This window comes from Taudactylus pleione, unplaced genomic scaffold (assembly GCF_031769625.1).
Source record: "Taudactylus pleione unplaced genomic scaffold, aTauple2 ptg000130l, whole genome shotgun sequence".
Lineage (NCBI taxonomy): Eukaryota > Metazoa > Chordata > Amphibia > Anura > Myobatrachidae > Taudactylus > Taudactylus pleione.
In genome coordinates, this window is record NW_028284532.1 from 354,383 (window position 1) to 426,471 (window position 72,089).

Consider the following 72,089-nt stretch of genomic DNA (forward strand, 5'->3'; position numbering starts at 1 on the left):
AAACCCCTCTACTATCAATATAACCAGTGCTATTTTTCAGCAGGAACTCAGGACCTGATTCAGACCCGCTCGCTAGGATGCGTTCGCAAGCAGCCGTCAGCTGCCAAAGTATGCAAATCCTGCGATCGCACGGCAAGACATTAGCACGCCCACTATGTCTTGGCGTGCGATTCGCGGTGTGTATTTAGACACCCACCAGCCTGTCATAAGACGCCCACTTTCCCTTAGTAATACATGTCATCTCCAGGAAGTGCATTCAACAATCGGTAACATCGAGTAACATCGGACCCGTTATGCAGCACTTGTGGCTTAACATACCCTACCGCAAGCACAGCGAGTGCTGCAGTGTGCAATTCAGCCATGTGACGTGTATTATGACGCTGCGTCTTAATTATGCACACCCCTGAAACGGCGTTAAGATGCACAGACACGCCTGCGTTCGCACCACCACTCCCCCGTTTCCATTGACCAACCCGTCACCACCCACAACCGGCTTGTCCTGTCACTCAATCTAGTGAGGCGTCTATGTACAGGGTGCGAATGCTTCCCGATCGCATGGACTAGTTCGCGCACACACACTGCATCTTATATGCATGCGCAGATTGCAAACATCGGCAGGCTACGTGCGAACGCAGCCTAGCGAACGGGTCTGGATCAGGCCCTCAGTTCCTGAACCTCTCACTAACTATGCTGCAATGTCCTGAGCCAAAATTTTCCATGAGATAAGTTTTATTTTAAAGTCTCTTTTGAGTGTCTTCTTTTCTAAATACTATAATATATATATATATATATATATATATATATATATGTTTTGTTTCAACATTTTGCCTTGTGCTATCATGGCAGTCGATACGGAAAATTTCAAGAACTTTGAATGTATCCTCAAGTGCAGTTGCAAAAACCATCAAATGCTATGATGAAACTGGCTCTCGGGAGGACCGCCCCAGGAAAGGAAGACCAAGAGTTACCTCTGCTGCAGAGGATAAGTTCATTAGAGTTACCAGAAACCGCTACTTAACAGCACCTCAGATTAGAGACCACATAAAGTCTTCACAGAGTTCAAGTAGCAAACAAATCTCAACATCAACTGTTCAGAGGAGACTGCGTGAATCAGGCCTTCATGGTCATATTGCTGCGACGAAGCCACTACTGAAGATGAACAAGAAGAAGAGAATTGCTTGGGTCAAGAAACACAAGGAATGGACATTAGACTAGTGGAAATCTGTACTTTGGTCTGATGAGTCCAAATTTGAGCGTTTTGGTTCAACCACCGTGTCTTTGTGAGACGCAGAGAAGGTGAGCAGATGGTTTCTGCATGTGTGGTTCCCACTGTGAAGCATGGAGTAGGTGTGATGGTGTGGGGGTGCTTTGCTGGTGACACTGTTGGTGATTTATTAAAAATTCAAGGCACACTTAACCAGCATGGCTACCACAGCATTCTGCAGCACCATGCCATCCAATCTGGTTTGTGCTTACTGGGACCATCATTTGTTTTTCAACAAGGCAATGACCAAATACACACCTCCAGGCTATATAAGGGCTACTTGACCAAGAAGGAAAGTGATGGAGTGCTGCGTCAGATGACCTGGCCTCCACAATCACCCGACCTAAACCCAACTGAGCTGGTTTGGGATAAGTTGTACTGCAGAGCAAAGGAAAAGCAGCCAACAAGTGCTCAGCACCTCTGGGAACTCCTTCAAGACTGTTGGAAAACCATTCCAGGAGACTACCTCATGAAGCTGATTGAGAGAATGCCAAGAATGTGCAAAACTGTCACCCAAGCAAAAGGGGGATACTTTGAGGAATCTAACATATAAAACATATTTTGATTTGTTTAACACTTTTTTATTTGCAACATAATTCCATATGTGTTCTTTCATAGTTTTGATGTCTTCAGTATTAATCTACTATGTTGAAAATGATTGAAATGAACAAAAACCATTGAATGAGAAGGTGTGTCCAAACTTTTGACTGGTACTATATACATATATATATATATATATATATATATATATATATATATATATATATATATATATATATATATACATACACTGAGGCTGGTAACTCTAATGAACTTATCCTTTGCAGCAGAGGTAACTCTTGGTCCTCCTTTCCTGGGGCAGTCCTCATGAGAGCCAGCTTCATCATAGCGTTTGATGGTTTTTGTGGATACATTCAAAGTTCTTGAAATTTTCCGTATCGACTGACTTTCATGTCTTAAAGTAATGATGGACTGTCGTTTCTCTTTACAGAGTTGAGTGGTTGGTGCCATAATATGGATTACAACAGTAGTCAAATAGTGGTGTCCACTGTGTACGGAATCGGTATGAAATACCGCCGGTTCGATTCCCAGCAGCGCCTGGCCGACAGATGAGCAGAGCCCGGCAGCAGAAGCCCGACAGCGCTGGAAATCCCGATCATCGCTAAGGTAAGTATAAACTAACCTAACCTAACCCCCTAACCCTCCTTAGGGGTGCCTAACCCTAACCTCCCCCCAAGTGCCTAACCCTAATCCCCCCTCTAAGTGCCTAACCCTAACCCCCCCCCCCCTTCCCCACTGCCTAAACCTAAGTTCCTCGGGGTGTGCCTGACCCTAAGTCCCCCCCGGGGGTGCCTAACCCTAACCCTCCCTCCCCCTAGCCTAACCCTCTTGGGGTGGTGCCTAACCCTAAGTCCCCACTAAACCTAACCCTCCCCCCCCGCGCGGCTGTCCGCTCGCGGCGCCCGGCATCCCTTCGATCAGGATGCCGGGCACCAGTCTCCCGGCGTCGGGAAAATGTCAGGCGTCTACATCTAAACGCCCGGCATTTCACCCTCGATGCGATATGACAGTCGGGAAGCCAGCTGCCGGTATTAAGGCAGCCGGTTTCCCGATTGTATACCCTGTGTACTAACCCTACCTCTGCACAACACAAGTGATGGTCTCAAACACATTAAGAAGGCAAGTAATTCCACTGATTGACTCTGACAAGGCACACCTGTTAATTCAAAACCATTCCAGGAGACTACCTCATGAAGCTGATTGAGAGAATGCCAAGAGTGTGCAAAGCTGTCATCAAAGCAAAAGGGGGCTACTTTGAGGAATCTAAAATATAAAACATATTTTGATTTGTTTAACACTTTTTTGTTTACAACATAATTCCATATATGTTCTTTCATAGTTTTGATGTCTTCAGTATTAATCTACTATGTTGAAAATAATTTAAATAAACATAAACCATTGAATGAGGTGTGTCCAAACTTTTGACTGGTACTATATATATATATATATATATATATATATACATATACATACTAAGATTATATATATATATAATCTTAGCTTAAGTACCCAGAGTTGCCCGGGTTTAAATCATCAAGTTATTAAGTTTTATTTTATTGTGTGATGTCGTCCAAATCCATCCAGTGGAAGGTCCAGAACCGGCTCGCTGGGTTAAAGTTCTGCCCGGAGCACTCCGCCATGAGGTCTGACTGGGACCCCAACCACTTAATTAGGCATCCCAGACCAATTGCCACCCCTCTGTTTTCATCCAAATCCATCCAGTGGAAGGCCCAGAACAGGTTCCCCAGGTCAAAGTTTTGTTCAGTGTACATCAATGGGAGGTCCAACAGTGACCTCAACCCCCTAGTATGTGTTCTGGGATCCAATGTTACCACTTTGTGAAGTTTTCATCCAAATTATGTTGTCGTCCAATCCATCAAGTGGAAGGCCGAGAATAGACTCCCAGGGTCAAAGTTCTGCCCAAGGTCCCGGAGTCAAAGTTCTTCCCAGTGTACAAAAACAGGAGGCCTGACCGGGACCTCAACCCCCTAGTATGTCTGCTGGGCTCCATTGTAACTACTCTATGAAGTTTTCCTCCAGATCCATACAGTGGAAGGCTCAGAACAGGCTCCAAGGTTCAAAGTTCTGCCCAGCGTACACCATTGGGAGGTCCGACCGGGACCTCAACCCCCCCCCCCCCCCCCCCCCCCCTCTGTGACATTTTCATCCAAATTTTGTGAAGTCATTCAAATCCATCCAGTGGAAGGCCCAGAACAGGGTCCCGGGGTCAAAGTTTTGCCTAGCGTACACCAACGGGAGGACTGACATGGACCTCAACCCCCTAGTATGTCTTCTGGGATCCAATGTTACCACTCTGTGAAGTTTTCATCCAAATTATGTGATGTTGCCCAAATCCATCAAGTGAAAGGCCCAGAATAGGCTCGTCGGGTCAAAGTTCTGCCCAGGGTCAAAATTCTGCCCAGTGTACACCAACGGGAGATCCGACTGGGACCCTAACCCCCTTGAAACCTGGCCAGGATCCAACTGGACCATCTCGCTTTGATTTCATCCCAATCGGTGCAGGGGTGTCTTAAACAATCAGACCAATTAATTTTATATATAAGATATATATAATCGTTTTGTTATAGCTCCAACCCCAGTTCCTGAATCTATTTTTCCAGAAAAATAGCCTTGAATACAACACTTCTACATACATGTCCTGCATCAGTTAACCCTTTATTAAGTCTTTGTTGGCCAAATTAAATAATTTGAACTCCTCAGAGTGCACGTAGAGTATCTAAGGGAGGCCTAAATAAATGTGGTAAAATATAGGTATCTTGGGTTGATAGCCCAATTACTGGAACGGCTCCAAATGTGAATTCAGAATTCATTAGGAGGGGTGTAAAAGAGATCTGCACTGTGGGCCTGATTCATCAAGGAACGCAGTTGCTAATACGCACACAATTGGCCGATTGTTGCGTACTGCGCATGTGTATGCATCATAGTGCGCGTACCAGCCACTGCGATCGCAGCGACTACGCAGACCCATCGCAGAATGATTGACAAGAAGTGCTATTTGTGGGTGGTAACGGGGGGTATTTGGCCGAACGCAGGCGTGCCAGTTGGCCGAATGTAGGCGTGCCAGTGCGTTTGAAGGCCGTTGCATGGGCGTGCATAAATTACCCACAGCGAAGCCCTACGCAGCTTGAGGCCTGATAGTGTGCGATGAAGTTATCAATTTGAGGCTGCGATGGTACTCGATTGTACCGATGTTTTTGCAGTATAGCTAATTCTTACGGTTGTGTGTAAGGTAAAGTGGACGTCCTTATGTAGTGCTGCGGCGGCATAGCGATCGCAATGAATTAGCATACTATCGCAGTTGAACTGTGTGCGTAATCGCTATTGCATTCGCAGTTGCGATCCGTAATGAATCAGGCCCTGTGTCCCAACAGTTTTACCTTAAAGATTATCCCTACCTTTCATCTGCTCAGGGGGTGCACACAAAAAATGTTTCATTTGCTGGGAAAATGCAATGTGATTTGGAATTGAAATGCAAATGTAATTCACGACGCAAATTCACAGTGAAAACAGTTGACAGGATCCAACTCACTCCTAATTGGAGTTTCTTTTGCCACAAGTCTCTTTATTTATGCTAGGCCCGAAGTGATCACATTGCTGCTGGACCCAAGCTTCATAGGTCCAAATAAATTTTATTCTTACATCTGAAAATGTGGGATTTGAATTTCCGAACTCTGGGAACCAGCAGTGAGGCCTCTGTATACTGAGCTACAGGCAGGGCCGGCCCGCCCGTTAAGCTAACTACGCAGGTGCATAGAGCACCAGCCAGCAGAGGGCTCCACAGTCCAAAACCCTGCCGCCACAATCCTCCCCCCTTGCCGGCCGGTGCAGGGAGGCTTCATTTGCCGGGTGCCCGCTGAGATTTAATTACCAGCGGGCGCCCGGCTCTTTCCCCACAGCGACAGCCGAAGATCACTCCTGAGCTCCGCCTTCTGACTCCCCCCCCCACGGGCACTATAGTTCCGAGGACGACGGACGGCAGCGGACGCAGGATCGGGGCTAAAGGTAAGTATTGTGTTGTTTTATTTTTGTGTGGTCGTGGCACTCTTACAGGGGGCAATAAAACAAGAGATATGGTAAGAACTTACCTTTGTTATCTCTGTTTCTACGAAGTCCATAGGGTCCACAGGGTTGACCTTGGGGTATAGGTTGGGAACCAAATCCGGGCACCACGCAGTTAAAGCTTTTAGCTCCCAGGATGCACTTGGGTCCACTCTCCCTATAACCCCACCCCCCCAGCCAGAGGCACCTCAGTTTGTAAGTAGCCAAAGGCCGGAGGAGGAGAGAAAAAGAGAGAGAAAACTGGAACACTCTAGAACCATACTCACAGAAAAGGAGACGGGAAACCGGTGACCAGTAACACAGCCCATATGAAGCCAGGTGCATCAGGGTGGGCGCCCTGTGGACCCTATGGACTTCGTAGAAACAGAGATAACAAAGGTAAGTTCTTACCTTATCTCTTGTTTTCTACTTCAGGGTCCATAGGGGGTCCACAGGGTTGACCTTGGGGATGTCCCAAAGCAGTTCAACCAAGGGTGGGGACGCTCCTGTGCTGAGAGGAGAATCCGTCGCCAAAAAGGAAGCATCCTGAGAGGCAAAGGAAACCAATGCCTAGAACCTTAAAAAGGTATGGACAGAAGACCACGTGGACACCTAGTAAGGCAAAACAGCTGAGGCGCCACAACGAGCCGCCCACGAGGGTTACATGGCCCGAGAAAAAACAAGCCTCAACGACAGAAATGCCTACCCATGGGTAGGCCCCTGAGGAAGACATACGAGGCCATCCAGCCAACATTTAATTATAGGCCGGCCATCGTTTCCTGTGAAAACCAGAAACCGCAGACCACCAATAAGGAGTCCGATTACCATAAGGAACTTGAACGGATCATATAAAGCCAAAGAGGCCGGACCACAGTCAATGAGGCCACACCAGCGGAGAAGACTGGGGACTGAATGGCCGTACCATAAGTTCCAGAATAATATGGAACCTAAAAACCACTCTAAGAAGAAATACAGGGCGAGAGCAACTCACACCCTGACATGATGCCCTCCAGAAGAGGGAGCCACCTGAGAACGCTCCCAATTCAGACACTCTCCTGGTTGATTTAAACACCCTGAGAGAGAGAGAGCTTAAACAATAGACCATGTAATGGCTATCACAACCAGCGGTTCCATTGACTGTCCCCGGAGGGAACAAAGAACCACTACTAACTCCCCAGGAGTCCCTAGGGAGGACAAGTGGAGGCATAATCCAGAAAACACTCCAAAGGATGAACTGGATACCAGAGCGGAGCAATTCCATATCTTAACCATACCAACAGTGTAGAGATCCGCACTGTCAGGAAGGCCAGGCCAAGGGTGAAACCCAAGCCAGCCGGAAGGAATGCCAGAATATCTGAAAATCCTGGACACCGGAGGATCATATCGACAGGTACGATACCATAAGAATTATGTATGCCACAGTCCGTGGCAGATCCCAGCAAAGTCTGGCCTATCTGCTCTCAATGAAGACAGAGCCAGGGAAGCCCTAGGACCACAGTAGGGGCGCAGTCAAAGACAAACGATCCAGGTCCAGGGAAAAACAAGGACCCTGAGACAACAGGTCCAGATAGTGAAGCAGTAGGAACGGAGCATCGATGAGGAGACTCCGAAAATCTTAGTACCAGTGATGTCTGGGACGAACTGGAGCCCCCAGAAGGAAAGCCCCTCCGTCTCGAATTAAACTTCCGAAGACCTCGAGGAAGAAGGGAGACCGGAGGACACAGGTACACAAAGTGGAAGGACCACTTCACTGACAAAGAGTCACTGAAGGTAGCTTCAGTACTCCTGGAGCTGGACTGTAACACCGGTAATGTGTGATCAAGTCAGAAGGCCATGAGGATCAATCCCCTCAGGGAGGCCCCCTCTGCTCACCAGGAGTTGAAACCTCTCTTGGAGAAGAGACTAGTCCCCGGGATGCACGTCGCAACGGCTGAGGAAGCCCGCTTCCCAATGGAGAGCTCCGGGAATAAACACTGCAGAGTTGGCCAGGAGAAGACCCTTGGACTATGTCAGAATGGATGACATACCTGACATTGCCACCCAACTACCAGTGTTGCCTAGATGGAAGTCACTGTTGTGACACTGTCGGACTGAACCTATTCAGGTTTACCGTGACATATGGGTTAGGCCAGAGTGAAGGTCCAAGACAGCCTAAAGAATCAACAAGTTAAGTGGCAGGGCAGAAACGACAGACGTCCAACTGCCCCCAAATGAATGCGGACCAGACACTGTCTGTAGCAAAGAACACCCTGGACGAGATGGCCATAGCCACCCGGACAGAGACCAACTCGCCTCCGGAGAAAGTATCATCGTTCGAACAGCGATCCGATGGGAAAAACTCGATCCATCTGGAGGGGAGTCAATTATGGCAAGGCCTGGAATGGAACTGAGCACATTCCACCCTACCAAAAGGTAGACACTCTGGTAGACCGCGCATCACAAAGAGTAATGACATATGTCGAATGCGTAGATATCCGCACACTCCAAGTTGAAGAGTGGAGATCTTGTCTTACGCCAGAAAAATTCTCAGAGTCTGAGAATCCAGCAGTGCTCCCAGATGAAGAAAACCCTGTGAGGGATGTAGGGAGGACTTTTTCTCCGTTGACTAATTATCTGTGCCGAGAAGAAGCCACGGTTATCCTGACCTGGCGGTAAAGTACCTTGGTGATCCTGCTAAAAGCAGGAGACCGTCCAGAGAAAGGAGCATTCGGATACCCTGAACAGGTGAACTGTCAGAAAATCCATAAGGCTGGTAAACCCCGGTGGAGTTGAGGACAGTCCCAAAAGGCAGAGCCCGAAACTTACAAGTGTTGCTGTGTCACCGCAAACCTGAACCCACGCTGATGAGAGGGCTCTGTACGTACCCGTAGGTACGTATCCTGAATACTCAGATATACCCTAAAATCCCCAGGTTCCAAACGTCGGATGATGGAGCATGGACGATTCCACCTAAGTCCAGGCACCGTTGGAATCTGATTCAGAGATTTGAGACAGAGTATAGGCAAATGAGGACCAGTCGGTCACCGCCCCAGAAAGAAAGTAGAACAACCAATCCCTCACTGAGATAGTGAGGTTGGCCGAAATAGCTCTGCTTACCACAAAGACTGTATAGCTTTCTGGGATTGTAAGGCCCTGATCAGGTCTGAAGAAGGGCCCGTGTAACAATGCCTGTGAGGAGGCTGCCTGAGCAATGAGAGGCCGTTGAGAATCAGTACCTCACTCTGGAAATTCCCCAGATGTAGACCTGTCCCGTCAGGCTGAGGGTATATCCTCAGGTGTAGAAACAGGGTCGTCCGGAAGTCCAGGACTGCTCGGTACTGGATATGGTGGCCCCCATGGAGGCCGACAGCCTAGGAAAAAACAGGCCTTTAGGCTGACCCTGAGGACAAAAAGACTTAACAGAGTTAGTCCGAATGTAGTGGGAGTAGCTAAAGACGGTATCTCCCCATTAGTGATACTGCCAATGATGCAACGATCTTGTCAAGGTCAGGACCAAACAAGATCTTCCCCATGGAAGGAGTGTGCACCTCTGCTTTCCCATAACGCAGCCATAGGGTACTGCGGCGGATACAGACGCCGCCGAAACCCTGAAAGTTAGAAGACCGGCATCCCATGAGGTAATCCCACATATGACCACTGCATATTTTATGTGAGCGGCAAAAGATATTTGAACCTCAGACGTGTTGGAGGTGAAAAACGTCACAAAAGCATCACCATGCGATGGCCATGGTAGGACGGGCAACAGGCCCTGAAAACGAGTACATTGATTTCAGGCAAAGTTACCACCTACGGATCCATAAAATCCGTCCAGGCCGGGATGGGAGGCGTATTAATGCCTGTAACCCGATGATTAACATACAAATCCATCCCAGAAGGGGATTTCCATTACTTGTGAGGACCCCCAGGGAATGGGAAACAGGAGGCCTTTGTGACTCCTCGTATCTGGCGACAGCCAGACTCCCGCTATGAGATCCACCCGCTGGGCAGAAAACGGGAGATGTATGATACAGGTGCAGGATCGACATTCTCTATATCCAGAATGAACCTGGCTACCAGCCCCAAAGCAGGGATAATAATACTTGAAATCGGCTCCCCCCATGTGAGAGGGAAAGAGCCGAATATACCCTCCAGTTCACGGCAGAGCCACTGGTCAGTAACCACAGGGCGTATATCACGCCAATTAGTATTTCGTATAAAACGACATCCACCAGGGTGGCCATTGTGGTAATCCCTGCAAGGGGACTGACAGACCGATGTGGTATCGGAGGTAATTCATGTACTGTGAAAAACCCCGGCGGGGAGCGACAGTCTGTTGCACAGGGGTAAATTGCAAGAAATTGCGAGATACCCCGAGTTCAAAAGGGCAGTATGGTGAAGTAACTCCAAGCGAGTGACGACAATGGGGCCCGCCCGGCGATCCTCAAGGAGAGGATCCTGAGAAATAAACCGCCCTTTAAGGGGGTCGTGCAAGGGGCCCCGCACCAGATGGTGCCGCATACATAAACCTTTCTGAGTTAAAATCCTCCGCACTAATTCCTGCAGGCTATGACTTGCAGGATAGCAATAATGGGTGCAGTATCGTGTGCAATCTCCTGGTCAGATATATCTGACTATCTTGACGGAAATATTAAGCAGCGCCATACCGGTCCTGACTGACGCTAAGATTAGCTGCAGGGACCCATTATCAGCGTATGCAACTCACAGTTCCATCTAAAATATGGCAACGTGCAGCACGCAACAGTATGTGACAAACCTCACAGATATTAACAAATATATATATGTGAGGTCTCAGAACCACCCCAGGTACACCTGTATTAGGGCAGATAAAGAAAAGGGATAGATATACACTGACAGGTGAGAGAAAAAGCAGACAGTCAGCACTAGCATAAGTCACATACAACGCAGAAAAATATATATACATACATTTGCATGACATATAATATACTGCACAATGTCGCTACATTCAACTGCCCAGATTCAGTGTCTGGGAAGGCTATAGCGCTGTGTACACTCACCCAAAATGGCCAGGTACGCAGGGGGACTGGGCTCACTGACATCCTAAGAGTTCTGCAGCACCACAGAGAGAAAATGGCTACTGGAGACCTCAGAAGAAGCGTGGCCCGCGGAGGAAGCAGCTCAGCGACGCCAGACTGTATTATTGAAAGGCGCGCTGAGCTGAGGGGAGGAGCCGCTAGACAGGGAAGGCTTCCTCCCCTGGCTAGCAATTAACCCCCCGGGATGCCGGCTCCCGCTGCCGCTATAATCCCTGGTGGGCTGTGGACACGCGGGGTATGCCTCCATGGAGGGGGAGCCCGCCGCCACCGCTAGCGCCTCCGGTCTGTCCCCAGAGACCGGAGGCATAAGGCTGCATATTCACACGTGGATCACCGCAAGCGGTGACCACGCTACTTACCTGTGCCCGTCGATCCGGCAGCAGCCCAGGGATTCCTCCAGAGCCCGGCTAGTACAGACTCTGGGGTCCCGCTGCGATCCCCAGATCTGTACTGGCGTCGCAGCGCCGGCGGGGTGTAGGAGCGGCAGCTCAGACGTCCATTGGACAGTCTGATGCTGCCGCTCTGAAGAGTAGTAAAAAAAAAAATAATAAAATAAAACTTTTTTAAACTTAGGGGCTGCTAAGCAGCCCCCCTGCAGTAACGGTGACCCAACTCCGGCCGGGCACCAACTTAAACTGAGGTGCCTCTGGCTGGGGGGTGGGGTTATAGGGAGAGTAGACCCAAGTGCATCCTGGGAGCTAAAAGCTTTAACTGCGTGGTGCCCGGATTTGGTTCCCAACCTATACCCCAAGGGCAACCCTGTGGACCCCCTATGGACCCTGAAGTAGAAAGTGAGCAGTTTTACAGAGGGAGTATTACTGGGGGCACTTTTACAGGGGGCATTACTACTGGGGGCACTCTTAAAGGGGGCATTACTACTGGTGTACTGGCACTTTTACAGGGGGCACTCTTAAAGGGGGCATTACTGCTGGGGGCACTCCAGCATGATTGGAATTACGGGGCGGCGCTCGGGATTATGGCTTTTCCCATGAGACCACGCCCCTTTCCTTTGTCGGGTGCAAGCACCTTGGGAGAGTGCAAAGTCCGCCAAGGGGCGCCGAAATGTATCTTCACTTACCAAAAATATTAGGCTCGGGCCGGCCCTGGCTACAGGCTCAGCTAACAACTTTCTGCTTTCCTTTTAATTTCCATCTATGTAATCTGTATCAGGGGATGATTTAGAGTCTGGTTCAGAGGTGGTTGTAGAGATGATGTTTGCATAGTTAAGTGACGTTCTGCTACTGCATATGGCTACGTACAACATCGTTATGATTAGAGACGGCACTTGCTATCCATGGACGTTTCAGGGTGGAGACTGGGAGGTGGCCTGAGATGGATACAAAAAGAGGCTGTTTCATGGGCCTGTTATGGGAGTGTCATGGATGTGTACATGCATATAGCTGTTTTCTCTTTACCAGTAACGCAGCCACGGAGGCCATATTTTGAAAAAGAAGATGTTGCGCCAGGGTTGGAAAAAAATTGAATCCTGCTTATTATATTAATACTGTAAACCATTACTATGTATTAGAAACCTTGATCAACCATTTTAATGTTTTCTAACACTAACAAACCAAAATGATTAGGATTTTTTATCTCATCAAAAGAGAAAGGGCAGATCTGCGCGTGCTCGAAAAGGGGGCGAATCTTTACGACGCGTCCCCTTTTCGTCACTCTTGGGGGCGTGCCCGGCACTAGACTTGCTGGGCTGCCCCCAAGCGCTGCTGTTAGTGTGAATGGATGCTGGGCGCATGCTTTAGGCAATCTCAGGAATGCATCGCATTCCGGAAGTTAATATATATGGCAGCATTGCTTCCCCCATAGAAATTATGGGGGTTGAGGCTGCCGGCGGGAAGTGAGGGATCACAGCAGGGATCAGACATATTTCCCACAGTCATAAATTCAGGAGATACCAAATATTTGCAGTAACCCCCTGAACAGGTGTTTTCAGGGAATAAGCTGAAAATATTTATTGATAAATTTGGCCCTTTATGTGTTGCGGATATATTCTGCATGGATGTTACACACTCATGCAATAAATCTTAAATGTCATGCAAAGTCTATGTTACCAAACGCCCACAAAAGCTCTCCATGATGAAAACATTTGCCGACGATTCCCTACACACAGGCCAGCTGCAGATGTGGCATATACCATGTGGGGGGGGGGGGGGGGGGGGTGTAGGGGGCAAAAAACAGCATTTCAGTTCTGGGGCCCTATAACAAAGGTGAATAAAGTACATATGTGGTACTGTTGTACTCAGGGAGGCTAGCTGATTAAATCTCAGAGGTTACACTAACTACACTACTACAGTACTGGGGAAACAAACATGGAAAATTGATTTTTCCTATTTGTGTCAGCTTTCACATAGATAACACAATATACCTTAAATACTGTAGATTTGTTCAATGTTCCCACAAAAAGATGTACCTGTGAAGAAACACAATATAAAACGCATTTGTTTTATAGTGACAGAAATAAAAAATTGGCGTACATTATAAGAATTAAAAAATGTTTTCCAATTTACATCCAAATAGTGAAATTTGCTCTGGTTACGAAGGTGAGAAATACCTCCGGTAATCAAGTGGTTAATATGGTAGAATCTGAAGGTGGGTACAAATTAAGACTATGGATCGGCCGCCCGGGCGATCTGCCGTCATATCTCAGGATTGGCAAGTGCATACACCAATCGTAGGCCAAATGTGCTGTGCCTGATGCCACAACTGAGCGGGCATTTACATGTGCCTGATATCAGGTACCGGCGGCCTGTGCAGCAAGTGTACAGGTGGTCATCTGACTGCCCGTACACACAGCGCGATGTGCCGATATATCTGCTGCACAGCTGACGCAATATATATCTGTGAACGATTTTGTTCACAGACATATTCTCTGTACACACTGGCCGACACACACACACACAATATATGGGCCGTTCAATTGTGTACACAGCCTAAGGAAACAAACTCCTATGTGGCGAATTGCATGTCTAATAAACAATAACTTAAATACAATATAATAGATGTGTTGAGTCTGAAGAAATAAACTGTAAATATATATGACATATAACTTTACACAGCATATTAAAAACATTTAAAATATGTCAATTAGTACAGAAAGGGGCATGATTCCATATAAAAGAATTGTACAGATTATATCTCAGTAAGTAAAAAAAGCAAATATATTTCTGCCAAGAAAGAAAATACATTTGCCTGTAGAACAAATGAAAAGCAGTGGTGCAGACATGATTCATACTGCAGTAGTGCTGCTTTGTATGTGAGTGGTCTGTGCAGGACTCTCTTGCAGTCACACCTAAATAGCATATTGATCAGTGGTGTAGCAAAGTTATAGTACTACCTACTGTAGGCAAGAGAAGGTGGGCAAGGCTTGATCATATAATGTGTGCCATCCGGTGGGCAGGAGAGTTCAGTCATAAACCCTCACTGACCACAGAAAACACTGAGGGCCTGATACTGAGTCGGTCGCACTACTGATGTTGGATGCGGTTGAACAATTGTTTTTCTTCTGCGCATGCATCTTAATCGCACTACGCATGTGCCCAGAGCCTGTGCACACAGTTATGATTGAGATGCACGGTCTCAGAAACGTATTGGGCGTTCCTGCTCGTTGACAGTGAGGTGGCCTGTATTTGGGTGTGTTATGGGAGTCTTGCTGAACTGGTTAGAACTCAGATGCTTAATCGCTCACCATGGTGAGTGATTAAGCATCTCTGGTGAAGAATCAACACCCAGCATGAGGCTGGTGCACGTTTCGATGATGCAACCGATGACTGCATCTATAGATGCACCAAGCGGTATTTCATCATGTAAAGATGTTCAAAGTGGACTCCTCAGTCCGTGCACATTCAGATGCACTTCTGTACACCAGGAGGGGCTTGTAGTGGTATTTGCTTAAAGCTGCAGAGGTGCGACAGGCAAAAGGTACACACTTGGATGCCGCTCCATGCAACTCAGAATCAGCTCCTGAGTGACTTCGGTGGGAAACCACAATTCACATCATCACTCCCCTGTCACTTGGGATCTATTGAGGAGATGCTTGAGGATGTGATTTTTGCCATGTCACTGCCTACTTTCCATCAGGTAAGTGCTTGCTCTCTCAGGAGTCTTGGGAGGTCTCCACTAATTCTTCTGGAGAGTCTCCTGGAATATCCAGGAGAGCTGGTAACCATGAGCAAAAAGGGTAGTAGCAGCACTAGTACACAGAGGTACTCCTACCATCTCAATATGCTACACAAGCACATGCAATGTCTTCTGCTCTGTTTACGATGATGGAAGCAGCAACACAGGCTGGTTAGAATTGATAGAGTCAGGAGCATGGTGTGGTGACATTACTGCCCAGCACCAGAGTAGGGGATGACAGCCCTTATAAGTATATACTAACAGAAATATTTGTGCCCTATAAAGAGGGAATCCACAGGGGATCGTAGCAGCGCAATGACATAATTAACACTAGGAGTCTAAAACATTTACTCACTGCTTGCGGTAGAAAGGTTATTTCACCCCACGTTATCTAGAAGAATAAATTGCTGATTAGCTACTGTGTACTACTGAGTGCTGTGGTGTGATCCAAGCAATGGAGGACCTGCACAGTATAAACCACCCTCGTCTTATTCCACACTCTGGAATAGACAGAAATGCACTCTCTGTATTTGCTGTTATAGTGTATTCTAGATTAGAGGTTATACGTATGTTTGAGATATACTGGTATGTATCAAGCAATCTGCATTTCTACCCAGACTTCGTGAGGTCCAAAATACTCCCATTGAGGATCATACAGCTCCATATAATACACCTACCTGTAACGCATGTTCTGTATTACAGTAATAGACAGGAAAAAAAATCTGAAACAGTTTCTACTTAAGATCCACTGGCATTTTCGATGCAGGGGTAGACAAAGATTATAATACTACATAAATGGAAAATAGGCTATTATATTTCATGTTGTGATACCATTTCCATATGTATAGGCTTTATAATGCACTAGATAGAGATATCTGACATTTGGCTCACATAAACATCTTGTTTCTTTTAAATGTTGCAGAGGCCAAGATGATGTTCTGGCAAGAGATTAGTATAATAGCACAATCCTGCTCATCCCAGATTCACACTGTGTCCTGTGTTAGGGACGGAGAGGAGAATAAAGTACAGTTTTGGTCACAGAGATTAAGGCTGTTATCTTTTCCCAGTCCGCCGTGTCTCTTTGCCATTACTGATGGAGTTTGGTGCTCCAGGAAGCGAGTGGTTGGGTTGGCTGCGTGTAATCCGTCCGCTTGATGGGTGAGTGGGTGCTGGGGGCTGGTGTACAGCACTGCCTTGGTTGTTACTTCCATTGCCATTAGGTAGATCAGAAGCTGAAAATAAAATACCAAAATACATTCTCTTTTCTTAAATACTTATTAAAACATCTGTCCTGCAACTATCTCTCTTTCTCTATATACAGTATATATACTGTATATACATATATTTATTTATATGCATCAATCTATAGTGCTGCAGTGATACATACATTGCAATATGTTACTCAAAAACATAACAGATAGCCTGTCAGATCAACCTGTACAGCAGGGATGGGCATTAAGCGGCCCCCCAGCTGTTGTAGAACTACACATCTCAGCATGCCATGCCACAGTATTGCTATTTGGCCATGCTAAAACTATTGCACGGCATGCTGGCATGTGTAGTTCAACAGCAGCTGGAGGGCCACTTATAGCCCTCCCCTGCTCTACAGCCATATCTATTTTTGCAGTTTGGACTAAAATTACTTTTTAATATCTTAATGTATCTGACCAAATTTTATGGTTTCCCTTGGCAGAAGGGAGACATTTAGAATTACTCAGGGGTTCAAGAAGGATGTCTCTATTTATATTACTACTGGATCCAAAGCAAGCTGGATCCACTAGAAACTACAATAACAGGCAATATTAACCTCATGTCCACATGGATCTATTAGTAATGCCTTGCATGCATAGCTTATATTATCAATAAGTCTATAGTGATGTGACACAGACTTTCTGGAACAATGCTAAAGCACTTGTCAAGAGGGTATCCGGACAGCTACTTGCCATTTAGAAGTCGACATTCAAAAAAGTCAGCACCAGAATGTCGACAGTTTTGGACATTCTGGTTTCGACATGTTTAATGTTAACATTTTGAACGTGTCAACATTTTAACAATGTTGGCCAAATTACCATGTCGACATTCAGAACCTGTAGACATTCTGGTGTTGTAATTCTGAATGTTGACTAGTCATACCACACCTGTCCAGAAATACGGAGATTGCATGACTCCCCTTATCTCCACTAAGATGTAAGCATTAACCTGTGCTGTTGCACTGACATGTGATGTTTTTTAAAATGCCAGCTTGCGTGAAGGGGTTTATTGTTATCCGTGGGTTTTTACCTGGAGGAGTAGTGCTGCTTGAAGAGCTGTGATTGGCTGTTGTTGTCACATTCTCTGTCTGTGCCGCCTGAAATCATACAATAACACAGCTGTAAACCTTAGACGGTAGACACATTATCACTGATATAATAAAATAAAACACACTCACCTGCTTGCTTTGGGATTGCTGTGACACATACTCAGGGTTCGGCTCACTAAAGTTAGGAGCTTCAGAATAAACCATGCAAAATCTAAAGTAAAAAAAAAAAGTAAATAAAGGCAAAATCAGATCCACCAAAGAGCTCTCCTATATACAGAAAGTGACTTGGAAGGAGAGGAGAGTTGTATAACACAGGCCAGAGCACCATCTGTGGAGCATGGGAAAGTTGGGAGATGTATCAAGCCTTCGTGAGAGATAAAGTGGAGAGGTTGTCCATAGCAAACAAACAGATTCTAACTGCCATTTATCTAGTACAGTGTATAAAATGACAGTTATGCTGGGTACAAACTGGCCGATCAATTGATCGACCAATATATCGTGCCCCTGTCGGCCAGTGTGTATAGACGATATGTCTGTGAACGACGTAGTTCACAGACATATCGCATTGGTTGTGCTGCACAGCCGATGAACAGTTATGTCTGCAGACATATCTGTCCATTGGCAAGTGTGTACAGGCGATCAGCCGATCGCCCGTACACAGGGGTGCCGGGAGGGTCACAGCAGTCCAGCACACGCTGCTGTGTGCTGGGCTGCACTGGGAGACTGTCCGAGGCTGCTAAAGCAGCAGCTGGTGCAGTCTCCTATGCCAAAGGGGGGGAGCAATCATGCTGAACGCGCCCCCCATTGGCTGTGCGCCAGGCTGAGGGGCACACAGCATCCCCCTCCCCAGTGCGCAGCACCGAGACGCGTTTATTATTATTTTTGTCGAAGGGGGCGTGGCCACATCGTCTGCAATTAGGCCACGCCTCCTACCCGCAGATATATCGCTATAGTGTGTACCCACCTTTAGAAGCTGATTGGTTGCTAAGGGCAACCTTACCAGTTTATCTCTCTTGAAGGATTGATACATCTCCCCCAGTTAGGAAAACAGGAGTATTATGTCTTACTCTCCAATCTTCTGCAGGTCACCACCCCGTCCTGTGTACAGTGTCAGGCAGCCCTTGAAGACAGAAGCATAACTGCAAATAAAGAAAAAGGATGAGAGAGTGCTCGTGTGTGTGTGTATGTGTGAGTGTGAGTGAGAGAGAGAGTGTGAGTCAGAGAGAGAGAGATGATCTTAGACATTGAGCCTGATTCTGAGTTGGAAGCAGCTGCGTCTTGCGTCTACTGGTGGTCATCCTTCTACAACTTCATGCAAATACCGCTACAAAGCCATTCCCTGCTCTGCAGCCATTCATCTTGCACAAAAACTTGAAGAAACTTACACAAACCCTATGGCAGGTGTTGTCTCTCTGTCTCAGTATAGCCTACTGTGTGAGCGCTTTAGTTTCTCTGTACACAATCACTTTCACCAGGGACACTCTCAGAGTATGACCTCCATTGTAAATGATTATATGTCTCAGTTCACAACCAGTTCAGCGACACCCAAATAACACCCCCATAAAACGGACCATCATCGTGCATTAGATAATCCATCTCCCAGAAAAGCACACTACATTCTGAGACAATACATCTCCTCTGCGCCTCATTCGCAGTACCGATTTTGTGTGCACGCTATATGGACGCATGTACACTGCAACATATACATATGCACAGGAGAAAAACGCTACACTGCGTCCGTCACCAGCAGTGTATGTGACTAAGAATCAGGCCAATATTTTCTGATAAAGCCATTTACTATGTAACCGATGCAAAACAATGTGTAACTATTTTATACATTTTAAAACTAAAATGCTGGACAAAAAAAATATTATGTGTTCTGTTACTATATATGTGGGGGTAGCAATTCATACAAAGCATATATGGGAAAAGGGGGTAGGGGGGTTGGCTACATTGTACCAAAGGTTGTTGACAGAAAGTGGGAAACAACTTCATTAAAGGAAGTAAAGATAACTGATAATACACATGGTTATCACTGTTGAAATAGCACATTAATCTGGAGAAATTCACATTGCATTAGCAAAGTAAGTGGGATGTAGTCAGCATCCCAGCGTGCGAGATGCCGACGGTCTAAATACTGGCGCCAGAACCCAGACAGCGTCGGGATCCCGGCTCCAGTACCCCAAACGCCGCATCCCGAAGTATTGGGGGCTGGGGAGGGTTAGGTTTAGGGTTAGGCACTAGGGGGAGGGTTAGGGTCAGGCACTAAGGGGGAGGGTTAGGTCTAGGGTGCGGGGAGGGGGAGGTTAGCTTTAAGCACTAAGGAGAGAGGTCAGGTTTAGGCACCGGGGAGGGAGGGTTAATGGTTAGTGGTAGTATACTTACCTACGGGTGTCGGGATTCTGACCACCTGGAACCCATACCCAACCCAAATAAGTAGATAGTAACCCAAAGCCATTGCAAATAAATAAATAGACTTTAACCTTACAACATAGATTTTATATTTTACATCACTCAATGGCATCTGCCATTGAAATTCAAATTATCTCTCCTGCCCAGGCAGTAAAAGTCTTCAAGCTAAACTATAGTTAAAATAAATAAACATTGTACCAATAAAACAAAGTAACAATAAAACAGTGCAACATCTGCAAATAAATAAAGGTCTCTGATTTACAAACATTGCTCCTAACAGCTGCTATAGTTGAGGCAACATTTTATTTTCTTGAGCCATTACTAGTACTTTCAGGCTCTTAGAGGAACAAATTGTTCTGTAAATGCTGCCACCATCATCGCAAAAGCATTAATCTGTTCTGCACGTCAGAATAAAGCATCATTTTCATGTTACCTGAATGAGTATTCGCATTTTGTTATGCAGTCATTGAGAAGCAGTACTGAACTATTTGCAATATGTAGTGCCTATCCTGTGTATCAACACCTATTTCCCTATAGATTGTAAGCTGGCAAGCAGGGCCCTCTTACCTCTATGTCTGTCTCTTACAACCCAGTTTTGTTCTATTAATGTTTAAATTGTAAAGCGCAATGGAATATGCTGCGCTGTATATGAAACTGTTAATGATTAAATAGATAAAATAAACTAATATTGTTTAGTTCAACAGAGGTTTGGGCACTACAGAGCAAATAGAACTTTGAATATACTGTATAAAAGAAATAAAACATGAATAGAGAAAAAAACGATGGAATACAACAAAAGCTTATTGGTAATTCTTGTGGCAGGAAGTAAGGAGGAAATCGGTATGAGATACCGCCGGCCGCATGGCCGGCGGTTCGATTCCCGGCGGCAGCAACCCGACACTGGAACAGATCCTGGCAGCGGCAGCCCGACAGCGCTGGAAATCCCAATCGTCGTAAGGTAAGTAATGACTAACCTAACCTAACCCTCCTAACCCTAACCCTCCTTAGGGGTGCCTAACCCTAACCTCCCCCCCAAGTGCCTAACCCTAATCCCCCCTGTAAGTGCCTAACCCCCCCCTTCCCCGCTGCCTAAACCTAAGTCCGCTGGGGGGTGCCTAACCCTAAGTCCCCCCCGGGGGTGCCTAACCCTAACCCTCCCTCCCCCTAGCCTAACCCTAACCCTCCTGGGGGGGTGCCTCACCCTAAGTCCCCCCCGAGTGCGCTAAAGCTAAGCTTCACCCCTGCGGCTGTCCGCTCGCGGCGCCCGGCATCCCTTCGATCGGGATGCCGGGCGCCGGTCTGCCGGCGTCGGTGTGAAATGAGCGGTGTCTACATCTAGACACCGGGCATTTCACCCTCACCGGATATGACAGTCGGGAAGCTGGCTGTCGGTATAATGTCAGCCAGCTTCCTGATTGCACCCCAGTAAGGAGTGCCTTCAGGGCAGCACAGACGGTGTAATGGTTAGCATTACCTCCGAGTGCTCCAGTTTCCTCCCACATTCCAAACATATACTGGTAAGTTAATTGGCTCCCTATAACACAAATTAACCCTAGTGTGTATGTGTATGTGCATGTGTTACGGAATATAGATTGTAAGCTCCACCGGGGCATGGAATATTCTCTGTAAAGCGCTGTGGAATATGTGTGCGCTATATAAATAACTGGTAGTAATAATAATAATAAGAAGAAGAAGAATCATGCCCAGGATAGACGATCAACAATGAATAGGTCGACAAGCAATAGATCAACAGGGTTAAAAGGTTGAAACGGTTGACACACAAATGGTCGACATGTTTTTTCAACATTTTTAAGGTTAGGTACTTGGGGGAGAGTTAGGCTGTCGGAGGGGACGGTTAGGGTTAGGCACTAGTGGGAGGGTTAGGGTTAGGCTGTCGGAGGGGACGGTTAGGGTTAGGCACTAGTGGGAGGGTTAGGGTTAGGCTGTCGGAGGGGACGGTTAGGGTTAGGCACTAGGGGGAGGGTTAGGGTTAGGCTGTCGGAGGGGACGGTTAGGGTTAGGCACTAGTGGGAGGGTTAGGGTTAGGCTGTCGGAGGGGACGGTTAGGGTTAGGCACTAGTGGGAGGGTTAGGGTTAGGCTGTCGGTGGGGATGGTTAGGCACTAGTGGGAGGGTTAGGGTTAGGCTGTCGGAGGGGACGGTTAGGGTTAGGCACTAGTGGGAGGGTTAGGGTTAGGCTGTCGGAGGGGACGGTTAGGGTTAGGCACTAGTGGGAGGGTTAGGCTGTCGGAGGGGACGGTTAGGGTTAGGCACTAGGGGGAGGGTTAGGCTGTCAGAGGGGGCAGTTAGGCACTAAGGTTAGGGTTAGGCCGTCGGAGGGGATGGTTAGGCACTAGGGGGAGGGTTAGGGTTAGGCACTAGGAGGAGGGTTAGTGTCCACAAAAGAAATGTGCCAACCATTTGTCTGTCGACCTTTTGAACCTGTCGTCCTTTCAACCCTGCTGACGTTTTGCACTGTCAACTATTTGTCAGCTGACCTTTTGTACCTGTCGACCTTTTGACCCTATATGTATATACTGTATATACACACACACATACATATATATACACATACATATGTTTACATACACACATATATATATATAGCTTACATTCTAAAAGGAAATGAAAGAAGTGGGGAAAATTGCAAGATACAAGGTTTTAAGGATGTTTGATGAAAGACCAGAACAGGCAGAGATCCAGTAGGCTGAATATGTGCGTTTTGATGAAGTTTAGAAGCAATAGATGTTGGGGGAGAATCTAGCAGAATGTGGAAGTGCGGTCCATAGGTTAGGGGCAGCTCGGAAGAAGTCTTGGTGGCAGAAGTGAGGTGGTCAGTGGGGAAGAAAGGTGGCGGTCCTGACTGACCAGAGAGGGAGGGAGAGGGTGTGGATGGAAATGAGGTTGAAAATGTAGGAGGGAGAAAAGAGTGATAGAGAAGAGTAATAGCCCAATGTTACTACTATAACAGGGGTGCACAACCTTCACCGAGCAGCTGTGTGATCTTTACACAAAATACCTGTTGGAGGTAATAATACTACCTGAACCTTCTAAATACATCTTACAACTGGTCATAGCACCCTTGAGACATTGAGAGAAAATATATGAACTATGATATAGCTATGGAACTTCAGGTTGAATAAATAACACCAGCAATGAATTACCCTTTTGTGAGCCTGATGATGTCTCCAGGTTGGATCAGGTTTCCTACATCATCCCAGACAGAGATGTTGATGCTGCCCGTCTTGTCGGCTACTTTACAAGTTCTAACTTCATGTCCATCCTTTGTCTTGGTAACTCTACCTAGAAGGCCAGGGTGAGGTCAGGGATGAATAGTGATAATATGCCAGTGGAATATGAAGTGTTTTTTTTCCCTATTCTTATATCATTTTTTTATTTATTTATTTACAACATGTACATGTGCATATAAGATCAGAGATAAACACATTTCACGGGGCTCCAGCAACTATGGGCTGCTGCCTATGTGCTATGCAAAAATATGCAAATGTTGCACCTGCCGGGAGATGCATTGAGACGCTCACTTGCAACTTTGCAAATCCAAGCGTCTGCATAAAATGTTGCAACATCTGCGTATAAAGATGCAGCATCGATTGCAGATCATTCGATTGTTACAATCCTGATCCTCAGTGAGTCTATGGTCCCGCAGAATGACTGTCGGACTTGAGACGCCAGAACCATATTCATTGCGTCCGGGCTCGCAGTCGCAGGGTGAGACACGCCCCTGTAACGGTCACAACACGCCTACCTTTCTTGCCGCCACTCCCCGTTACCTCCCCCAGACAATCACTGTGCAAATAAAAAGTCGCTGCGAGTGACTACAGTAATGTACTCTGACGCCTGCACAGTGTGACTCAGACGCATGCGTAGACGGCCGAATCGCTCAACTGCATAAAACATCAGCGAAGCGTACAATGCTGAATCAGGCCCTATATGTACAGGTAATATAAAGCATTACAAAGTGTATTCAATGTTTGCTAATATAAATCGAGGGCCCTCAACCATGGCCCTCACGTACTCTGCACCTGCAAGTTATATTTTGAAGATTGAACCCTGTATGGACAGAAGGGACAATTACTGACCCAGTGACATAAATCTATACCAATAAAAAGAAAAAAAGTGTTACTATAAACTAGGGATGTGCAGGCTCGGATAGGTTCGAGTTTGCACGTGGAGTTCGGATTTTTCCCTCCAAAAAAACGGAACTCAGAACGAGGCAAAACGTCATCTTACATGGACGAACATCATCATTCCTGGTCTTTTGTCCAGGAATGATGATGTTCGTCCATGTAAGATGACGTTTTGCCTCGTTCTGAGTTCCGTTTTTTTGGAGGGAAAAATCCGAACTCCACGTGCAAACTCGAACCTATCCGAGCCTGCACATCCCTACTATAAACACTATATATATTATCAGCTATAGCTTAAACACATATACATTTATTTTCAAAACTATACATTTGAACAAAACGATTTTGCATTCTATATAAAATATACAATCACAATCACCATATAAATGGAAACCAGATGTTTTGCTAGTTGTTACACATTGAAAAGGTATATTTTTATTGACAATCACTTACCTGTTTCAAGAACAATAAAAATAACGTTTAGGTTTTTCAGTCCAGGTTTCACATCTTTCACAAAGGTTTCAGTGGTCATAATGCTCTCCTATCCAGCTAATGAGGTGTAATCACTAAGGTAAAGACAAGATAGTCATTGGATTACGGTACTTTTCATATGCGTCTCATCCTATTCTGATTAAGCATAAACTTCTACACTACAAACAAACCAACCAACACAATTCATATTTCTGAATCATTTTGCCTGCATTTGTCTTACAATGCAATTGCAAAACATCACATAGTGTACTAAAGTTTTTATTGAAACTGTTTTATGCATTCCAAAGGATTGGTCCTTCAAGGCAACACCATTATAATTATGATGATACATTATAACTAATATAATGTTTCTGACACATAAAAGGCTTTTAAATAATCTATACAAAAGAGGATGAAGAGCAGCTCTATAAAATGACAATGCAGGGGGCTTGGGGCCTGATTCAGGTAGGATCGCAAGGCTGCGGAGGCACGCAACCGGACGATTTTTGCGTTCTGCGTATGCATCGCAGTGCGTGGGCGCAAGCCGGCCACTGCGATTGGGTATGCAAACGCAGCAGACACACAGCGGCACAAAAAAATGATTGACAGGAAGTGCCGTTATAGGGTGGAGGTGGTCAAAGGAACGTAGGCGTGCCTGTGCGTTTGAACGCCGTTACAGGGGTGTGCATAATTAAGCCCCAGCGACGGCATACGCAGCCAGAGCTTTGCATGGCGACAGGAAGCTTTGCAGGTTATGAGGCATGTCATGCTCACCCACAACTCTGCGCGTGGGTCCGATGTTACTCCATGTTACCGATGTTTTCGCTGGCTTGCGGATGTATGTAATGGGAAGTGGGCGGCTTTATGAGTTGGGGGGATCTTGGTTTGGCGCTGCAATCGTATTCATTGCATATTTTTGCTACATGTGGGTGGGTGCGATTGCAGACTTGCGATCCGTGCTCCATCTGGCCCTTGGTTACAGAATAAGGGGGGAATTGAATTAGCAGGGGGGTTTACCCCGCAGCTACAGTAATTGATTGCGCTGTCCGATTCAATGAGATGCAATTTTCCTGCGCGCTAATCCCCTCAGAAGCTGCAAGTAAAAATCTGCGTTAAATGCAGATTCTGCATTTTAATGCGAGGGGAAACACATGAATTCGGTGTAAATGTGGAATTAATGGGTTTCCCAGCGCATTGAAATGGTTTACCGCACAGGGAAATGGCTAATTAATTTCCTGTGGGGTATATCTCGCGGCTAATTGAAGCATAAGAGCCAGTTTTGTGTCACTAACTAGATTTATACATGAAGATTTTCAGTCATTTGGGGAGGAAGTATTGTGAGAACTTCAAATCATTTTAAAAACAACATAAATTGCCCCACCAACAGGAACCAGCACATTTTTAAAGGTTAAGCTCCACCACAGCTATAACCTTTGGCTGACTTTAAACCCATGTTTTCCTTTCCTAGGGGAAATTCAAATCAGTGAGCTGTTGATATCACTGGGAGGGAGCTCCTGGAGCTATTCAATTCAGCATACTGTTAGGGCAGCTAAACAATTTCTCCTCGCACCCTCCTGAGGGTGTGAGGAGAAATCAGACTAAAGTGCCAGCCGCAAGGCTGTTTTCCGGGTTAGCATGGCGCTAACAGCCTCACAGCCAGCACTTTAGTCAGAGAATTCCGGTTCTCGCTTCTTAACACCCAGGTTAAGTCGCAAGAACCGGCATTCTCTGACTTAACTTCTAACTGTCGGGCTAAACAGCGCACTGAAATGAATAGCTCCGGGAGCTCCCTCCCGGTGCTATCAACAGCGCACTGAATTGAATTCCCCCAGGCTAAAGGCCCCTACATACTAGACGATATCTTGAACAATTTGAATGATTCATAGGAACTACAAATCGTTCATATCGTCCAGTGTGTATGCACGATGCCGATGTGCGCTACAGCGGGTCGTCCGTCGCATCCACAGATCTTTTGGACATGCAGAAAGATTTGAGGATGTCTCTAGCGATGCCATACTGCCGAATGCAGCAAGACCCCCGCTACCCCAACGCCGTTGCTGCCGGAATCGGCAAATGTGTATGCACTTGCCGTTACCGGCAGCCCCGCAGGGTCCAGTTGCTTACGAGATCATGCTGGGTACACAGTGACGGTTCTAGGTGCGGGCTAACAGGGCCGTCGCCCGGAGCGTCGACACCTAGAGGGCGCCACTGAGTCCGTCCCCCCCTGAAAAAAACCTAGAAGGAAGAAAAAAATAAAATAAAAATACGCCGGTCCCCCCCGCCGCAGGGAGGCTGCATTTGCCGGGTGCCCGCTGATATTTGTTATCAGCAGGCACCCGGCTCCCTCCCTGCAACGGCAGCCGAAAGCCGGAGCTCACTCCTGAGCTCCGGCTTCGGCAGAGAGAGTACTATGGGAGGGACGTCATGATGTCATGACGTATCTCCCATAGATCCGAGGAGCCACAGTCAGACCGGACGGCAGCGGCAGCAGGAGCGGGGCTAAAGGTAAGTATTGTGTTTTTTTTTTTCAGTCGGAAGCACCAGCACTGGGGGCACGATTATAGGGGCATTACTACTGGGGGACGACTATAGGGGGCATTACTACTAGTGGGCACAACTACAGGGGGCATTACTAATGGGGGCAGTACTACTGGGGAGCATTAATAATGGGGGCACTACAATAGGGGGGATTACTACTGGGGAGCATTACTAATGGGGGGCATTACTACTGGGGGAACTACTATAAGGGACATTACTACTGTGGGCATTACTACTGTGGGCACTACTAATGGGGGCATTACTATGGGAGGGATGTCATGACGTATCTCCCATAGATCCGAGGAGCCGCGGTCGGACCGGACGGCAGCGGCAGCAGGAGTGGGGCTAAAAGTATTGTTTTGTTTTTTTTTCAGTCGGAAGCACCAACACTGGGGGCACGAGTATAGGGGCATTACTACTGGGGGGCATTACTACTGGGGGGCATTACTACTGGGGGACGACTATAGGGGGCATTACTACTAGTGGGCACAACTACAGGGGGCATTACTAATGGGGCAGTACTACTGGGGAGCATTACTAATGGGGGCACTACAATAGGGGGGATTACTACTGGGGAGCATTACTAATGGGGGGCATTACTACTGGGGGAACTACTATAAGGGACATTACTACTGTGGGCATTTCTACTGTGGGCACTACTAATGGTGGCATTACTACTGGGGAGCATTACTAATGGGGGGCATTACTAATTGGGGATTACTACTGTGGAGCTTTACTACGGGGGGGCACCACTACTGGGGCCATTGTGTAATGGGCACCACTGCTGTGAGCATTGTATAAGGAGCACTACTACTGTGGTCATTGTATTAGGGGCACTACTACTGTGGACCTTGTGTATAAGGGACACTAATTTTGGCATTATGTAAAAGGGGCACCACTGTGTGTCATAACATAAGGGTCAACTGTGTGGTGTAATTTGAATTGGGCATAATGTATTATAAAGGCAATTACTGTATGTGGCACAATGTATTATACATCGCATTACTGCATGTGGCATAATGTGTTATAAAGGGCATTACTGCGTGTGGCATAGTGTGTTATAAAGGCCATTACTGCGTGTTTTTTTTTTTTTTTTGGGGGGGGGGGACGCAACTGGGAGCTTTCGCCCTGAGCTCCACAATGTCTAGAACCGGCCCTGTGGGTACACATCGTCTAATGTGTACCCAGCTTTACAATACCGTTTCCCAATTAGCCTAGGTGCCTGCAGTGCCAAACTGCAGCTCTCTAGCAGCTGCGAGAGCTGAATTCATTGTATCCAGATTCAACTCCTACCCCCTAGGAATGCAATCCTTGAGAAATTCCTAACTGTGAAAAGTGGTGCTCTAGAAGCTGGATACAAGAACCCTTGAACTTGTAATATATATTATTTTTGGTATGAGGCTTGGCACTACAATAGCTTATATACTAATTTGCACATGTCACTGTATGATTATCAAATATACTTCAGAAATGTTAACACTAAGGATATATACATAAGTGTTAGCTTTATACTATTATATTTTTCTTTACCATTATTATTTTTATTCTATCCATATTTCAATTTCCAAGCACATAATTTTATCCATACATATAGCCTCTAAATTATAGTATCACTTTATTATTTTTGGGGACAGTGTAGAATAATTCTATTGCCATCACGCTCTGCTGCAATGGCCGCTAGACTCTATAAAAGGGGCAGAGCGAGGGGCGAGGAGGAGGTGGAGGCAAAAAGATATTAATCTTCCCTGCTCTTCTTCCACCACCGGGCTAGGGCTAGTTCCCCTCCTTACACCATAAAGCATAGCTTTCTGTTCTTCTCTAGTGTAGGGGGAAGGGCTATTTATATTAATCAGGGACACTGCTCGGGAGATCGGAGATTTCTCCCCGGTAACCCCTTCTCTGAATGGGTGGAAGCGGTGAAAGGCCATGATATTCACAGGGAGAGAGTGATACAGGTTCACTTCTGTATGAATAGACCCCTAAATAAACAAGTGGTGTCAATAAACAGATCTGTCACCCATCTGATAAAGGGCCGTATTCAATTACCGGTGATATTATCGCCCGAATTTCCGGCGATAATTTTCGATAATTTATAGCCGATTTTTGGAGATTAAATGGAGAAAACTTTTCTCTATCTGAGACATGGAGAAAAAAATAGCAAAATCTCTTTGGCTAAAAATGTGGAGATTTCTTTCAGAACCCTTTGGACAGCCCCTTTAATGATACTTTTTCGTAAGTTGTGTACTTTGCCAAAAAACGACCGCTGAAATTTTGGTCGGAAAAAAAAAGTGAAAGATGCGTTTAACGTATTGGGTCTGGTATTCTGGGGGGCCATAAGGATGCGCCAAGTGTTTTAAACATCGTACATGTTTAAAACACTTGTCGCATCCTTACGGCCCCCCCGAAATACCAGACCCACCAATACGTTAAACGCATTTTTCAAAATTTTTTTTTTTTTACGAAAATTTTAGCAGTTGGTTTTTGCCAAAGGACGCAACTTGCTTTGTAATTTTTTTCCCTGAACCCTAGGCTGGAGAAAATTTTCTCCAGTTTTTAGGTGAAAATCGGCCATTTTTTCACCATCGTTGGCGAAATCGGCCGTTAGATCAGCCGATATCAGCCGCGAAATCGGCCGATCTGACGGCTGATTTCGCCAACGACGGCAAAATTGGCCGATTTCGCCGGTAATTGAATCCGGCCCAAACACAGTAAAAAGTTGTACTGTTTGAGGTATTATTCATTTAGTGAAGCAATTCACATTATGAATTGCTTCACTAAATGAATTTATTATTGTACATTAGTGCCTACACATTCCTTTTTTCTTATTCAACAGAGTGCTGGAAACATTACTTAGAGATTCTGGGCCTGATTCAGACCTGCTCGCAAGCGCTATGCGTTCGCGAGCGGGTCGATGATTGGCCACTGGGCATGTGTGAGACTCGGCTAGCGACGGGCGCTCCGTCGCTCCGGGTCTCGCACCAAAAGGGGACGGCTGTCGATTTTGATCGACAGCTCGCACCGTTTGGAGGCGTGGCGTGGGGGTGGCTTCACAAACGGAGGTGTTCCCATGCGGCCCAGTGATGTCAGTGAAAGAGCTTCCGGCTCTATTAGAGCCAGAAGCTCTCTGGGGCTTGCGGCCACGAGACCCTACCACATGGGTCTTGTCTCACCCACAACTATTGCAAGCGACCATCATCCTGGCCACTCGCAATAGTTGTGGGTGGTCACCCACAGCCAATGCGAGCGGCCAGGCGGGCGCTCCAAAAAAAAACAAAAACGCCCTGATTCAGAGCGAGTACTCTTTCAGAGCATAAGGTTCTGAATCAGGGCCTCTGTTTTATGTTGACATGATCACTCATATGTTAGTACAGGTTGAGTCTCCCATATCCAAAATGCTTGGGACCAGGAGTATTTTGGATAACGGAATATTCCATAGTTTAACTGCATATCATAATGAGATATTTTGGGAATGGGATCCAAATCTAAACACAGAATGCATTTATGTTTTATATAGACCTTATTCACACAGCCTGCAGGTAATTTTATAGAATATTTTCAATAATTTTGTGGCTCAAACAAAGTTTGTGTACATACATGAAATTTATTTATGTTTCATATACACTTTATACACACAGCCTGAAGATAATTTTATACAATATTTTTAGTAATTTTGTGCTTTGAACAAAGTTTGAGTACATTAAACCACCAAAAAACAAAAAAGTTTTACTATCTCAGTCATGGTAATAAAAAAATCTGTATTTCGGAATATTTGGATATCGGAGACTCAACCTGTAATTTGGTCGCTGCACATTCATACGTATCATCCACATTGCGCCGTTGTTCCCGGCATCGACCCTCTGTCGCGCCGTCGTTCCTAGCATCGGCAAGTGTGTATGCACTTGGCAATGCCAGGACCGCCGTGTCTGGTCGTAAGCGAGATCGTGCTGGGTACACATAGTTTAGTATGTGCCCAGCATAAGATGCTCTATCAGATTGAGATCTGATGACTGTGGAGCCAGTGAAGTGCAGTGAACTCATTGTCATGTGTATGGAACCAGCTTGAGATGACATGTACTTTGTGACATGGCATTTTATACAGCTGAAAGTAGCCATAAAGGGATGCACATGGTCAGCAACAAAACTGAAATAAGCTGTGGCATTAAAACGATTTTCAATTTGTATTCAGGGGCCTAACATTCCCCACACCATCACAACACCACCACCCTGAACTGTTGACAAGAGGCAGGATAGATCCATGGATTCATGCTGTTCACGCCAAATTATGACCCTATTATAATTTGTAAGACCAGGCAACATTTTTCCAATCTTCAACTATCCAGTTATATTAAGCCTGTGCCCTCAGTTTTCTGTTCTTAGAGGACAGATATGGAACCTGGTGTGTTCCTCTACTGCTGCAGCCCATTCACTTCAAGGTTCAACATTCTGTGCTTTTAGAGATGCTCTTCTACACTACACACCACTGTTGTTATGCATTGATAATGTCTACCAGTCTGGTCATTCTGTCCTGACCTCTCTCATTAACAAGCTGTTTTCATCCACAGAAATGTCACCAACTGGATCTTTTTTTGTTTTGTGCACCATTCTTTGTAAGCGCTAGAGACAGTTGTGTGTGAAAATCCCAGGAGATCAGCAGTGTCAGCGAAACTCCAACAACCCATAACAACCCATATCTGGCACAAACAATCATTCCACAGTCAAAGTCAGGTAGATCCCAGTTCTATCTCATTGTGGTGATTGGTCTGAAAAACATCTGAACCAAGAGTCTAGACCATGCCCACGCATTCTTATGGTGCGTACACACGGTATGACTTTCATGAACGATAACGATATCATTATCATTCATATTGTTCACTTTTTTGCAGTCACCAACCTGACAATGACCAACGATGCGCGTTCCCGCATGAATAATAAAGATATCTCATCGTACATGCATGCAGGCCAACTTGGACGATATCGTCAACTTCGCCTGTTTAGAGATGTGGCAGGATGACTCCACTGAAAGATATCTTTGAAAGTTATAACTTTCTATCTTTCAAGTCGTTTGTGGTACAGTAGATCATGCCATGTGTATGCACTATTATACATTTTGCTGCTGCCACATGATTGGCTAATTATTCATTTGCATTAAAGAGCAGGTGTATAGATGTGCCCAATGAAGTGGGCACTGTGCATATATAAATATATACATACATACACACACACACAGACTCCTGCCTCAGCAAATCATTTTATCCCCAGAATACAGAATTTATTCTGAAAGTTATGTTCAAGTAATTCTGGAAGTTATGATGACAACGATAGATTAGGTATTATGCAATGCATCTTCTGTATGGGAGTAATTATTGGCTGATAACGGGGATGAGATAGAGCGCTGTATAAATGATAACTTTTTATGATGTACGTGTTGATTGATTTAATTACTTTGTTTTGCAATTAGAAGTCTCCTGAGATACAGCCGCTTAGCGGACATGAATGTATCTGCAATTCTGCATTGGACAAGAAGTATCTCGCTCATTACCCTGCAGCATAGGGCTGGCAAGCCCAGGAGCAGCAGCAGTAGTGGGGTCAGGACATGTGTGATGCGGACGCTGTATTTCAATAGGGTAAGCCATAAATCGTATGTAATACCTTTGGTTGAAGGGTCCGCTGCCCCCGTCACGACAGCTTTCCCCAATCACGATATATCACATCCCTCTCCGCCCGATTCCACTCTCTCTTTTGCTGCACTTGCAGGAAGTCACAGATTTCTCTCCACCAACCAAATCACAACAAACAGAACTGGGAACCAATCAGATAAGAGCACAAAAAGCACTGACCAATAGGAACAATCTGGCCGCGCAGGACCTGAAGACTTTCATGACGTCATAAACGGGGGCGTGGTGATGCGTTGGAGGCGGGGCTCCTGTCATGGGCAGAAGAACGCCTGTGAAGTCACGCTAGGACTGCATGTTGTATCCATCCATAGCTGTGCTGTACAGTTTATTTTCCTCTGAATATAGAATACTAGCATGTCACAGGACTAACCTAAAATTAAAATAATTACATTTTTAGAAAAATATAAATTCATATAAAATATGCCTTTTATAGATAAAGGATGCCTTTTGCATTAAGCACACGCCAATAAATATATGTTTCAAATTCAATAAGTAAGGCATATGCTATGCAAATGGAAAAACTGCATGCTCTGTACGCAAAAATCCATGCTCTTGTTTGGCTATCATGCAAAATAATGATGTGGCTTTCCTCACGCTCATATAGTTGGACATAGGCAAATTTAGTTTTTGTTTTTTCTGTGCAAAATGCATTTTTTACTCTATAGCACATAAGCTTAGAGAGGAGGAACAGTGGAGAGAAGGCATAGAGTCAGTACAGTAAGGGCATGTTAACACATCTTACAAGCTAGGCAGAGAGGAAGCAGCCCAGGGCGTTATTAAAAGAGGAGGGGGCCCTTGTGCAGGGCCGAAACTAGGATTTCTGCCACCCGGGCCAAGACAGTAAAAAACAACAACATAGAAGACAAAAAGGATGTGTGGTTTTGTGACACAATAATGCCCCTTACAACACATTATGCCACATTAATGCCCCTTACAACACATTATGCCACACAATAATTCCCCTTGCAATACATTATGCCACAGTAATGTCCTTTACAACACATTATGCCACAGTAATGCCCCTTACTACACATTATGTCACAGTAATGCCTCTTACACATTGTCACAGTAATGCCCTTTACACATTGTGCCACAGTAATGCCCCCCAGTGACAGCAGCCCCCCCCAGAACTGACAGATGGAACACTACTAAAATTGGACTTTCACATTAAAATGGGATCTCCCAGTAAGCCAGCTCCCACCTTTTACTTGCCAGGGTCACGTGGTGAATGAGCTCAGGCGGTGTGGGATTGGACGGAGTTGCCACATGCCAGGGATCGGTCAGCACCACTGTCGTTCTAATGTGGCGCCAGTCGCAAACCAGTTGGAGCTCGCGGAATGGCAGCTGATGCTGATTGGCTGCCGGCCCGCAAGCTTTGATGGGCTTGGTACCGGTGTCAGATTAGACTGACGGCGGCGCTGTTTCTCTCAAGGCCGGGCTGCAGTAGCCAGGCAGTTGCCTGCAGGTCCCGACGTGCGGCTACAAAGCCTCAAGTCCGGCACCCGGAGCACATGCCCCCTTAGCCCCCCTAGTTGCGGTCCTGCCTTGTGCATCTTCATCCAGGGTCCCCACCTCTCTACCAGCAGTAGACAGTCTGTGCCAGAATCTGCTACGCATGCGGCGCAGGTCACCAGAAAAATGGTGCAGAAGCCATTTTCCCTGCGCATGCGCAAAATGCCTGTGAAAATGGCCATTTTCCCTGCGATTTGTACAGCGTTGAGACGGCCGTCTAGAGGCTCCGGAGAGGGAAGCATTGAATCAGTTGGTTCATGGTGTGTGGTGTGGGCCCCCTGGACCCAGTGGCCTGTGGGCACTACAGACCCTGCACCCATTATAGATATGCCCCTAAAGCAGCCGCATATAGGGTAATATTTATCACAATCCGTATATATCTTCACACAAATTTGTATGTGCCATCACACTGCTTCCAGGTTTGTGTGTGTCACCGGCGCACACTGCGCATGCTCGGCGAGTGCCCGTAGGCTACTATACGACAACACCATCTGTAGATGGCATTATCCTATCGGGCACAAGCTCCGGAATGCAAAGGTATAATAGAAACCTATGGGGGCTGCAGCTGCTGTCGGAAATGGAGGTCTCTCACTCACACATTCAGGGGATTCTTAATATTTGCAGGTATCCCATTAAAACAGCCTGTAAAATTACTGGAGCTGATTGATTAGTACTTTATATCTTTCCACTTTATCTTTGATAAATCTCCCCCATACAGTGTTAAGGAAGTGTCTCTGTTGCGGCTGCCTGCTCCCTTGTGTAAGATCAGTGCTGCTGCTGATAATGATGATCATTAGTACAAGAAAAATTAAATTGGTAACAATTATAAAGAAGGATAAAACTATTTCAGCACACCTATGGCTGCTAAGGCCTGCTGGCACTCGAGGGCACCCCGGGACCTGTAGTGTGCCAAGGAAAGATGATGTAAAAAGACACCTTTTTTTAAAACACCTATTTTTAAAACACAATATATTACACTCAAATTACAAGCGTTCCATATACATTTAGCTACAGTATATTGCTCACCTGAGTGCAGGGGTCAGGGGTTTTCCTTTTCGCTACATGTGGCCAAAAAAAAACAAAACAGTAAGCAACACCAGGTGTTCTAACGGAGTCCCGTCGTGAATGTCTCAGAAAAGTACTTTGTGCACTATGCAGAGGTGCCACCATTTTTAATATGTCTACCACTTTGCATTCATATTACACAATTTACCCCTACGTTCCCCAGTCACAAAGCAAAGACACTGCACGAGGAAAGAGAATTTTCATACTGTCTTTCTGAGCTATCTCACTGACAGATGAAGTCTGGAAAAACTCAATTATACTACGCTTAGGGGTCAATTCAATTACATGCATGGGGTGCGAGTCGCCGTTATATCGATGTGGAGATGCTGCCTACAGCACTGCAACTTGCCCGATCTCACCCCGGACTTGTGGATTTTTGCACACAGCTCTTGGGGCTGCGCACAGAAATCTGCGAGTCAGAGTATGTGTGGTATATAGCCGTACTTACTCGCGGCCATGAGTAATTCAAGGATAATTGAAACTGGATGTAGTCAGCATCCCGGCGTGCGGGATGCCGACGGACGAAATCCCGGCGCCAAAATCCTGTCAGCATCAGGATCCCGGCTCCAGAATCCTGACCGCCGGCATCCTGAAGGTAAGTATCGGGGGTCAGGGGGAGGGTTAGGGTGCTGGGTTAGGGTTAGGCATTAGGGGGAGGGTTAGATTTAGGGTGCAGGGAGGGGGAAGTTAGGTTTAGACACTCGCGGTGGAGGGTAGGTTTAGGCACCAGGAAGGGAGAGTTAGGTTTAGGGTGCAGGGAGGGGGAGGTTAGGGTTAGGCACTAGCAGGGCCGCCGACAGCTTTGCCGGACCTAGGTACACGGAGGTGGCGTGGGCAGTCCGGGGAGGTGTGGCCAGACCCCCTTCAAAAGATTTTAAAAAAATAAAATCTCTGCGGCCACTTCGCCGCACAGTGGGGGCTCTGGTGTCCGGGGGGGGGGAGAGGGTGTTTGATGTTTCCATCACCCACTTGCTCCTGCTAAAATCTACGGGGGATGTGGTAGAGGGGGGCTGTATCAGTGTCAGTAAGGGGTCTGTGTCAGAAAGTGGTATCTGTCAATAATAGGTGTCAGTGTGTGTGTGTGCAGCTCCTGTAAGGGGGCAGTGTGTGTATGTATGTGGCTATGGGTGCAGTGTGTGTATGTATGCAGCTATGGGGCAGTGTGTGTGTATGTATGTGTATGTGGCTATGGGGCAGTGTGTGTGTATGTATGTGTATGTGGCTATGGGGGCAGTGTGTATGTGTACTGTATGTATGCGGCTATGGGGCAGTGTGTGTGTATGTATGTGTATGTGGCTATGGGGGCAGTGTGTATGTGTACTGTATGTATGCAGCTATGGGGGCCATGTGTATGTGTGTGCGGCTATGGGGGCCGTGTGTCTGTGTGCGGCTATGTGGAACGTGTGTGTATGCGCTGTGGGGGCTGTGTGTCTGTGTGCGGCTATGGGGAACGTGTGTGTGTGCCGCTATTGGGGCCATGTGCGTGTGTATGCAGCTATGGGCCGTGTGAGTGTGTATGCGGCTATGGGGGCCGTGTTTGTGTGCGGCTATGGGGGACATGTACGTGCGCATGCAATTATGGGGGCCGTGAGAGTGTGCAGCTGGGGGTAAAGTGTGTGTGGCTATGGGTGTCATGTGTGTGTGTGCAGCTATGGGGCAGTGTGTATGTGTGTGGCTATGGGGGCCGTGTGTGTGTGTGTGTGTGGCTTACAAAATTAAACCTTTAGATTTATTGGTACTCTCAACAAGATCAATGTTTAAACATAAAAAAATGATGTAATGGAAGAATCTGCTGCTAGAACTGAAACTGCAAATTCTGGATCACAGCAGTTCCTCTACAGTTAGCCAGAACAATCTACTATTCTCTTTTAATTATGACTTCATTTGTGTAGACCTGTATCAGAGTATAGTCTAATACCTGCTGCTAATAATCAGACGCCAGCCCAGGAAGTCTTGCAATAGGAGAGTAAGCCTCACATGGAGTCGGGGTACCGGTTTTTGGCTTGTGGAAATTGGTACTGGAGGTTTGGGCTCTTGTCTTAAACAGAAAACAAAGAAGGACCATCCCTGTCTGTTTCACTGAGACAGAGATGTTAGTTACTAGGTGGACTTACTTCATACCTTCCCGGAATTCGCGGGAGGCTCCCGATTTTTTGGGTAACCCCCTGAACCCCCGGAAGGGTAGGCACTTCTCCCACATTCTGCCCACTTCCTAGTGAAGTGGGCAGAATGGGGAGAATTTCCGTGGTAATCGCGGGTCCCGGTGTAGGGGGCGGGGCTTAATGATGCAATTCTCCATGAATTGTGTAATTTAGCCACGCTTCCTATTTAAATTAGCGCCAATCGCAGTGATTTCCCGCAAAGGGGGTGTGACTTAATGACGTAACCCATCAGGTCCCACCCCGTCGCAACCCACCTGCCTCTCCTCCCCAGACATCTCCCGGGGAAGAGACAACAAAGGTAGGCAAGTATGACTTACTTGAGACCTCAACTTCAGGATTTTTCATGGTAGGTAGTCTATGGATAATCAGTCAAATTATTCTCTTGCAGCCCAAATAATGGTTAAAGTGTGCCTACAATGTGGCATATTCTAATTTGGACATTGCAGTGTGACGTATTATCAATTGGGGAGATACTGTGTTATATATTATCAATTGAGGGCATTATGGTGTGACATATTATGAATTGGGAACACTGCTGTGTGGCATATTATGTATCTTATCACAATTAGCAAAATTTAAATCCAAAATAATTCAAAATACGTTATTTCAAAATATTTTTATTAGTTTTAGTACTCAGCAAAGAATCCTTACCTAACTGCTGGGAGGCTAACATCGACAAAATATTTTGTGCCCGTCTATCCAAAGTTATTTTCTTAATAAGGCACTCCAAGAAAAAAGTTTGGACGCTCCCTGTTTTAGAACCAGATCCTTCACCTAGATCAGCTGCTTTTCATTTAGAGCTATTTATGCTCACTGGTACATGAATGCTGCAAACACTTAAGTGTGGGTAGCACTGTTAGAGTACCAGGACGCTAATCAGGTCTACAAAAATACAATGCAATGTGTTAGCAATATACCACAATATAAGAGGTGTGGTTATTAAACAATAAGACAGATGCTATATTTATAATATAATTTATATAATTATATTAAGTACATTTTAACTCCATTCCCCTTCTATGTACTCCCCTTCTGAATCCACACACCGCTGCATTCTTATTTTCCATTGGTCAAGCCGTGCTGTAGCTCATTATCTGTCTGCTGTCTCAACAGCTCTGTCGTTTTCTTCTTTACTTCAGTAACTGATGCAAACGGGTTCCCTTGAGTACAATTTTGACTATAGGGAAAATAAAGGAGTCACACAGTGCTAGGTATGGCGAGTATGTTCTAGCACTGCAATCTGTTTCTTGGCCAAAAACTGCTTTACAGAGAGAGCTGTGTGGCCTGGTGCGTTGTCCTGATGGAAGATGAAACCATTTTACCACAACTCTGGCCTCTTTCCTCTGATACTATCCCACAAAGTTGCTAGAACATTATTGTAGTAATGTTGAATCACTGTTACGCATTCTGGTACCCAGTCTTCCAAAATAACACCCTTGATATCAAAGAAAACACTTAACATGGCAATGAATTTGGATTTGCTTTGACGTGCTTTCTTCATTCTTGGTGATGATGGTGTTTTCCAGTGCATGGACTGGCGTTTTGTCTCAGGATCGTACTGGAAGATCCATGTTTCATCACAGGTAATAACTTTAGCTAAAAAGTGCGACTTGCTTAAATTTGTTCCAAAATGTCTGTACAAATTCGCTTTTCGATTTTCTTTCTGCTCGGCAGCGAGATGCCTTGTTTGTCATGTTAAACGTTTGTCATGTTAAGATCTTGGTGCAAAACTTGTCTAACAGTTTATCATTTCTGTTATCATTTGGATGCTGAGTTGAAGGTCAAGTTGAACAATTTTCAAAAATTTTTCCACATTTTCATTTGTTTTTGATGTGCAAGACCTTCCGGGATGTTCATCATATTCGACATCCTCACAACCGTCACTAAGGGGTAAATTTAATAAGAATCATGTCTGATTGAGTCTTGCTAATTAGAAAATCGTTTTGCATCGCTGAAAATTGGGTGATTTTAGGCTTCTGAAACACTCAAATTTACCAAAAAGCGTGTTTAGTTGAGATCGTGTTTCCGATAGTGTATCTGTTCGAGATTTCTCCCCCGAGTTGCAAGTGTCTAAACACAGCCAAACACTCCCGAGCAAGAAGCCTGCACATATCAGTGAGATATGTGAAGGCTATTTGTGTGTTTTTAATGTAAAAAAGTGTCAAATGTGAAATAAAAATGATGTAGGGTCCCCCCTTAAAAAACGTAACCAGCCCCAGGCACCTAGTCCTGGTTCCAAAAAATACGGGGAAAAAAACGTGTAGGGTTCCCTTGTATTTTAGGAACCAGTACTGGGCTGCTAAGCCAGTCCTAATTTTAAAATTAGGGGGGGGGGGATTGTGTAGGGTTCCCTCTATTTTTAAAACCAGCACTGGGCTCAAATCGGGCCGGGTGTAATGCCACAGACCCTTCACCAGGTCTCCCCTGCAAAAGCATTATCACCTCTAGCAGGTCAGCCCAAGCCGGGGATCTCAGGGGAGCGGGATAGGGACTACCCCAATAAAGGGGTGCCCCTCTCCCGAGCACCCCAGGCTTAAGATGAAGCCCAGGGGTCTTCCCCGCACTTCTGGCCGTTGGTTGCAGGGGTAATAGTGTGGAAAATAGAATGAAACTATTGTTTTTTACAGTGGAACTGCAGGTGCCAGCCCTTTGGCATTTGTGGAACTACAAGTGACGGCAGGTGGCCGGCACTCGTACCCCCGCTGTAAAAAAAAATAGTTAAAAAACCACAAGACACACACATTGTAGTAAAATTGTATTACATACCTACCACACTCACACATACTTACCTGCTGCAAGCTGTTCCGCCCCATCTCCAAAAAGAAATCCAATGGGTTACCTGTTAAAAAAAAATTTGATACCCACCTAAGTCCTTGCACTGGTCTCCGCTGCATCCATGGGTCTTGGCAAAATAACAAACCAACACCCGGCCAGTTCTTACTGTAGTGATGTATGTGTGACCCGGCTACTGACTGCACATCCCACGTGGAAACTGTCAGGAGCCAGAGCCGCTAGCCAATCAGCGGCCACTAACTGTATTCTTCTATTTAGGTCCGAGTTTGCTACAATTACACCCGTGATTGTAAGCACGATTCTTGGTAAATTCCCGAGTTGTATCTTTTTCACTGAAAGTACTTTCGAGTTTGGTTGATGGTGTATTCAATTTAATTTGCATTCTCACCCAAGTTTTTCAGTGTAAATAGAGAAATCTCTCCCGAATTTGTCTTTAGTAAATTTGCGAGTTGAAAAAAAGTCTAAACACACCCGAGATTGCAATATCGACCAAACACGAATCTTAGTAAATTTACCCCTAACTCTTTTGTGCCACTCAAACACACGTGCACGTGACATACAATCTGCCCTGTAAGCCTTGGTTACAGTGGCGTAAGTTCATCCCAGACGGCGAAGGCAAGTTATAATTTGGTGCCCCCCCGTCACAGCTGCTGACACTGTAATGTAGCAATTTGCATGCAGACAGGCTATAGATAGATGAAGTCAGCAGCTGGTGGTCTGACATGGAGCTCTCCACTAGTGTATGGTGGCTTCTCAGGTGCCGGGAAGAGGTGCCATGTATTGGGAAACCGTGACTTTACACTCCAGGTACATAGTTACAGCCCTAAGTGGGGTGAATATGTTGTGCACAATGGAGAAGGTGCCCCTTCAGAGCTGGAGCCCGGCGGCAGGTGCCTCCATTGTCTCCCATAGTTCTGCCCCTGCTTGGTTAGCATGCAGAAAGATTGAGCTGGCGTTTTGTTCAATCTAACTAAAAATTTTAAGACAATACATTGCTCTTTTTTTAGATTAAGCATTTTTACTATACACGGGAAAAAACACAACTTTTTCTAACGCTCTGTGACAGCATACTATCTGTGATAGAGGGGTGAAACTTCCAAAACCGTTTTGAGATAGTCTAAGGTCAATGTTTCCCCACTTCCTTTTAACTCACGCAGTATGGTTTATTTTTTACAAGTACAGTCTTGTAATTTAATAGCCACACCTTGTATGCACAATGTTATGACATTATAATTAGATGATACTTTATGATACAGTACTAATAGTGTGCAATAGGCCTCGCTGGCATGTGGTTCTGCAACAGTGCATACATAAACTGAACAGAAAGTAAATGTATGTAACATATCATTATATCCTATAGTTTAATCAACAAGACAACAAAATAAGGAGGAAGCGTGTGATAGATCACTTGCTAATTTCAAATCCTTGCGCTACTCGTCTGTAATTAATATTTTAATTAATATACTAATCTGCTGCTAGTCAAATAAGAGCCTATTGTTTTCCTATCTCTAATAAAAAGGACATAGAAAAATAAAATATAATCCAATAGCACTTAAATTGATATATATATCTGCCTTTTGATATCAATTAATGAGGCTTCTTTTAATGTAAAAAAATACATTTGTAACTTGATAAAGATCTGGTTAAGAATGAAACGAGTTGCAAAGTGTGTTCATTGCTGCATATCTTACTTATCACTAATGATGAATAATACACTAAACCCATTTACTACCGCTATATGAGACCAGTAGGCGATAGCTGAATGAATTATTCAGGGAGTGATCTATCTACATGAAGTACCTGACAATGTGGCTTAAAAATTTTTTTTTCAATGCTATGCCACAGTAAATATTGAGAGGTGAGTTAATCTATTTTGCTGAGTCAGCAATTATCCCACCTGCTTCCACAGATAGAAATCCTGTAATCATGACCTGCTGGGAAAACTTGAGGGTTGAGGTTGATTCTTTAATTCCTGCCTTTTTCTGGCCAGTATGAGGACCTCATTCAGAGTCGGTCGTAAGCGGCCGCTCGGTCGTAGGGGAAAGGGGCCGAATATGCAAATGAATCGATCGCAAGTTGCGTCGCTAAGATGGGATCGTTAGCTGAACGAGCGGGGGTAAGAAGCGGCCATAAGACTAAAAACACGCCCCCTTCTCGATCGCAACACACGTTATCTCCGGGGTTATAAGGATTAATCGAGACCATCGGGACCCATCGGAGCTGATCGCAGAGCTTAAGGCTGACCATACCCTCTCTCAAGCACTACAATCTAGTCAGTGTAAAAACCACCCATGTCACGTGTGCCATGACACTACTTTGTTAATTATGCACTCCCATAAAACACCGTTTGCATAGTCAGGCACGCCTGCGTTCGGATCTCCAATCCCCCGTTCACAAGCACCTTCCCCTATTACCACCCACAAACGGCTCATTCTGTCACTCAAACTAATGACCTGGCTGTGTTCTAGGAGTGAGAAATTTCCGATCGCAACAGCTAGTTTGCGCACGCGCATTGCGAATCTTACGCATGCGCAGTTTAGCGAACAACGCTGGGTTCGACCGGGCGGCCGCTTACGACCGACTCTGAATGAGGTCCAGAGTACCTACGTTCCTTGTTTACATTCCAATATCATTGATTAGTGACATCAATATTTCTAGTGCCAGGTTGGGTTCCAGAATTAACTTCTATTACTGAATGCCTAATGGCTCATACACACTAGACGATAAATTGAACGATATGGATGATAAAGATATCGTTATCGTTCAATATCATCCAGTGTGTATGCAAGAAATCATTAACGATGCGCGCTCCCGCGAATCGTTAACAATGTCTTTCATCGCCTGAACTTGCAGGCCAACCTGACGATATCATCAGGTTGTGCATGCTCAGGGATAAGGCAGGTTGATGTCACTGAACAATATCATTAACAATATCGTTCAGTGTGTATGCTCAATGTCGTTCCCAACATTGAGCCCGGCAGTTCAGGGAAAACACTTAACGATATCGCTCATGGAGCATAGGTAAAGGGGGCTCCTATAGTCAAAGACCACAATTCACATGGTTCCACAGATAAAGTCCAGGAATTTGGCATTTGGTGTCACAACTTATTATTGTTTTGTCATGTTATAAAGGTCCATCTACTTGTCTCCACATCCTAGCTGTGCACAAAGGGTTTTACAAGTGTCCATTGGCTAAATATTCATCCAAAGTTTAAGGTGACTGTTGGTAACATTGCACCTAGATTCAATATGTGTGCTAATGAAACAAGCATACAAAATGTCATTAAAGTTGGTAGAAACAGTATTTATTGTTAGAGTGTTGTACTATCTATTAATTTTTTTTATTTTTATAAATTCTTTATTTTTGAGCTCAAAAGTATCACAGCATAAAAAAATGTACATAACACTGTCACAGTGTGCAGGACACCAGGCGTTACTCACCAGGTCCGGCAGCACTGGGGTCCTGATCGGTGGCTGGCCAGCTGCTAGTGTCCTGCTTCCAGCTTCTACCCGCTGGGCCAATATGGCTGTAAAGTGCAGGCGGCTGCGGCTTCCCCTAGGGGTGCATGCACCGACATGCAGGAGGATTTAAAGTGCCAAACACATTCCCTAGTGATGTCACAGGAGGCGCCAAATTCAGCCTCCTCCTATATAAGGGAGACTCTGGGTGCACTCCTGTACCAGAGTATAGGCTCCAAAAGCTTACTTCAGTGTTCCCAGTGTTTATTGCTACTCGTTCCTGACCTTGGCTTTGTTTGTGACCTGCTTCTGTCTCCTCCCTGTCACTTCGCTTGGTATTCCGGTATTGACCTTGGCTATCCTCCGTGACCTGCATTTTTCTTCTCTCTGGTACTGTATTCTCTGTATGGTTCTGACCCGCCTTGTCGACTATGCCTTACATCTTTTAGTTTATGGAAGTGGAGTTGTTGCCCATAGCAACCAATCAGATTCCACTTATCATTTATCTAGCACCTTCTAGAATATAATAACTAGAATCTGATTGGTTGCTATGGGCAACAACTCCATCTCTAAAAACCCACACTTTAGTAAATATACACCTAGGGCTTTATATGAGGGGGAAAACTTGAACTCCATCCAACTAAATTAATGTGCTTCTTCATGGCTATGTAAAAAACATCCTCCATATTCATAAAAAAAGTCCAAACATTGACACCAATCCCATAGCAAATGTCACGCTCCGGACATTTAAAACCACCTTTTTACCGCTGCGATGGTTGTCCAGGGTAGCCTGAGGTCCGCTCGTGCTGTGCATCACTCCAGTATAGCACAGAGGTCCGGTCACGCTGCACATCGCTCCAGGCTGGTGCTGATGTCTACTCCTGCCCTGTCCGCTCTGTGGGCCTGATTCAGACCCGCTCGCGTGCGCTGAGCGCTCGCAAGCAGGTCGATGGTGACCAAGTGCGCATGCGCACGACAAAGGGGGCGTGTCTCGCACCAAAGGGGGCGTGCTGTTGATGGTGAGTGACAGCACGCCCCCTTTGGTGGGCGTGCCGGGGGCGTGGATGCCCAGACAGAGGCGTTCCAATGGGAACGCCTACCGTCTGGGTCTGGCCCCACTGACACTAGTGATGTCAGTGGGAGTGCTTTTGGCTCTGGTAGAGCCAAAAGCACTCCTGGGCTTGCGGCAGCGAGACCCTACCGAAGGGTCTCGTTGCAAGCCCGATGGTCGCGATGGTCTTGACCATTGCGACCATCATTTTGGCCGCTCACTATAACTGTGGGTGGTCACCCACAGCTATGCGAGCGGCCAGGAGGCCGCTAATGATACTGCCTTTGAACCTCTATACACTCCTGCCTATACCTTCTGATATCCTGCCTATAAACCTCTAAGGATGATGCTGTTTTGCATACGCAGTTATGCAGTAAATAAAGACTCCAGACCTAGAACCTGTGGTTCCAAAGCACAAAGTATTATTCAAGTAAAAGTACAGTCAGTTACACGCTAGTTATAAGTACAATTTGGCGCAAAGGAATTATACAGACCCAAGTACAGTTATACATACGCAGCGCTCTGGACCAGATGTAGGCATCAGCAAGAAACCCCTCGTCAATCAGCATTCAGCACAAAGACTAGGCACCCAGGGTCAGGGCACACATATTTATACCCCCCAGAAATAAACAACACAATAGAGAAGTTTGTTGCTAATACCATTGGTCCTAAAGGAGAGGGCATATGTTACAAGGCATTTAACAGGTTGGTTTAAATAGACACAGTCCAGCCTCTAACAACTGGTGGTCTCTGGTTTCCCGCCTCATGCAAATCCTAACAGTTGGTCATATAATGTACATTTTGTTGCTTGAAGTCTCTGCGGTCCATAAGTTGAGAATGCATGTTGCGATCTCTCCATTGATATTACCGGAATACTGTTGAGAGAGTACGCATCAGTACAATACCAAACATGGCTTACTTATCACATATAAAACCTTAGTTACGAAATAATCTTTATTTCCTAGCAATTATAATAAATGTGCATACTTGAATCTTATACCTTAAAGCTTATGGAACCTTGTATGTGAATATGTAATGTGTGAGTATGTGGGGTTTGATGTAAAGACGCTAGTTAACTTGGGGCAGATGTGTGTGCATGAAGCTAATATTCAGCGTTTTCATACAGGATCTTATGCATTCGCTAATATGCGACTAGTTAACAGCGCAATTGTGTGTATTAATGTGTGTATGAGAAATGGTGAAAGATGCAATCGCATGATGCTAATAGTAATAACGCCACATGTACTAAAGTGTGAGTTTATCTAAAATGGCGCTTGGGCGGCCTTTCACAAAATGGCGTCTTGCGATCTCATTTCCAAGATGGCGTCTTGCGGCTAGTCGCAAGATGGCGTCGCTGCGATCCAATTTTAAACTGATCTTGTCTCAGCCAATTATCCAGCTTTGACAGTCCACCCTTTGATAGTGAACAACATGCTATCACAATCTGATTTTAAAATATAATTTAGGCTTACATTTATATACTATTTAGTGTTATTATGGGATGGCACAAGGTGGTTCTTAATCCATCAATAATGTGTGTCTGAGTGGGGACATAAAACTACTATTATACGCACACCGCGGATCTTGGAAGATCATGTGAAAGGTGTGGGGATACACCAGTCCTATAAAGGCAGTCTTGAAGGGGAATTTGAGACTTTACATTATCTGAGGTGTTTTAAAAATAACATTTCAATAATACATTCTATGCAGGTCTAAATATAATACATTAAATTATGGTATTTCCTAGTTCAGGGTTGTAATGCAGTTCTGTATTTACCTCGGTATTCATACTGACCATCATCATGATTTCGTTCTTTCATTTTACTCTATTTTTACATTTTTCACACTTCAACACAATAGGAACACACCGGACACATATGCCAATTATTATGATGACAATCAGTATAAGGATTAAGAATTTGCCGATGCTGGCGATCACTTCCTGGACCCATTCCCCTAGACCTGAGAACCATTTCACTGGGTTCAGCCATGAAACCCATCCTTCTATCTTCTCCCCTACTTCAGCCACTGAAGCATTATGGTTCTTACGAAATTCCCATTTTAGCTGCAGAATTTCATCCATCTTCCGGTCTATCACTTCCTTAGGGTCGCTGGTATCATTGGTGACATAGGTGCAACATTTTACTCCAAATTGGGTGGCCAACGTTACGCAATACCCTCCAGTAACAGCAGTTAAATAATTTAACACTAGCCTGTGTTGCACCAGTTCTTTCTTGTACGCTTGCAATTCTCTCCCTGTATAACTGAATGTGTCATCGTACATCTCGGTGATATTATCTATCGATTTAGCAAGTTCCTGAATATATCTAAAATTTAGTGTACCCCAAGCGATCCTGGTGGGATCCAGTGCGACTAAAACTTGAAAGCCAGTTGATTCACTAATTAACTGAGTGGCTTTATGCATGTCACCAGGTATCATATTTCGTTTGCCTCTGTGTTCATATTGCGTGTGAAGATATGGTGATGGTGTGTTTTTATGTATACCAAGCATTTCAACATGTGTGAGGGTCATAACTTCTGGGACTACTCTTCCCAGGTAACACAAACCTTCGGAACTCGGGGAGAGCCACTTATATGCCTTTCTTCCACATATAAAATATACATTAACAGGGAGAACATAAGGAATGGTATGCATCATTATCATTAAGCACATTTCCCTTGCAAACAATCGTATTTCTGGGTCTTCCATCTGGTACATGCAAGTCTCTCGCTGTATTATTTTAGCACAATAACCATCTGGCATCTTACCAATAATTTCTTTGGTGAAACTCAATGTATAGCGGTACCTAAAATGTCTCCCACTAGATTTAATTGAGCGTAACAGATCATGGTTTATGGACTCAATATCAGCTCTTTGTCAGAAGGTCATGGTCTGATTATTCCCTGTCACTTCCCAACTCCCGGGTTTATTGGGGTTGGTTATGTTTAAACACAAAAGTGATCTATCTACTTGGAATTGGTAGAGTTTGAAATGAGGTGGTTTGGATGAGAGGAATTTTCCATCCAATGTTTTCCCTTTTTGTAATTCTAAAATTTCCGTGATATTCAGCAGAAATGGCACCAACCCTACATTATGCTGTCCCTGTGGCACATGTGAACACACCCAGCAATCAGTTTGATTTAACACTTTGCCTACCATGCTATGATAATCCTCTAAAGAATACCCACCCCAGTACGGGTTATATTTAGGTTGGCACCATTGGATACAGTTCTCATCAACTAGGGACCCACAAAGCTCAGAAATACAGGAATCTTCAGATGACAAACTTTCACACTGTCCCCGAGTATCCGGAATAACAGCTCTCTTAACAATAACAGTACTAAGATTGGTCAGACACTCCCCTGATTGGCATAGCACTCTTCCTGACTCCACTCCATCAGCATTGCCATCAGCTCTCATCTCCTCTATCGGTCCTCCATCACAGAAACTGGGTATCCCCAAACAGATCATCAAGACAGAAACTCTGGCAGCAAGAACTAGGATGACTACAGCAGACCACTCCATTGCTGGAAGCACTGATCTACACATTTCTTTAGCTCAGGTATCTCACCGTCACCTTTTTAATCCTTCCGGCACAAGCTCGCAATTGACAGGTCCACGTTATCGGCCTCGTCTCCGCCTTGTATCTCCACCGGTTGGTTAACCTCCCTATAGTGAGTGGAATGGACCCACGTATCTTCCCCGGCCACCCTTTGAGGATGTGGTACTTTGTCAACAATCGTCAGATACGGACCTTTCCACCGATCAGTCAAACGACCTGAGCTAAAAAATTTTTGGATCATAACAAACTCCCCAGGTTTGACATCATGACAGTTTGCATTAGACATGTTAGTTAATAACACTTTCAATTTCTGTTATTCTTATTCATCTTCGTGGGACCCTGCACAATAACCTCATTATCTTTTTTTTTTTTCCACATGAGGCTGCCTGTTTAAACAGTATCTCAAAGGGAGGACAGATAAAAGAAATGACAGTCTGGAATGATCTTGCTTTTATTACCCATCACCTTACACATGTTCTGGGAAATGTCACCTGAAAAATGAGTCCCTCTATCACTTTTAAAATTTCTAGGGATATAGGGCCTCATTCAGAGGCGGTCGGAGGATGCAAGCGGTCGCTCAGAAACTGGGTGGTCGCTTGCATCCTGCCCGCCCGCCTCTGTTTCGGTTGTTAGGCTGTGGGTTTACACCTACAGCTCTAACGACCGCTAGGGTGATGGTCGCGATGGTCAGAGACCATCGCGACCATCAGGGCTTACGACGAGACCCTAGGGTAGAGTCTCACTTGTCGTAAGCCCCGGTGAGCTTCTGGCTCTGTCAGAGCCGGAAGCTCTCCACTGACATCACTAGTGAGGTCAGTGGGGCCTCCCCCAAATGGTAGGCGTTCCCATGGGAACGCCTCCATTTGGGCTGCCACCCCCCCGGCCCGCCTTCCAAATGGGGCGAGCTGTCAATCGACATCGACAGCTCGCCCCCTTTGGAAAGAGACCCTCTATGACCGGCGCTGTCGGTCGTAGCAGGTCTCACGCCTGCGCACGAAGGAGCCGGCTCCCTCGTGCGCATGCGCACTTGACAAACATCGAGGCGGCCGTACGGTCGAGGCCTTAGTATCTGCATACAGGTTCCTGCAATTAAATCTTGCTATTAATAGCTACTGCTCTAAATAATACCTGGGCTCTGGGTTGGATAGTATTCCGAGTATTTGACCTTTATATTGCCGTTTATCCTTAGCAACCTTGTGTCCTGTGTGTGAGAGATAAAGCACAACAGTTTAATATCATTTAAACATGAATACAACAATAAATCGTCCACATTTTTCATTAGAACAGATCCATTGGCAGGTTGAAAAGATTGAAAAGTCATATAAGGCCTGGGAGAAGATACTGGGGTTGCCTATGAACCCATGGGAAACCCGTGTTCATGTGTGGTGTTCTTCACTTTGCAGTACTTACTTATGTGTCCCACTTGGTGACAGTTAAAACATCTTTTTGAACGGGGTGGATGAAAGGATTATTGTGGGAGTTGAGCAAGAGGGAAAGATGGTGTGTATGGGTAGGAATATGGAGGATAAGGGTATGGTGGGAGGTATGAAGTTTGTGGGTAGCATGGGACCTGTGGTTGTGTATGATATGCGGGGTAAGGATGTGTTTGCTATGGTGTGGGATTGGTGAGGACGTGTAACTGTTCAGGTGCAAGTGTGTGTATAGGTGCAGGTGTGTCTACTGGCTGTTATGTTACAGTCATTCCTTCCAGAGCTTGGATACTGACAGCCATTAGTGTTTCGCTCTGGGTCTCACTCTTCTTTGAGATGTTTTTATCATGTTCTATGGCAGATTCTATGAGGGTATCTATTGTGAATCCCCTCCAGCCAGGCTGTGAGGTCTGTACCTGGGTCTTTAAGTCTTGTTTAAGGCCATCCATGAGTATGGTGACAATCATTCCCCTGTGGTGAGTGCTATCTTTAATATCTTCTAACCCAGTGTACTGGGTGATAGTCTGCAGAGCCCGGTCGCAATAATCTTCTGCAGATTCACTCTCCTTTTGCTTTATGGTGAAAATTTTGTTCCAGTTAACTACTACTGGAAAACATATACACAATTGAGTTATGATGCGGAAAATATTATCTTGGTTTACTTGGTCTGTTAAGGGAACGTCACCATCCAATACACAATCCGTGATAAATTTTGTCACGTCGGTATTGTGTGGTAGACAGGCCCTTAACACCACACGCCATTCTTTATTAGTTGGCTCATGAGAACTACCCAAATTCCTCAAAAATCTTTGACATTTGGCTAGTTCCTTTTTGGGATCGGGGAAATCTTTTATGATGGAATTTAGTTTTGCTCTTGTCCAAGGACAATGCATTACCACTTCCCTCGTGGGCACTACACCGTTCGCATCTGCATTTCCATTCGGAACAGTTATGGTCCGAATGGGATGCAGACCGGCAGCAGTAGCACACGCAGGGGGGGTTTCTGAGTACCCAGAAACCCCCCCTGGCGGACCAAATTTTTTTTCAGAGACGGAGACAGCCTTGTTTCCGTCTCTGCACCAGTAGCAGGCCATCCCTCATGATCGGAGCTGCCCGTACACTGCCTTACAGTCTTCCCAGAGGGAGCGTGGCAGTGGGAGAACGAGGATCACCCAGCAGTCCGGCACCTAGAAGGAGGTCCGCAGCAGAACAGAGGCGGACACTCTGAGAACTGGGCCACCTCCGGGGATGCAGTGGAGTAAAGGGATGACAGCAGCTGTGCCAACAAAAAGGGACAGGGGTGTTTTGGGGCTTGAGGAGGCACACTGGTATATTAATAACCCTGGCAGCGCTCTTTATACTAAGTGTAATTGGGTCCATGTGCGGGGAAGCTTAAACGCAGCAAATTCAAAAGTGCAGTGTGTGTTCCTGTGACTGACTGAGTAACACAGGCAGCCTGCATTCCTCACCCCTACACTGCTCCAGGGTCCCGTTCAGCCCTGGCAAGCTGACTCGTGATGATTAACTCCTTGGATGCAGGAAGTAAGTAATTTGTGCAGAGAGGTGTGTAAGAGAGTGTGTGCTGCGTGCAGGGGCGCTGAGAGGGAGGGAGCAGGTACAGATTACCCGGGCCCGGGCTTCCTGAGGGGCTCGGCAGGGGCCCGGGTCCGGCACCGCCCCCCCCTCACAGCAACCCAGCACACAGCGTGTGCTGAGATGCATTTGGAGACTGCCTGTGGCTGCTAAGCAGCAGCCACAGCAGTCTCCTATGCCTGTGGGGGGGATCGATCACACTGATCGCGCCCCCCTGGCTTTGCGCTGGGCTGAGGGGGCTCAGAGCGCCCCCCAAGCGCAGCGCTTTTTTTTTTCCCTCTCGGCAAGGGGGCGTGGCCACGCCTCCCCTATTAGGCCACGCCCTCTATTACCGGAGCCCGCCACGGCTCTTGGCGGGCCTGGTTGCGTGCTGTGTGTGACAGGGTGTGTGCTGTGTGTGACAGAGTGTGTGCTGCGTGCTATGTGTAGCAGGGTGTGTGCTGTGTGTAACAGAGTGTGTGCTGCGTGCTGTGTGTGACAGGGTGTGTGCTGTGTGTGACAGAGTGTGTGCTGCGTGCTGTGTGTGACAGGGTGTGTGCTGCGTGCTGTGTGTGACAGGGTCTGCTGTGTGTGACAGAGTGTGTGCTGCGTGCTGTGTGTGACAGGGTGTGTGCTGCGTGCTGTGTGTGACAGGGTTTGTGCTGCGTGCTGTGTGTGACAGGGTGTGTGCTGCGTGCTGTGTGTGACAGGGTGTGTGCTGCGTGCTGTGTGTGACAGGGTCTGCTGTGTGTGACAGAGTGCGTGCACTGTGTGTGACAGGGTGCATACTCAGGGTACACTGTGTGTGACAGGGTGCGTGCACTGTGTGTGACAGAGTGTGTGCTGCGTGCTGTGTGTGACAGAGTGTGTGCTGCGTGCTGTGTGTGACAGAGTGTGTACTGCGTGCTGTGTGTGACAGGGTCTGCTGTGTGTGACAGAGTGTGTGCTCAGGGGCACCGAGACGGGGGGGAGCAGGTACAGATTACCCAGGCCCGGGGCTTCCCGGGTCCGGCGCCGCCCCTCCTCACAGCAGCCCAGCACACAGCATGTGCTGAGCTGCATTTGGAGACTGCTTGTGGCTGCTGAGCAGCAGCCACAGCAGTCTCCTATGCCTGTGCGGGGTAGCAATCACACTGATCGTGCCCCCTGGCTTTGCGCTGGGCTGAGGGGGCTCAGAGCGCCCCCCTCCCCAGCGCGCAGTGCCACTTCGCGGCGCTGCAAATCTTTTTTTTCCTCTCAGCAATGGGGCATGGCCACGCCTCCCCTATTAGGCCACACCCCTATTACCGGGGCCCGCTACGGCTCTTGGCGGGCCTGTGTGTGCTGCGTGCTGTGTGTGACAGGGTGTGTGCTGCGTGCTGTGTGTGACAGGGTGTGTGCTGCGTGTTGTGTGTGACAGGGTGCATACTGTGTGTGATATACATACACACAAATATATATGTATGTAACACCTTGCAATATTAAAATAGGCACCTATAAGCATGTAAATAGTATATTAATAGTTGTGTATAATTTATAAATATGTTTAGTGTGCTACTGTAATGTAATGTATATGCAGGGGTTTAACAGTGGGATCATTTATTCAGAGGACTGTGGACTATTGCAGTATCCCTGGCACTGAAGGGGTGCCGTTGACAGTTTGTAAAGGCACAGTTGGAGCTGGCGGTTGAGCAGTTCTCCCAGAGTTGGTGACGGCTGCTTACCTGAGCAGAGGAGGCTGTGCCTGGTGTTGGAGAGCTGGAAACCAGGAATTAATTGAAGGAGAGACGCTGAGGTGACCGCAGTTAGATATTGGGAGGAGGATCAAGAGAGAGTGCTGCCTATAACTGAGATTTGAGAAGGCGAAACATGAGAGTCAACCAATCAGAGGGTCTGAGGCCCAACCCCTAGGAGGAGTCTAGTCAGCGCTGCGGTGTCTATGGAAGAGAAATAAGGAGACAGAGATAAGTCTAAAATCAGTCCAATAGTGCATTAGCTTAAAGACTACATGCAAAGTAAAGTTCTACTACATTATTTCAGGCCACCAATACTTCAGAATATTATAGTAAGCACTATTGGATAACACCACAGATACGTATATATAGAGAAATTAGTTATACTAACATCCAGCACCAGCTCAGCATTTTAAGTCTGGCCCTCAGGCACCATAGACTCCTGCCTATTATATTTATATTCATACACAATTGCTATCAATGCACCGAAGATTATAAGAGCTAACTCTACAGACTGTTGCATATCACTACTAAAGCCCATTGGATGAGAAGCGACTAATTTTAGGAATTCCCTGTAATCCTGGACTTCAGAACTTAAATGCATATTAATCTACTACCAACGAGCATGGCCAGTCACATTGACTAATAAGGGGAGTTTAAGAACAGAATATGAGAGGGCTAATCTCTTTAAAGCTTAAAGAAACTGGGTTATTATCAGTATGTCATTTGTATAGAGAAATATTATGAACTAATGCTCAGCTTAATTGATAAATGTGTAAATGTTATGATTACTGCATTGTTCATTAACTGAATTCATATTCAGCAGAACAGAGAGTCGCAGTAAAATAACTAATTTGTGTGTAATTCTGAGTATAAACATAGATGTTATAGTGAAGTGAATAATTGCTACTGTATATTTATAATTGTCATTGGTAGGTTACCAGTCTGAAATTAAGGTATAACATGATACAAAACCAATACTTACCATTCAGGGGTGTTCCCAATTCCACTCCAGGTATAGCGTAAGTAAATCCAAGACTTGGGTGGAGGCACTAAAGGGAAAGAAATATAGAGAGGTCTATTGTAACAAATAAAGGAAAGAGGATACCTGTTACATAATGGAGGCACTGCTGAGATGGGAACAACCAAATTATAGGGGTCTCTGTCCTAACCCACAGGCTGCCATGAATACAGAGATAAACAGTATCACTGGGTATGATGTGTACACCTGGTGTCAAAAGTATGGGGTAGAGTTAAATAGAGGGTTTGGACTGAGTGGGAATTTAACAGACACCCCTGCGGAGGAAGTGTTAGGGGTGTTGAGGAAATTATATAATATAATACAGCCACGTATAGTAGACCAATGGGTAGGAGAGAATAAGGTTATTAGTGCCCTACTCATTCGAAAATGTGAAAGAGCTAGAACCTGCAGTACTCCCGTCCATAATTGTTGCTGAGAAATGAGCAAGGAAAGCGGTGGAAATTGGTGTGGCCTGAAAAGCCTACATTGAGTTACCCTCATGTAATAACACCAATCATGGACTCGCAAGAACATGCTTCATCATATGATAATTCATCCCCTAACCATAGCCGTAATAATACTACAACCATGAATCCTAACAATGACCCCTTTGGAAATCAGTTTGGAAACTTTGTAGAAAAGGTAGTATCACGACTAGAAGGGTGGTATTATCAGGGTAGTTATTGTAGGCTACGTATATTCTCTGGAATAATACCTATTCCTACAGAGGAAGAAACTTATGAGGTGTGGAAGGAGGCGGCTATGCAGCAAATTGAAGAATGGCAATGTCCAGACTACATTAAAAAACAGAGAGATGTGGAAAGTTTGCGTAGTCCAGCTATGGACATAGTACAGGCTATTAGACGAAATAATCCAGTCTCTACTGTGCACGACTATATTGAGGCCCTGGATTATGCCTATGGAACAATAGAGGAGGTGGATGAATTAATCTCTAGATTTAGCAATACATTTCAGGAGTCTGGTGAGGCATTAACTGCCTATATATATAGAATAGATAAATAGCTTTTTAAAATAATAGGAAAAGGAGGATTTCAGAGAAGAGATACTGATCATCAAAGAATAAAGCAGATTATCCATGGGGCCCTGACATCTGACCCAGTGGCTCAAAGGATTCGTTGTTCAGCCCATAGGGTAAATAATCCAACTTTAATTGAACGTATTAAGGAGGTCAAGCAAGAAGAGGTACTGATTGAAGCTAGGGAAAAGGCCCTTAGAAAGGTTAAAATTGTGATGCCTGGGCCAGAGACCACTGAGATAGAGATGCAGTGTATTAAATTGATGGAAGACCAGAACCAGAAGATGGACAAATTGATTGTTCTACAGCATGAGAAGTTAATGAACAACAATCAGCAGTATCAGATGAATGGGGGACGTGAGACTGTGAGGAGAAGAGAGTATTTCCAAACAAGAGGTTGTTTCAGGTTTGGGAGACAAGGACATCATGCAGCCAATTGTGTACAGCTGTGGAACTCACCAAGACCCGCTGGTAAGGTTACATCACAAAGTTTAGCAGCTTCGGGAAATGATGATGGGGAGTCCGGGAACACCATGCAAACCCTCCGAACCATAAAGATCTGCATGATGGGGAGTGCCCGATGGTGTAGTACCATACCTGAAGGATTGACGGGACCTACACCACTGGTGACAGCTGTAGTGAATGGAAATCGTTGCATGGTTCTGCTTGATAGTGGATCGCAAGTGTCGATAATGTTTGAGCATTGGTACCGCCAGTATTTATCTGATGTTCCAATACTTACCATCTGGGGACTAAGCGAATACAAATACCCCTATTTAGGATATGTAGTGGTGAACATCGAGTTAATTGAAAATTCAACCAGCATGATGGAGAAAATCTTAATGATTGCCTTAGTATGTCCGGACTCCCCAGGAGATAAAGGAGAGGTATCTATAATTGTAGGAACGAATACTCATTTATTCAAGCGCCTGGCTCTTTGGTGTCAGCAAGAGGATAAAGATGTCCACACAACCCTTGGTATGGATACGTTGTCCTTTAGTCTAAATATGAAAAACATGAATCCTACTGAGGCAGATACATCAAAGATTGACAGATTGGAAACTTGTTTTGCTGGTAGTGACATTTCCTCTTCTGATAAGAGTTGGCTATTACAAGAGATCATTCAGCGTCCTCAAGTTTTTTCCTGGGAAGAATGGGACATTGGGACAGCCACAGGGGTTGAACATTGCATCAAATTGAATGACACCACCCCTTTCAGGGAAAGATCTAGGAGACTGGCTCCAGCTGATTTGGAGGATGTGAGGGAACATTTGAAGAATTTAATTGAGAGGCATGTAATAACACACTCAGAAAGTCCTTATGCTTCACCAATTGTTGTAGCAAGAAAAAAATCAGGAGAGATAAGAATGTGCATAGATTATAGAACACTCAACAATCGCACAGTTCCTGACCAATATACCGTCCCCCGGATAGAGGAAGCACTTGACTGTCTTGTAGGCAGCAGTTGGTTTTCTGTGTTGGATTTGAGAAGCGGATACTACCAGATACCCATGCATCCATCAGATAGAAATAAGACTGCTTTTATCTGCCCATTGGGTTTCTTTGAATTCCTCAAGATGCCTCAGGGAATTAAGGGAGCCCCAGCAACCTTTCAAAGAACCATGGAGCAAACACTTGGTGATATGAATTATCGTGAAGTGATTGTTTATTTAGATGATATCATTGTTTTTGGAACCACTTTACAGGAACATAACCAACGTCTCATCAAGGTGTTAGACCGGTTGAGGTCCAGAGGACTTAAGTTGTCCTTAGATAAATGCAGATTTTGTCAGTCATCTGTCAAGTACCTAGGCCATATAGTAAGCAGGGATGGAATTGCCACCAACCCATCAAAGGTGGAGGCAGTAATGAATTGGCCTAGGCCAAAGAAGCTGAAAGAACTCAGATCCTTCTTAGGTTTCTGTGGATACTACAGAAAGTTTGTACCCCAATATTCTAAGATTGCTAAGCCCCTCACCGATCTAACCAAGGGTTATGCTCCTGTGAGCAAGAAAAAACTGAAAGAGCGAGTTGCTTCAAAAGTTTATTATCGCTCATCAGAGGAGTTTGGGGAACGTTGGACCGATGTCTGTGAGAAATCTTTTGCAGCATTAAAAGACAGCCTCACTAAAGCTCCTGTGCTAGCTTATACTGATCCAAAGTTACCATATATATTACATATTGATGCTTCCTTTGATGGGTTAGGGGGAGTACTATATCAGCAGCATGAGAATGGACATTGCCCAGTATCCTATATAAGTAGAGGATTGACTACTAGCGAAAGAAATTATCCTGTACATAAACTTGAGTTTTTTTCTTTGAAATGGGCAATTGTTGATCGATTGCATGACTATCTATATGGAGCCAAGCTGGAAGTACATACAGACAATAACCCTCTGACTTACATCCATACCAGTGCCAAGTTAGATGCCACAGGACATCGCTGGTTAGCCGCTTTAAGCATTTACGATTTCAGTTTAAAATATCACACAGGTGTGAGCAATATAGATGCTGACAACCTTTCCCATATCCCAGGTCAGTCAGCAGAGTCAGGCGGAGAAGAATGGGTGGAAGTTCCTGCCTCTTCAATTAGGAGCACCTATCAGTGTGTGCAAAGTAACAGTGGAACAAGTGTAGCAGCAGTAAGTTACTTAGGTGTCTCCAAAAAAGTCCTTCCTCCTGTCTACTGTTGGCTTAGTACTATGGAATTGGATGGATTACCTAAAATATCTTATGAGCAAATTAAATTGGAGCAGCAGAGAGATCCTGTAATTGGTCCTGTGTTAAAGATAATCCGAAAGAAACATCCTTTAATTGATCCCAGTACCCTCTCTAGAGAGTCAAAGATACTATTAAAGCAGCAAAAGCAGTTGATTGTGAAAAGGGGGTTAATGTACAGAAGACGACTAAAAACCCATGGACAGGCATATCTCCAATTGGTACTGCCTCAGATATATCGGCCTCTAGTTTTGACGGCTCTTCATGACAAACATGGCCATCTAGGTGCCGATAAGACATTTGGGTTGATCTCCGATCGGTTCTTTTGGCCATGCATGGATAATGAAGTAAATCGGCATTGCAAGAATTGTGGAAATTGCGTATTCTGGAAAAGATTATCAGAGCATGGAGCCCCATTGGTTAATATTACTAGTCAAGGGCCTTTAGATCTAATCTGCCTAGATTTTCTTACTTTTGAAGGGCCATCGGGTAAAGAGTACCACATCTTAGTCATAACAGATCATTTTACTCGTTAAGCTCAAGCCTATATAACCCCAAATCAGAAATCCACTACTGTAGCGAAGACATTGTGGGACAAGTTTTTTGTCCATTATGGATTACCATCAAGAATACATACTGATCAAGGCAGAGAATTTGAAAGTCAATTGATCCGTGAACTTTGTGCATGCTGTGGAATAACCAAGTCACATACAACTGCTTACCATCCCCAAGATGACCCACAACCTGAAAGATTTAATAGAACACTATTAGACATGCTGGGTACACTGGATCCTCAGTGGAGTAGGTATTTGAGTCAGCTAGTGCATGCGTACAACTGCACAAAAACGGTATCAACTGGGTACTCCCCTTATGTACTAATGTTTGGGCGTGAGGCTCGTCTACCCATTCATGTGAGCCTGGGGGTTTCTTCTAACAACACTTCTTTTCAACCTCATACGAAATATGTACAACAATTAAGAAGGGAGCTAAAGGAAGCATATCAACTTGCTAGTCAAATTTCACAGAAATCTGGAGAAAGAAACAAGAGATACTATGATAAAAACGTAAAAGGGCATGCATTTAAAACTGGAGACAGAGTGCTACTGGGACAACTAGGATTGGCTAAAAGGAAGAAATTATTGAACAGATGGAGGGAGGAACCATATGTCATTGTTGAGAAATTACCAGACCTTCCTGTTTATCGGTTAAAATTGGAGAATGGATCAGGACCTATTGTGACATATCATCGTCAACATCTTTTACCTATCAGCCGTGAAATTAATTTACCTGAACCCAGTAATGAAACTCAACAACCAAGTGAGAAGGAAAGTATTCGCTTAAAGAACAGAACAAGTAGACATCAACCTATATCTGTATGCGCGTTCCCATATAATGAAAATGGTGATACTGGGGAGGATAGTTAAGAGTATAATACTGGAGGGTATTATTACAGAGATATTTCACTCCCATTGTTAGATGATGAAGCTCAGTTTGAAAAGTATAATCACCAGACTGGTCATGATATAGGTGACCCTGATGTAGACCCATCTAATGGTTTTACAGAGAGTAGAAATGTGGAGAGAATGTCAAGTTCTGGCGATGTAATAGAAGGATCTCTATCAAGTGATTCACCAATAGTCTCAGAAATAGTAAGCTCTCTGGAACCAGTGAGAACTCTCAGTGACCGTCCAGTACGACAGCGAAAGCCTCCTATGATATTTACATATGAAAAGTTAGGATTACCTGCAGAAGTACCAAGAGTAATACAGCCGTATTTTGTAAATTCATGGCCCTATTTTGGAAGTGTTTACTAGAGTTTGGATAATTTAGAATACTGGTCATTTTATGAAAAAAATAAATAAATTGGTGGTCTGGATTTGAAAATGCATAGTACATCTGTTTCAGTACCTGAGCACCAGGGGGAGAATGTAACACCTTGCAATATTAAAATAGGCACCTATAAGCATGTAAATAGTATATTAATAGTTGTGTATAATTTATAAATATGTTTAGTGCGCTATTGTAATGTAATGTATATGCAGGGGTTTAACAGTGGGATCATTTATTCAGAGGACTGTGGACTATTGCAGTATCCCTGGCACTGAAGGGGTGCCGTTGACAGTTTGTAAAGGCACAGTTGGAGCTGGCGGTTGAGCAGTTCTCCCAGAGTTGGTGACGGCTGCTTACCTGAGCAGAGAAGGCTGTGCCTGGTGTTGGAGAGCTGGAAACCAGGAATTAATTGAAGGAGAGACGCTGAGGTGACCACAGTTAGATATTGGGGGGAGGATCAAGAGAGAGTGCTGCCTATAACTGAGATTTGAGAAGGCGAAACATGAGAGTCAGCCAACCAGAGGGTCTGAGGCCCAGCCCCTAGGAGGAGTCTAGTCAGCGCTGCGGTGTCTGTGGAAGAGAAATAAGGAGACAGAGATAAGTCTAAAATCAGTCCAATAGTGCATTAGCTTAAAGACTACATGCAAAGTAAAGTTCTACTACATTATTTCAGGCCACCAATACTTCAGAATATTATAGTAAGCACTATTGGATAACATCACAGATACGTATATATAGAGAAATTAGTTATACTAACATCCAGCACCAGCTCAGCATTATAAGTCTGGCCCTCAGGCACCATAGACTCCTGCCTATTATATTTATATTCATACACAATTGGTATCAATGCACCGAAGATTATAAGAGCTAACAGACTGTTGCATATCACTACTAAAGCCCATTGGATGAGAAGCGACTAATTTTAGGAATTCCCTATAATCCTGGACTTCAGAACTTAAATGCATATTAATCTACTACCAACGAGCATGGCCAGTCACATTGACTAATAAGGGGAGTTTAAGAGCAGAATATGAGAGGGCTAATCTCTTTAAAGCTTTAAAGAAACTGGGTTATTATCAGTATGTCATTTGTATAGAGAAATATTATGAACTAATGCTCAGCTTAATTGATAAATGTGTAAATGTTATGATTACTGCATTGTTCATTAACTGAATTCATATTCAGCAGAACAGAGAGTCGCAGTAAAATAAACTATGTAACTAATTTGTGTGTAATTCTGAGTATAAACATAGATGTTATGGTGAAGTGAATAATTGCTACTGTATATTTATAATTGTCATTGGTAGGTTACCAGTCTGAAATTAAGGTATAACATGACACAAACCAATACTTACCATTCAGGGGTGTTCCCAATTCCACTCCAGGTATAGCGTAAGTAAATCCAAGACTTGGGTGGAGGCACTAAAGGGAAAGAAATATAGAGAGGTCTATTGTAACAAATAAAGGAAAGAGGATACCTGTTACATGTAGATGTAGTTGCTTTTTTTTTTAATCAACCGTTTGGAAACCCCCCTATATAATTCCTGTGTTTGGCCCTGGGCAGCGCTGCTACCTTTGAACTTGCTACCTGGCTGGGGGTTTAGTCTGCTGCTGCTACGTATGATATTAACAACTAACTCTACGGGTGCAGAGGGGGCTAGCACTTCCCTTACTGTTACTGATGGAGATGACGGCACCACTCGTGATTGTTGTGGTGCAGCATCTATCATCTGTACAGCATGGGAAATGGCAGAATTACAACAGGCTCATCATCCACATCATGAACATTTTCTTTATGGTTGCTTAAGAGAGGGTACAAATTGCTTGTTACATTTTTATGGGTATTTTTGATAACTGTACTTGCACCTCCATCCACATAAGGTGGAGGTGGTGTGCGTGAACTGCGGGCAATACCTTCTACAACGCTACCTTGCTGCACATGCGCGCTATTTTGCGGCTCGCTCGTATTGCAATTTAGCGTTGCGGATGCATTCTCTGGCAATGCGCTCACAACGCTAGTTTGCATCGCTTGCGCATTTTTAAGCCACGCATCCCCTTCATGCTGCCACAACTTTAAACATTCATAATATTTTACCTTTTTACCTCGAGAGCGTATCAATCTGATGTGGTCTCGGACATTATTCAATACATCTTTATCAAAACTACCAATTCTAGGAAACGGCTTAACACTCTTCCTCGTCATATTAAACCATAAATCACAATACCTGGTTGCATTGGCACCGTACCTAATATGCATAATATGCCGTGCCGACCCAAGTGGCGCTTCCAACAGCAGCAAATCATTTAACATCTCTACCGTTTGCTTGGCCCTCATCCTGGGAGAACCCTAAGTTTTTCAATATAGATTTAAATTGGTGAAAGACAGTCTAGATACTCTAACTAAATACTCTCACTTACCTACGGACGAAATTTCCAGATGCCCCCGCTCACCTACGGAAGAAATTTCTAGTGTGGCTCAACTGCAATGCTCAAATAACCCAACCTAATTATTGAACACTGCAATCACACTGAGAGCCAGTCCCTACAACAAAGACAACATGTACACCTGCTGATGTGTATAGAACGGTAAGCTACTTACCGAGCTACTAGGCCAACTCCTGCGCCTAGTACTTAAGGGTCATACAATATCTTATGTTATTACGTCCTTATGTTAGGCTGCAACCACAATGCAAATTAAATTATTTACATATTACTGCTGATATTAGCAACTGCGTTGCGTGCGTATAAGCAGAATAGCGATCCTTGCTGAATCAGGCCCCCAGTCCATTATATATCCATTTCCTAGATCTAGTAAACAAGTCTCCTATACCATCTTGCACACCAGTCTGGTTTTCCACTGAGACTTGTTCTTACAGCAACCATTGGTTCCAGCCGATACCTCCAACCATCAGTCTCAGCCGATGCTTCCAACATCGGACTCTTATAAATGAAATGCCTCAATTCATCAACATCGGTCCCAACTGATCAAGTTCATCAATTCATCAACATTGGACTCTTATCAATTAAGTACCTCACTTCATCAACATTGGTCCCAACCGATCAAGTACATCAATTAATCAACATCAGACTCATATCAATTAAGTTCTTCAAATCTTCAACATCGGTCTCAAACCAATCAAGTTCATCAATTCTTCAATATAGGATTCAGGCCCTGATTCAACAAGGAACGCCGTTGCTAATATGCATGCAATCGGCTGATTGTTGTGTACTGCGCATATATCGCATGCACGAACTGGCCACTACGATCGGGACTGCGATCACAGCGGCTACGCAGAGCCATTGCAGAGTGATTGACAGGAAGTGCTGTTTGTGGGTGGTGACTGGGGGTGTGTGTGATAGGGGAAATACAGGTGTGCCAGTGCGTTTGAACGCTGCTGCATGGGCATGCATAATTTATCCACTGCAATGCCCTATGCAGCCTGAGACCTCATAGCGTGCAATGAAGTTAGCAATTTCTGAGTAAGGTCAGAGCTTGTGCAAGTGTGCGTGAGGCTGCAATGGTACTCGATTGTATCAATGTTTTCACACTCTTGCTAAACATTACGGATGTGTGTAATGTAATGTAAAGTGGGCGTCCTTATGTAGTGCTGTGGCGGCATTGAATGAATTAGCATACTATCACAGTTGAATTGCATCGCTATTGCAATCGCTAGTTGGTAATGCCGCAGATATGGCGGGGTCGCAGACACAGATCAGATTAGAGGTGAACACTGCTTGCTGCAAACGTCCCAATAGGCTAGAACATTGCTCTAGATGGTAATAGTAGTGAGGGCACTGTAGATGGTAGCAGGTGTTACAGCAAAGACAATGGTCTCAGACAGACAAGTCACAGACAGGCAAGAGCTCAAGTGGCAGGAACCAGGCACACACGTAGGGATACGCTATAACCGGCAAGATGGTGCTGGGTCAGCAGGAATATAAAAGATATTGCACCAATGGTGTGCAAAGCAGAAAATTAGCAAATGGCTAACAACTAAGAAGAAGCACATCAGCCAGTAGTCCCATGAGTGACTGCATCAGCAGGGCATCTAGATCTTCTTGCAACTGCAGGCGCCATCCCAGTTCGGCATCTATGTTGCCCGGCAACAGAGGAGGCAGTCTGTAGCTGTGGCTGGACAAGGCATCCCGTAAGAGGAGCGACAGCTGGGGCACAAGAGAGTAACAGGTCACCATCGCGGCTTGTTACACATATTTAGAAAGGGTTGCTTGTATCATAGTGTTTTTAAATCTCCAACACTTTTAGCTGAAGTAATTGCTACTAGAGGAACTACCTTTAGTATCATCTATCTCAGGGACATTTCTTTTATTATTTATTCATTAAGTATATTTATTTGTACTTAGAAATAGACATCTTTATAAAATTCAAGAGCCAACAGTTTAAGCAGTGGCGTTATTAGGAGGGTGCGTGCCGCACTGGGTGAGACCATCCGGCTTGCGTGAGGGGTAGATAAATGTCGTTAAGGGTGTCCCCACACCTGGTGGCACCTCTATGTTTAAGACCATCAGCATGTTCAAACCAGATACTTTAGAGATATTGAATACAATTTGCAAAAAAGCAGTTATTGCAAGACACTTGAACCATATGTGGAACACTGAACCTGGGAACTGACCACATCAGGTGCTCATGGTGTCAGGGAACATTTAATGCAAAATCTATATCACTTAGACAAGAGTTTTGATAACAGAAGTACATAATAATAATAATAATAATAATAATAATAATAATAATAATAATAATAATTATTATTATTATTATTTTTTATTTATATGGTTCCACAAGGGTTCCACAGCGCCTAACAAAGTACATAAATAGTTGAGCAGAACAAGAGAACAGTGAGTTACAGTACAAGACAATGGAGGACAAGTACATGGTATATAAACATTGCTGCAACAGTGGTCTTATCACTTAAATTAGTAGCAGGGTGACAGAAGTCAAGGATTAGGTGCTGTTGTAAAGCGTATGGAATAGAACTTCCTTACTCCCCGCCTACCCCATCTGTGTCACTCCTGTTTGTCTGCCCCTCCCTTAAAGAATGTAAGCTCTTTCGAGCAGGGCCCTCTACCCTCTTGTGCTTCTCCCTACTGTAATTTAATTTATATCTTACTCCCCACTAGGGCAACTAACACTTGGCTGCTTATGTGGGTGTTAAGGTTGTTAATATAGCAATGTTTATTATACATAGTATTGTAAGTCACTGGTTACTTATTTGTTTATGTACTGTGTAAGGTACTGAAGAACTCTTGTGGCACCATATAAATAAATGATAATAATAATAGTATAAGGGAATCCCCTAATGCCTCTGTGCTGTCCCAAATAGAGAACTTACGAGGCCAGCTTAATGTCCTTCTGTCTCGTCACGCTGCGCTTACCTTGCAGAAACTTCGTCAACGCTTTTATGATAATTCTGACAAAACTGATTCTTTAAGTTAAGTTGCGTCGCAAGCAAGCATTAGGTGCGATAGACAAATTATATTCTTCGTCGTCTGGTTCTTTTACTTATGGTCCTGAAGTTATGGCTGAGGAATTTTGGACTTTTTATAGTTCCCTTTATAATTTGTCAGATCTTCCCTTCACCCTTTTGCTGGAGCCGAGGCGGTACGCTCATACTTGTCTCATACCTCTCTTCCTAGTCTGAGTCCCAACTAACTACACTCAATGACTGTATTTCAGACGAAGAGAAGATAGCCGCCAGAAAATCAAAGCATTCCTCTGCTGCCCCAGGCTCCGATGGGTTTACAGCCCAATATTATAAGTTATTTGCAAAGGAACTTGCTCCATATCTTACGTCTTTGTTCAATGATATTTTGGAGGGCGCTTCTTTTGCTCCTGAAACAAACTGGGCCGATATGTTGTGATCCCTAAACCTGATAGAGACCCTACTCAATGCCTTAATTATAGACCGATATCATTATTAAACGTCGATTTGAAAATCTATGCAAACATTTTAGCCACTCGGCTAGTGCCTTTGCTTTCTTATCTGATACACCCTGATCAGGTCGGGTTCATACCAGGATGTCAGTCATCAGATAATACTAGACGGGCAATTGATTTGATACACTCTGGGCCTGATTCAGACCCGGTCGCAAGCGTTGAGCGCTCGCAACTGGGTCAATGGTGGCCCAGAGCACATGCGCACGACTGAGCCGGCTCCGTCTTGCGCATGCGCGAGACCCGGATAGCGACGGGCAATCCGTCACTCCGGGTCTCGCACCAAAGGGGGCGTGCTGTCGATGTTGAGTGACAGCATGCCCCCTTTGGTGGGCGGGCCGGGGGGTTGGCTGCCCAGACGGAGGCATTCCCATGAGAACGCCTACCGTTTGGGGGCGGCCCCACTGACATCACAAGTGATGTCAGTGGGAGAGCTTTCGGCTCTGTTTGAGCCAAAAGCTCTCTGGGGCTTGCGGCCACAAGACCCTACCACAAGGGTCTCGTCGCAAGCCCGATGGTCGCGAAGGTCTTGACCATCGAGACCATCATCCTGGCCACTCGCATTAGCTGTGGGTGGCAACCCACAGCAATGCGAGCGGCCAGGAGGCCGCTCCATAAAAAAAAAAGACGCCCTGATTCAGAGCGAGCGCTCTGTCAGAGCGTCCGGCTCTGAATCAGGGCCTCTATTCATAAACAGAAACTTCCCTCTCTAATCTTAGCGCTGGATGTGGAGAAGGCCTTCTGCCGCATCTCCTGGCCCTTTGTATTTACAGTCCTTGACAAAATGGGCTTCTCTGGTAAATTTTTAGATGGTATTTCAGCGCTTTACCATTCCCCCGTGGTAGAAACAACAAAAAGTAATCCTCCAGCACTCAGAATGAAATCAGCAATAAGATTTGAAAAACTATATGGTGGTAGATAATTTAGAGATCTATGGCTAAGCCTCTAGGCCGCATCACGGCATATCTGATACTGGAGGTCCCTATCACTTGGTCTGGGTCTGGGGTGCAGAACCCCAAAAAAGCCAGCGAAGGCCAGCCACCTCAGGGAAGTACACCAGTGAAAGACTAAAGTGTTAATATATAATAAGAATAAAGCAAAAACTGTGTTAATAAGTGATATATAGGTGAAAGGTGTAATTAAAATGTTAAGAAATTAATAATAAAGAACACAATATATATATATATATATATATATAAATAAATAGAAATATATATCGCGAGATATATATATATATATATACTAAGAGAAAAAAATATAATTTGAAGGTGTTAAAAGTTCTAAATACAGTGTGCCACCCCAGAGCAACCCAGCCACACCAACCCCGGGGGGGCACCGCACGTTCCCCCATGGCGAGGGTCTCTGTTAATAGTGTTTACTCCACTGGTTTTGGGATTGCTAATGGTACCCGGCAGGGTTGTCCCCTCTCTCCCCTAATATTTGCACCTGTTATGGAGCCTCTGGTGGCAAGGATCTGTTGTAATGACTCTATTTATGGTCTATCCACAGGTCCCTCTGAATATAAAATTGCATTATATGCCGATGATGTTTTAATTTCTGTCACTGACCCAGCCCAATCTCTGAATTCACTCCTCGATAAAATTTATACTATCAATACTTGGGTTATAAAATTAATGTTACCAAGACTGAAGTTCTTGATTTCTATATCGCTGGTCCTCTAAAAACAAACACTAGAAGCCCTCAGTGTTTTCTTGACTCATCACTATCATTAGCTATTTCAGGCAAATTTCCCTCTCCTTTTAGATTGTATTAAGTCTGATTTGCATGAGTGGTCTAACTATTTTACATCATAGATAGGTAGAATACAATCTGTTAAGATGAGCGTTCTTCCTCGGCTCTTGTATTTATTTCAGACCCTTCAGATTTATATACCTCCCTATGTTTTCAAATTTCTTCAGTTTCAAACTTCAGATTTCATGTGGAACCAAAAGCGCCCGTGAATTAGACTAAAACTGCTTCAGCATTCCTCTAGGGGGAGAGGTCTGGGCATTCCTGATTTAAAAAAATATTATTACGCTGCACAGCTTTCTCATTGTGCTCAATGGTGTAACTTTAATGTGAAGAAGGTCTGGGTGGATAGTGAAGCCGAGGAGCTGGGACTGGCCACTGTATCTTCCTTGTTATGGCTCTCTAGGATTCATCATCCCCCTATAGTTTCTTCTCACCCTGTAATTTCTCCTTCTTTAGCGATTTGGGATTTTATCAATATACGTTTTAAGTTAGCTCCGAGCCCGTCCCCTTTGATACCATTATTTCATAACCCTGCTTTCCCTCCAGGTTTATGTAAATTTTCTTTCACAGCCTGGTCATCAGGTAATATTTATTATCTAAACGATATCACTATAGATACTAATTTTCCCCAGTTTTCTGAAATTCGAGATAATGTAGCAATTCTGTCTAAAGATTTTTTACAAAGTAGGCATTTTCATTCCAAAATAAACCCAACTTTGACTAGTAACTTCTTTTGAGTCTATAGCCCATATTCAATTAGAAGCGAAAAGTCAGAGGTCGGATTTGTCGCCATCATCGCAGGTTTTCCTGAGGATAAAGTATGGGTGCGTGCCTGCGTATCCCTGTATTCAACTAGGATTCGGCAAAAACAGGACCCGGCGGAAAGGTAAGTAGCGAAAAGTCCTGTCACTTTTGGGGAAATCAGCCTGTCATCTCCCAAAAGATGGTCTGACATGGGGGATCACTATGGGTACCCCCGAATTGGCCTGCTAAATGTATTTAGGGTTTTAAAATGGTGTCGGCAGGTGCTTTTATGCGTCTTTGTCAATGTGGTGAAGAATAGCATTTAGCAAATTTTTTGTGGGAAAACAACTAGTCCCATCAAATTTGGGGTACATGAAAATAGGTACAAGCATATTTTGAAGTCCCTAAAGTGAACTTTAAAAATTCTTCAAAAATCCACCTGTCACAACCAACCGCAACCAAAAATACACCCGCCGCATACTTGAGAACCTCCCCTGAGTTTTCGCTAGTTTTTAAGTTTATCCCCCACCAATTTTTTATTTTTTTTGCCCCCAAAACGAAAACACTTTTTTTGGGGTGTCCTATTGAACTTTTTTAATTTTTTTTTACACAGATAACTTTTAGGGGACATTCCAAGGGATGCAGGGTACTTTTTTAAAGTTTGCATGCCAAAACCCCAATTCTGCACTTTTTTTGCCACCTATTCTATGGTGAAAAGTTATCCCCGTTTTTTGACAAAGACTTTTCGCACCTGCGAAAAGTCTTTGTAATTGAATATGGGGAAAAGTAAAAATAGCGAAAATGACGTCATCGGCAATAAAGGACTTTTCGCCTCTAATTAATTATGGCCCCATATGTTGGAAACGACCCTTTACTAGAGGTCTCATTTCTACTATCTACTCCCTACTAATTGAGGAAGTGAGCCCCAATCATCACGAAATGGCATGGGAGCGGGATTTGGGTCACTCTATAGATGCTGAGGATTGAACGGATATTTGGGATAACACTGCCTCCAGTTCTATCTGCGTTAAATCAATGAAAATATTTATAAATTGTTATATCGATGGTACTATGTACCTTCCCTACTAAAAGTAATGTTTCCCGATGTTTCGTATAGCTGCTGGAGGGGATGTTGAGGCGAGAGCACCTTTCTGCATATCTGGTGGTCCTGTCCGAAACTAGCCAGTATATGGCAAGAGGTAGTCGGTCTCCTCTCGCACTTCTTTGAGACAGCTATTCCCTCTGATCCTCAGCAATTTCTCCTTCCCTTATACCTGCCCACCCTGTCCAGACATCAGATTAAACTGTTTCAATATATTGTGTCTGCTATGACCTGCCAAATAGCAGCTGATCAGAAAAATCCTACCCCCCAGGCAATAATATCACATATTTGGTATGTCTACAAGATGGAATACATGACCACTATATTGCGTAACACCTCGAAATCTTTCGATAAAATATGGTCCCATTCGTTTACATACTAAAACAGTTCCTCCCCATTTAACATTTAACTCTTTTCTCTACCCCTTTTATTTTGAGAGGTTTGCTAATTAGAGTCCATCCCCCTTCTGTCCTCTTATTTCTCTTTATTATTTTTTTCCTCTATGGTTTTCTTTTCTTTCTTAGTTCCCAACGGCTGGCCACACCGTTGTTGCGAGATATCTCTCTGGCTCTTATAAATTTCTCTTTTAAAAAATTGAATCACAATAATACTGTTTGAATTGCTACAGCTTTTCCTCATTATTTTATTGCTGTACATTATATGATATGTTTGTTGTGGGACTCTTGACCTGATTCAGACCCGCTCGCTAGATGCGGCCGCTCACTCCCAGCGTATGGAAATTCAGCTAAGTGACGTCAAGGCAACCGCTTGCACGGCAAGGCATAAGCATGCCCACTATGTCTTGCACTATGTCTTGGTGAGTGATCGCTTTGTGTTTACAGACGCCCACCAGCCTGTATTTAGCTGCTCACTAGCGTACGTCATCTCCAGTAAGTATATACAACCATCGGAACATCGGGAACCATCAGATCTGACCGCAGTGCTCGCGGTTGACTGTACCCTACTGCAAGAACTGCGAGCACTTCAGTGTAAAAATCAACCAGGTGACGTGTACTATGACGCTGCCTGTTAATAATACACGCCTCTGAAATGGCGTTGAAACACTCTGGAAAGCCTGCGTCCGCAACTCCACTCCCCCGTTACAACTGCCCTGCCCCTGTTACCACCCACACACGGCCTTTCCTGTCTCTCATTCCACTAGGCTGTCATGGCAGAGCGAGCGAGCACATTCCGATCACTCATACTAGTTTGCGCACGTGCACTGCGAACTACACGCACGCGCACATTAGCGAACATCGTCTGCAACAAGTGGCCGCTTGCTAGCGAGCGGGTCTGGATCAGGCCCTCTGTATGTAGTATTTTGCTGTGATTCGCTCAATAAAAAGAGTTTATGAAAAAAAAAAAAAATAGTATAAGTAAGGGAAGGAAAAGCACATTTGAGGTATAGGGCCCTGCTCCTCAGAGCTTAAATTCTAAAGGGGAGGGGCACAGGGGTAACACAAACGGGGTAGACCGTGAGCATGGGACAAAAGGTTAGGTCCCATGCGAACTAATGTGTGTGTCCTGGAAGACCTTTACTCATCTGGCATCATCAAAATGAAGGCTATACACCTTCTGTAGGTAGGGTAGGGTAGCATACCTCCGACTGTCCCGCATTCAGCGGGACAGTCCCATTTTTTGGGACTGACCCGCTGTCCCACTCGTGGGCCGCAGTGGTGGGGGGGAAGTTGGGGGGAGCACGCATCGCAGCCCAGCATCTCGCAGATGATGGACATGCCCATTAGTGTTGGAAACACGGGCGTGCCACTAGGTAAATTTCCCTTTATGGATAGACCACGCCCCCTTTTTGGGAGCACGCGTGGAAGCCTTGACCTATGAAACTCAAATGTTGGGAGGTATGGAGTAGTGATACTCTTCCAAGAATTTGTAATTTCTTAAAGCAGGCAACTCAGGGTCAGTATTTACGAGGGACCTGTCGTAACTCAGGCATAGATAATAGATGCTAGCCCATACTTCGGGATTGGCGAGACTCAGAACTGATGATGGATCTAACGTGCTGGTGGTATTCACCAGCGACCCCACAAAGAAGTTTGGACTTAGCTGTGTTCGACACGCAGGTCGCGGCCCTCAGACTAGGTTCCCTAGTACAGGTGCAGGTGTACTCTGGATTAGAGTGTAGAATTATGAAGATGTTTAATCATGGCCAACAAGCCGAGTCAGAACCAAACGGACAAGGTGGTACCAGGGATCAGGCAATATTGGGTCAGGAACGGAGACAAAGTCAGAACTGCAATACCAAACATAGTAGCAAGGAAAGGATGGAGTCAGATCACAAACAAGCCAAGGGTCAAAATGAGCAGATAGAATCACAGAGATATGAAAGCTGGAGTAAGGTAATGGAGCCTATACTTTGGCACTCCTATATATAGGGAGGAGCCATCTCACGCCGGACGTTGCCCCCTTTAAATTAAAACAGAGCGGTGTGCGCATCCCTATGGGAGCCGCCGCTGCCTGCACACTGCTGCTGTTAAATGGAGAGAGCCAGGAGTGAGGAAACCAGCAGCGGGTGCCATGGATTCCCCACCTGCTGCCTGCCGCCGACAAGGACCCCAGTGCTGCCGGACCCGGTAAGTAACAGCTGGTGTCTGGCACGCTGCAACATTACCCCCTCCTCTAGGGGTGGACACCGAAACACCCCACAAAAGGTTTGTTAGGAAACATCTGGTGGAACTTCTGGAGGAGCTGAGATGCATGAATATCTGAAGCCTTAACCCAGCGGTTTTCAACTGGTGTGCCGCGGCACACTAGTGTGCCGTGGCCGGTTGTGAAGTGTGCCGCGGGGCTGTCAGAGCCACCGGGCACATTTTACTGTACTTCAGCATCCCGGGCCGCTGAGCTCCTCTGGGAGACTCAGACGCGACCGGCTAGTGACCTGCAAAGATGCGGCGGCGTGACATCACAGGTCACGCACGCCGCGTTGTCCACTGCCCTCCAGCCCGCTCTGCCAGCCAACGCCCTGCGCCAATCAGCCAGCCCGCACTCTATCCA

General features: G+C 45.1%; 1 protein-coding gene across 2 annotated transcripts; it reads right to left on the minus strand.

Annotated features, from left to right (window-relative positions):
• Window positions 1–13,402: 13,402 nt before the first annotated feature.
• On the minus strand, window positions 13,403–32,698 carry NABP2 (nucleic acid binding protein 2). Of its 2 annotated transcripts, XM_088473134.1 has the most exons (7): window positions 32,583–32,698; window positions 24,378–24,490; window positions 22,944–23,082; window positions 18,436–18,507; window positions 17,498–17,579; window positions 17,350–17,416; window positions 13,403–16,301 (listed from the first exon to the last, which is right to left on the minus strand). In XM_088473134.1, the coding sequence occupies exons 2-7, from the start codon at window positions 24,454–24,456 to the stop codon at window positions 16,123–16,125; spliced, it is 618 nt and encodes a 205-aa protein (XP_088329260.1). In that variant the 5' UTR covers window positions 24,457–24,490; window positions 32,583–32,698; the 3' UTR covers window positions 13,403–16,122. The 2 variants fall into 2 exon arrangements, with proteins under 2 accessions (XP_088329260.1, XP_088329261.1); XM_088473135.1 differs by lacking the exon at window positions 18,436–18,507.
• Window positions 32,699–72,089: the final 39,391 nt, after the last annotated feature.

Bases quoted from the DNA above. Each gene is read 5' to 3' on its own strand.
- NABP2 (XM_088473134.1), bottom strand. From the start codon at position 24,456: ATGACCACTGAAACCTTTGTGAAAGATGTGAAACCTGGACTGAAAAAC. The intron at 23,083-24,377 runs GTAAGTGATTGT...CTGGCCTTCTAG, and splicing joins TTTTATTGTTCTTGAAACAG to GTAGAGTTACCAAGACAAAG. The intron at 17,580-18,435 runs GTAAGACATAAT...TTTTTACTTTAG, and splicing joins GACCTGCAGAAGATTGGAGA to ATTTTGCATGGTTTATTCTG.